General features: G+C 39.5%; 2 protein-coding genes and 1 long non-coding RNA gene across 11 annotated transcripts; 1 reads left to right on the forward strand and 2 right to left on the reverse strand.

The window, feature by feature from the left end:
* Nucleotides 1-6,129: 6,129 nt before the first annotated feature.
* SEPTIN10 (septin 10) lies at nucleotides 6,130-44,857 on the reverse strand. Of its 9 annotated transcripts, none has more exons than XM_042460338.1 (13): nucleotides 44,204-44,851; nucleotides 36,838-36,906; nucleotides 35,067-35,178; nucleotides 33,118-33,313; nucleotides 29,502-29,688; nucleotides 24,372-24,533; nucleotides 21,733-21,829; nucleotides 21,318-21,486; nucleotides 15,839-15,874; nucleotides 12,464-12,596; nucleotides 9,221-9,411; nucleotides 8,861-9,020; nucleotides 6,130-6,861 (listed from the first exon to the last, which is right to left on the reverse strand). In XM_042460338.1, the coding sequence occupies exons 1-12, from the start codon at nucleotides 44,231-44,233 to the stop codon at nucleotides 8,897-8,899; spliced, it is 1,506 nt and encodes a 501-aa protein (XP_042316272.1). In that variant the 5' UTR covers nucleotides 44,234-44,851; the 3' UTR covers nucleotides 6,130-6,861; nucleotides 8,861-8,896. The 9 variants fall into 9 exon arrangements, 7 of the variants coding, with proteins under 7 accessions (XP_042316272.1, XP_042316273.1, XP_042316274.1 ...); XM_042460339.1 differs by lacking the exon at nucleotides 44,204-44,851 and adding an exon at nucleotides 38,633-42,001; XM_042460340.1 differs by lacking the exon at nucleotides 15,839-15,874 and having other exon boundaries at nucleotides 44,204-44,340.
* Nucleotides 44,858-45,569: 712 nt separating this feature from the next.
* On the forward strand, nucleotides 45,570-48,370 carry SOWAHC (sosondowah ankyrin repeat domain family member C). Its single transcript, XM_042460348.1, has one exon. The coding sequence runs from the start codon at nucleotides 45,658-45,660 to the stop codon at nucleotides 47,038-47,040; it is 1,383 nt and encodes a 460-aa protein (XP_042316282.1). The 5' UTR covers nucleotides 45,570-45,657; the 3' UTR covers nucleotides 47,041-48,370.
* A 10,974-nt stretch (nucleotides 48,371-59,344) lies between these two features.
* LOC121926949 lies at nucleotides 59,345-66,123 on the reverse strand. Its single transcript, XR_006103111.1, has 3 exons — nucleotides 66,022-66,123; nucleotides 60,505-60,635; nucleotides 59,345-59,472 (listed from the first exon to the last, which is right to left on the reverse strand). It is a non-coding gene; the product is annotated as an uncharacterized LOC121926949 (long non-coding RNA).
* Nucleotides 66,124-72,089: the final 5,966 nt, after the last annotated feature.

Consider the following 72,089-nt stretch of genomic DNA (forward strand, 5'->3'; position numbering starts at 1 on the left):
ATGAGAAGCAAAAGCAAAGAAGTATTTGAATTTTATGTTCACAACTGGATTGACTTTACTGCTTACATTTTTTCTGAATAAATTAGACACTAATTGCTCAATTTAAATTGCATTTTATGCACTAAGTTAAAAGGTTTTGTTTTTTTAAAAAAACGTTCAGGTTGTTTACCCATAATATTATAGGGAGAAATGTAAGGTACTACACTTAGGGTAAAAAAAAAAAAATTAAATGCACCGATATAGGATGAGGGACACCTGGCTTGACAACAGTACATGTAAAAGGGATCTAGGGATCCTAGTAAACCACAGCTTGAACATGAGTTGATTGTGTTATGCAGCTGCTAAAAAAGCAAATGCGATTCTAGGCTGCATCAACAGAAGTATAGGATCTAGATCAAGGGAAGTAATAGTGCCATTCTATTCTGCTTCAGTCAGGCCTCACCTGGAATACTGTATCCAGTTCTAGGCACAATTCAAAAAGGATGTTGGAGTGTTGGAGGAGGGTGGCCAAAATGGTGAAAGGTCTGGAAACTACAGCTTATGAGAAGCGACTTAGTGAGCTGGGTATGTTTAGCCTGGAGAAGAGATGGTTAAGCGGTGACATGATAGCCCTGTTTAAATACTTGAAGAGGTGTCATATGGAAGATGGAGCAAGGAGACTAGGACATGGAGCCATGGATACAAACTACAGGAAAAGAGATTCCACCACAACATTAAGAGGAACTTCCTGATAGTTAGAGCTGCTCAGCAGCAGAACACACTCCCTCAAAAGGTGATGGGGTCTCCTTCTTTGGAGGTTTTTAAACAGAGGCTGGATGGCCATCTATCAGAGGTGCTTTGATTGTGAGTTCCTGCATGGCAGAATGGGATTGGATTGGAGGGCCCTTGTGGTCTCTTCCAACTCTATGATTCTATGAAATTAGACTTCTTCATCTTCAAATGTGATATTACATTTGTCAGGGGTGCAAACATTAAACATTTCTTGGGCATGTCAGGCATAGGAAAACTTGGGAACCATTCAGTCATCCATTCCCAGTTGTTATACCCCGCTCTTCTGCCACAGTGGCTAACCAGTGGCTCAGACACTAGTTTGTAGTTATGGAACTCTTGTAATGAGTAGCTAGAATGGAAAACAATTCAAAGACAAGAGAAGCCTGTCAGCAAAATGCACAGAGAAGCCTTGCTGTAGCTTGATGTAGTAGAAATTGTCAGGTGATAATTGATGGAGAAAAAAAAAGCATAACTGACGTGCTTTCTTACCACCTGCTTCCCATCCCTCATACTACACAAGAATCATGATGCTTAACAACACATGAAGGTGTCTTGAGTTCTCCTCCACATTCTACCAACACATAAGGTATGCTTGGTTGGAACATGGACAGTCAAAGTGGTCACACCTAGCCTCTGGAACCACCTTATCTTCTTTCGTTGAATGGCAAAAACCAAGGCATCTGGCTTTTCAGCCTGGCTGTTCTCCAAGTCCTGTAATATGACCTTCTTCTTGCATCATTTTTTGCAATGCTGTTAAAAATTGCTTGAAGGTTCGGAGGTTAAGGTAATCAGTGGCTGCTAGTCAAGATGGCTACACATCACCTCCTTGACCAGAGGCAGTATGCCTCTGCATCAGGAACACCAGGAAGGTGCTATTGTGCTCATGGTCTGCTAGCAGGCTGCCCAAAGGAAAACAGAGTGGTTACAGTATATAGACTGCTGACTGGACAGGACTTCAGTCTGAAGCAAGGATTTTCTGGTGATCTTAGGTTTATCCTGTTCTTGCAGTTCTGATGTGTACTATACTTTTTCCTGCTTCCTTGTGAACACAACATAAGGTCAGATTTTAATTTTTTTTTAAATAACACTTTAATCTGGAAACAGCTCTCCAAAGGCAGCAATCTTTCAAAGTTCTCTTACCAGTTCCTTTTAACTGCTGGGAATTGAAAAAGGGACCTTCTGCATGCAAAACACATACTTTACCAGTTTTCAGCTAGTCCCTGTTATGGGCACACTTGTGCATATAAAGACCTCTCTGGGGTTGTTTCCTATCATCTCTCTTCCCCTCACTTCAACAACTATGACAATATAAGATTGGGGAGGGGGGAGAATTTTTACTCATTGTAACGTTTATCTAGATCTATAGAATGTCAGAGTTCCAAATTTAAAAAAAGATCCCTTATATGTATAGTTTATTGTGATTACATAAGTCTTTTTAATTAAAAAGATTATCTAGGACATTAGATTATTAGTTTCTACCAACTGCCAAACATGAAGAAGTAGGAAGACTATGGCTATTGAGCAGCATCTGCTGGTGAATACTATGCATAGTTATTCTGACACACAGCTTTGAAAAACCAAAGAACCAAATATTATAGTGGAATAATTGAAGACAATATTATTTGAAAACAATTGTCTAAAATAATCCAACACCTCAGTGGTAAATCTCAACTGTCAGTGATTCTTGAATGCACGTGATGTGGTTTATTTAACAGATACAACCCAATGGGGTAAACTATTTACTATGATCCTAGCTCAAGCAAGGTCCAGCACCTATATATATTCTCATGTAATTGCCTTCAGTGGTGTTGGACCAGCATCTCCTTACCTTCAGCTCTAGTCTGAAAGAGGCTGGGCACTGGCTGAAGTTGAGAAGACATTCATTCTGAGAAAGTAGAGGCTATAAACTGCAGAGAATATACTTTTCTCAGAAATTTCTCCAGCAGCAACTTCTACTCTGCAGTATAAGAAGCTTATGGGAAATTGGTGGCAGTTGTTAAACCACAATAAAGATATCTTCGTGAGAGCACAGAAGCAATGCAAAAAGGGTGTTTGAAACCATGTGTGACATGGCTTCTAAATCTGCAGGAAAGAATGAGACTCTTGAAGGGTGACATGCTGAACAATAAGGTGGCATCATGAACAAGCATTTGGAAGTATTGTACACACACCGAAGGACAAAACCAATGAAATGGGGTGAGAGGCAGAACAGTGACAGGGGTTACAAAACTCTCAGTGCCATTAAACAACATTAAACAACAGCAATAAAAAAAATCTGGTCAGAAAACATGAGAAAACATGTAGAGGAACTTCCTTTTTTGCTTACTGATGTGGTGGCATCTACTAACACAATGGTCCCCAAACTGTGCTCTTTAAGGGATTTTGGACTACAGCCCCCAGAATCCCAGACTACTGGCCAACATGGCTGAGGCTTCTGGGAGCTGAAGTCCAAAATCTCTTAAAGGAGACAGTAAACTTCTGAAACTCCAGTTTATTTTCAGATACCCAAGAAAACACAGCCTTTGAGAAGAAAGAACTTTCAAATGTTCTCATGCTCTTTATCTCTCAAAAATAGAAACAAGCAAACAAAAAACCAAAACCCTGAATTATATGGAATGCCTATTTTCTATGTTATTTACACACACTATATTCCCAAATTTCCAAGCAATAAGTGTAAAATTAAGCACATTCTCTTCCCTGCATCTTCCCTCTCAACCCCCCCCCCCCCCCCCCCCCCCCCTCCCCCCCCCCCCCCCCCGAAAGTTCTGAAATTTCCCTAAGGGTGCTTCCAGTGACCTCAAGCAGGACTCAGCTATGTGCTTCTTGAATGTCAGCCTGCATGACAAATCTCAGTCTCAGAAAACCCATTATAGGGTCACCTTAGGGTTGCCATAGGTCGGAAAAAACTTGGAGGCACACAACACAATGATAACTCTCTCCACAATCCAGCCACCAGACTTAATTTATCATACTTGTCTAGTCTATAACCAGATATCTGAAACAAATTCAGCTTTCCCCATTGAGTGATATACAGTACTTCACATTTCTAATCTATGTAAAACAATTCTGATGCATTCAGAACCGGATCTATATAGCCTCTCCCATTATGCCTCAAGGAAATTTCTGATTTTTATCTTTTCTTGAAGGCATAAAACAGAAAATAGAATAGGAACTATGTGGCAGGTTAACAAAACAGACTCTTTGTGCTGCTTCCAATGTTGATTCTGCAATTCAGCAAAAAATATAGTGATTTATGGCCTAAAGAACTCTTCGCATTTGCTAACTCTGATGCACCATTCAGCACTCAAACATTTGCAAATCACTTTTTTATATACCTTTTCAGCATCACTCTGTGAATTCATGGATGGTAGCAGCTGACCGAAGAAATCTTCTTGCGCAAAACTGCTGAGCTTATCTCACTCTCAAGTGATTCAATTTTGGTGAAAACTTGGGTTTACTTAGAACAGAAATCCCTGTATACCATATAACCAAGCACAAATGTTTTCCTTTATACAAAATGGAATTTGTCACACAGCATGGACAACTATTGCCCAGAAAAAATTAGACTGTCTCCTTGGGTTCAAAGAATTCATTTTGCTGTTCTTTGGAAATGCTCCTGCTTAAAGCAAAGCTATGAAGGAATTATCCCTGTGGAAAATATTCATATTTTTTGTTTTGACACTACAACTACATTCGCAATTACTACCTCTCGTGTTGCAATAGAAACAATGTTCTGTCTATCCACTGATATTTTCTGCAGCTTACATTTGATGTACAGTACACACAATAATGTCAAAAAAATACTTGCAGAAATGAATTTTATGGGTGTTCTTGACTTGTCTTTTAAATCACATAGAAGTACTGGGAAGAGATATAATCTTCTTGCTCCAGCAAGCAAAATTCACATAAGCAGATGCTCTGTTCTCTGTCAGTGAGCAAATAAGAACACATCCACAAGTCATTATTCTTCTGGCCCCAACTGAAGTGCTAGGTAAGGATGCGCATCTTCACTCAAGGTCAGGTTGGACCTATGGATCATTCTTTTGTGGCAAGCATTTACAGGACACCATTCCAGGTAATATGTAATAGATCTACAACAAATAATTTATTATATCCACACTCTACCGTGTAGTGTAGGAAGCACCAAGAACTATGCAAGTCAACCTCACAGCAGCTTCTAAGGCTTAAAAAAAATCTAAGGGAGCACACCATTCACAGAATCAAGAACCTCAACATTGACCTTTTCTCCCCACAGGATAGTGGCTGAAGATTAAGATTTGATAAATATTCTCCAGCACATCGTACCATTTTAAAAAAAAATTTTATGTAGAGAGATTTCATACAGACTAACATGGCTATATCATTAAAAACTACCACTTTGGATTTTTATGTGTTTGTTTCATTATTTTAGTGCTGAAATACCACTAATAATATAACTTACAAAACAGTGGGCTGAAACTGACAGCCATAAAGGAGCAGCTCTATGCTCCCCTTTGAATGTGAAATCAGGGCCGTGGCAACTGCACGTTGTGACCCCAATCTGGCATTTTTCCAGCCCAAAAAGAAGCAGCAAAGCCACTCCTTTTTGGGCTGGAAAAAGGCGCTTTGTCTACTGCGGCGGCAGCATTTTGGCATTTTTGCAGCATGGTGCATATAAACTCCATGCCGCAGAAATGACATGACACTGCCCACTATGTGGTCAGCAGGGCACCAGCTTGAGGGTAGTGTCAGGGTGTGTGCCATGCATATGCCACACCCCACACCACCCTGAAGTTGGAGTTTTTTGCCGATCTGTTTCAGCCCAGCATAACTGCATAGGACAAAATACTCAGTTCTCTCTGTATGAAACTTCAAAACATTTTAGTACCATTATAGCAACATCAATAATTACTATTTAATCAAATACACTTTATTTCCCATGTTATATGTTTGTAAGAATTTCTGTAAAAAAGAAAGGGAGAAACAAAGGCAGGAAGGCAGGCAGAATCTTTGAGGATTATACACTTTTGATGCTTATAAAAAGAATTAATAAGGAACTCCACAAAATGGGCAACCATCTGTTGCCCTAAGAGGTATGACAACATTAGAATTAGTTATAATTACATTTAGAAGCACAATCTTGCACATTTTTACTCTGAAGTAATTAGGACTGAGATGTTAGACTGCAATCCTGTACACTGTAGTCTACAGAATATAAAAACTATTTATTTTGAGTGAGCACAGTGGGATTTACTCCCATGTAAACAAATAGTTTGGAAATAATTTAAACATTTGTGTAAATTCACAAAGCATTAAAACTTTAAGCATTCCTCAATATAAGAACAGTGATGCATCAAGTAAATTTGAACATGGCACAGGTCTCATTAAACAAATCCAATTTTATTTTATTTATCTTTAAGACCCTAGTTTTCACACAAAGGATGACATGGAATGTACCTGAAAACTAAGGAAGAGTATTCAAGCAAAAGGCATCTCATAACCAAATTAGTTTTTAATGTCTATTTTCTAGTGGCACACATGTTTGCATGAATACTGCAATGGTAAAGGCAATCATGAAACTAGAAAGTTCATATATAAAACATTTTTAGAAAAGGAAGTAGTTACTTTAGTAGGTTTACATTTGTATACAGTTCAATAAATGCTTCAAAAAAGAACATTAAATGTTGTATAATTAACACATCAAAAAGACATCAATTCTTTAAAACAATTATAATGCATATTCAGCAAATACTTCTGTACTACAGTATTCATAGCTGACTTGAATAAAAACTCTTTCATGGCACAGATCTTTGGTACAGCATCTGGAAGTGTGTGCAACTTGGCCAGCAGTACATAGTTTACATTTTTAAGTGCATACCAATACCAATCGCTGCTTAAAATAAATGTCCATTTTAATATATTACTGCAACAGCAACCCAAAGTACATAGGCAATACTGATTGATTATACAGTTTAATATACTTTTCCAATGTTAAATAGTGGTCAGGTTTTCAAGTTAGCTTGCATAAGAAGGGGAGAGATGCAGCCAAATTTCCTCAAAGAGAAATGCAAACCATTTTTCTTGTCTCTTCAGTTTCACATAAATCCAGAGCTGAAACAGAAAAATAGTATCATTTATATCTTTCTCTACAGAAAGCAAAGGTCATTTATAGTATTGAAATATCTGTCTTAAGAAACCCATGCTTACATTGATTATAAAAAACTAGATTGATAAAATTCTGAATGTAGATAAATCTCAAATGACACCAATTTCTAACTGCATATGGACAACAACCATGCCATACAAAAGAAATGTAGTTTACCTTAATTCTAGTTTTGCAGATGAAGGTAGTACAAACTTCTGCACAATGTACATTTTCTACACAACTAAATTAACTATGATCCAAAACACACTGCAGAAATAATCCAGATTGAGACCACTTTAATGGCTTTGGCTCAGTGTTGGGGAATCCTAGGAATTGTACTTTATTGTGGCACCAGAGATCTCTGATACAGAAGGATAAATGTCTCACAAAACAACAGTTCCCAGAATTCCCTAGCATTGAGCCAGGGCAGTTAAAGTTGTCTCAAATTGGATTAGTTCTGCAGTGTGTGTTGGACCAATAACAACCCCCAGCATTCTGCTGCCTTGACTTGCCATGGGCTTCCATGGTTGAGCGAGGATTTGAACTCTGGTCTCCAGAGTCATATAATCCAACGCTCAAACCACTATACCATAATGGCTCACAAAAACTGATGTACATTATCATCATGTTTCTTGTTCCAGGAAGCACTGAAAAAACATGTTTTACTGTAAAGAAAGTAAATGTAAAATAAGTAAGAAAGAAAGGTGTTGTATACATAGTAAAAAAGGAATTATTGTTTGTTTGTTTGTTTGTTTGTTTGTTGTATCAAAATAAAAAAACAAGTTTTTCTAAAATAGATTTTTCTCTCTTATTCTAATAAAAATGAATAACTACTTAACACTGCACTCTTAAAAGGGCATCTCCGAACCATAGGACATATCAGTTATCAGTTATCCCTTGCCAAGGCTAGTAAGAAGGGTTTACCCTTGAAATCTCCCTCCCTCCCTCCCTCCCTCTAAACAGACAGAGAAACATCTGCCTCTGATATCTCTCAACTGACATGAGAATTCCAAATTCAGAGAGAGTGAAGAGGAGACATTCTGGGACTGGCTGTGGATTAAGGTGTTTTCCACATTTTCAGAATTAGTAATCTTATTTTTCCCATTTAATTATGCTAGGTGACGCAAAAAACAGGAACTACATTTCAGGCAACAAAAACTTTAATACTTCTAATTTAATGGCCACTTTTGCCCTTTGACCAAAACAGAACAACCTAATAAGTATAAAGTCTGTTGGTTGTAGCATTCATAATTTTAATGTTACACAATAAGGAAGATGTTGGTCAAATACCCTTAACAGATGACACAGGCAAAAACTGTACTGAAAAGCAGAACCATACAGAGATAAACTCAGATTAAGTTACACTTAATCTGAGTTCGATGTGCTAATTTTCAGATCAGTGGGCAAAGAATCATAGAGTTGGAAGAGACCACAAGGGCCAACCACTCCCACCTGCCATGTAGGAGTACACAATCAAAGCACTTGCAAGAGATGGGATTTCTTCTTCCCATTATTTGATTGATTTTTTTATTCTGTTCCAGTTAAAGTTCAACTTACAGTAAGGACAAATGTTTGCTAAATCCAAGGGCAAGCATAAAATTTAATTGTGAAAAAAGGGAAAACAAAACATATCTTGTTGCTCATCAGCAGCCCCACTCAGGGCTAGTTCTACACAAATGTTGGTTCTAATTTTGAGGTAGATTTCTAGTTTTAAAATAATAAAAATTATTAATATGCAATTATTCTATACAGTATTGCATTCTAAGTACAGTACATGGATTCTATCACACTCCATTTCACAATATACATTTTTCTCACAGTTCCATTATATCTTCTGTCATGACTAAAAACTAAAGAGGCTCCTGTGAGCAGTGGTACTAATTTTTAGAAATAGGGAAAACCTACCAGATTTAAAGACACTGCAAACTTATTTATCTTTTTTCTACAGTTTTGAAACTAACATACCCTAACCACATAATATTGGCAAGCTGCTTCCAAATACTATTGGTGGCATTCCCTAGAATGGAGTCTGTCCTTTTCTAACTTCTCTCTCTCTTCCTGCATATTCACAACTTCCTGATCTCTGACATCAAAACAGAGGAGCTCAAGCCGAAAACCTGGATCCCTTCAGGAGAAAACATAAAAAGGAGAATTCTTAACAAAGTGCCTGATGTATTGGCAAAACTGGTTTAAAACAGTGTAAAACAAATGTACTGGTTTATATAGTTCCAGTCTAAATAATGTACAATGTTTTATAAAATATTTGTCAGATCTAAACTTTTTTAGCTATCCAAATCCCAAAATCTGCTGGAATGGACTACTTACTTTTTCCGATCTTTATCTTTTTTTAAGGCAACAGTCGGAGTAGCAGGTAGAGGCCTCCCTTGGAGTATGTCTGAGGCAGCCTTTCTTTTATTGAATGCCATAATTTCATCTTCCAGGATCTTTTTTTTCTCCTCCACTCTTATCCGCTCTTCTTGATGAAGCCGTTTCAAATGTTCAAATTTCACTTGTAGCTAAAGTCAAGCACAAAGTAAAAAATCATTTCTGCCACAAGGTGGTAGTCTAGCATTCAGCCTCACATGCTAAATAATCACACTGTAAGACACAGAAAATGAGTTTTCTAAATGAATGCCAAAGTTGTGTATTTTGAGTTCTTAATTTCTTGGTTCCCACGCACAAGCAAAAAATAAAAAATAAAAAAAAAATTCAAATACCATTAAATGCTTTTCTTTGTCAGTTATAGAAATGGTGGTGTTTTTTTCAAATTAGGAATTTTTGAATAGGAAATATAACATTTAGGAAATGCTCCATACTCAACCTCTTGGTTCTTAGTAAATGGAGAAAAATGTACTGTAAGTTGAGTATCATTGATTTCTGACTTAAACCTTTCAATGTGCATTGATAGAGTAAAGAGAGAGGCTTTGAGTCAACAGTTCACATCAAAATTGCAAGAGACTATTGCTTCTGTTTATTTTACTAGACCACTTTTGATAATATTGAGCATGACATGTAGTATATGTTATTTTCTGTATACTTTTTGAAATCACAAAAAAGGTCATAATAGAGATACAAATGTTGGATTTGATATTTTTCACTTTGCTACTCTTTTCAGCTGAGCAGCAAAATCAAGCCCACCACAGAAAAGACAATGGTTTCTTAATACATACTAACGAGAGTTTCATAATATGAAGAAAAAGAATCGTTTGTAAAATGTAATGCTGCCCCCAAAGCCAAACAGTCTGGTATCAACTAAGCATGCCCACTGTCTCCCAGGAACCACTATATACAGAGGCAGTTAAGGGTTGATTTTAAAAAGGGATGAAACATAAGGAATGAAAAGTGGATCAGATTAGTCCTTACTACAAAATAAGTTGGAGTAGAAGTATGGTAGTTTGTTTAGTGGAGATGGAGTTTACAAGTTTGAGCACCTACAAGCTTGCAGTATTAGGCATTTAGCACATAGTAACATTTGACATGTCACTATTCTTTGCCAACTCCCAGTCCAGTGTGGTATAAGCTTTTAAGAGCACTGCTCCATTTGAAACTTCAGGGAAGCAGATTTGCTTAGGACTATATTAAAAATACTTCCTCTCATTTCAATTAAACTAATCTAAAGGGCTTTGTCTTCTGAAGGGAACAGAAACATGTACAGACATTCAAGAATAGGAGAGGATTAAACACCAACATTTGGGGAAAATGCACTGTATGCGTCACACACTTCAAATATCAACCAGCATAGCATGTTACCACTGAATCTGAATAGCACCAATTTGAGTAACCCATACTGGTACTATTAGACTCAATGGCAGCTAACTCATTTTTTTCCACCTAGCTCTGACCCCTGCAACAAGGGAGTGTCACTGGATCAACTGTGCCAAAGTGGTACACTGCTGACAGTCAGGTCAGGTCAACAAGCTACTTATCTAGCCCAGAGTCCAGCAGTCTCTTTCTACTACATTCGAAGAGGGAGTTTCCAAATGTTTTGTTTCCGTCATGTATTATTCCTCTGTGATTCCCCCAATGTCTAACACTGATAACAAGCTCCTTCTCACTGGCACTTTGTCTAACAGTACTATGTACCATGAGCCTTTGGTGGCAGGGGGAATAAAGAATATGGTATCAAAACTAACCTTAGGTGCAGAACACATTATAATTCTTGCCTTAATTTGTTAGTAATGACTGTAATACACTAATTACACATACATTGTCTTATGTGTATAATAACAACATTGGGAAATTCAGTTAAGTTTCCCTCCATGTATCAAACAAGCACATCTTCTATAAGGCTTGGTCTCTGTTATTTTCACTTTTCACATCTTGTAGTTAACAGAGATCAAAAATGTAACAGCCTTTCCCCTCTCCATTGGCTTATGGGAAAGCTCAGTCTTTGCGTGGGTTTCCAACTATCAAAAGCCAGTATTAATGCAGCAAATGGGGCTGAAGAGGAAATTGATAAACTCACAGCAATATTATAGAAGAGGCAGTTTGTTGTCCATGTGGGGAGCTCCTCCTTGGCATAACATATCAGACATGAATCCAAATCAGATTCTGAGCATTATTCCTTCTAATGCTGAATCTCAAGGCCTCATGCCAATCATATTATAAGCATAATAGAAGTATCCACAAACAAAAATAGTGTTTTGATTTTTTAAAAAAATCTTTAGATAGGAAATAAAATAAATCAGAAGATTATTGATTACATATATATGGGAAATGAAGATGCATATATACAAATGCATGGAAGAAAGGCGGAGGGGGCAGGAAGTGAAGACACACATTAGCCCAGCAAGGTAGCTAACCAGTGAGATAGCTATTCCCTCCCTTCCCAGCACCCCTGTTCCTAACTCCAATTGCTTCAGTAAAGTCAAAGGAGAGACTGAAGAGAACAGAAATAAAATAGCTGGCCCTCAGTATCCACAGATTCTTTATCCACAGATTCAACCATCCATAGCTTGAAAATATTTTAAAACTACAGTATATAAATTTCAAAAAAACACCTTGATTTTGACATTTTATATAAAGGCCACACCACTTTACTATGTCATTGTATTTAATGGGACTTGAGCATCCACGGATTTTGGTATGCACAGGAGACCCTGGAACCAAAGCCCAGTGGATGCTACCAGCCCAATGCACACAACTTTATGTAAAAGTACAAGGGGGAAGAGAAAGAAGAAAGAGTGCCACACCTGATCAGGCACTGGCCTGCAATGAAGGCACTATATCTAATGACACACAGTCATTTAAGAGTGGGATACATTGAAGGCATAGCTGACCTAATTCCAACCATGGGTCAGGTTCCAAATACAGCCAAAGCTCTTCTTTCTGCTGAAATTTTTGCTGCAGAAGTCCACTGCTTAGTTTAAAAACAATTTCTCTCTTTAACAGTGGACATTTCAAAAGCAGAAACAGTAGGCAACAACTGTGCATGTGATTCCTTTGGGCATGTTGTTTGGCTGGACCCGTACCAACCTATTCTAACTTTTTCTTAAATAAACATGATGTAATCTGTTCAAGTCATCCCAAGCTCCAGAGCATAATCAAAGCAGAAAACAGAATGCTTACCTCTCGCTCAGCTTCTTTGAGCAATGCTTCTTTCTCTTTGACTCTCTGTACAAACATTTGCCTCATCTCTTCTTCTCTCTGCTGTAATTCACCAAGGAATTCATGTCTCTTAGCTTCATATGTCTCCTGTAGACTGAGGGTCATAAAATATAAAACAGCCTTCATAATTTTTAAGAGACAACAACAAGCAATTCCTATTCTAGTTTGTTTGTGCACCATTTTTAAATTATGTTTTATCTGATCCTACATTTGGACAGACTTTAATCTTTTCAAGAAAACATATGCTGATTTTTAAAATGGGAAGCTATTAGTTCATTTGATCTTTATCTTAATAGCAAGAATGGAGACCAACTCTCTGCCAAGCAACTCTGCAATTCTGAAGCCAATTAAAAGAGATGGCAACACAAGTTATTCAAGCATTTACAAGGGTTGGCATTTGGTTTCAATGAAAAAAAGATACTGCCACTGAAAAGCTGCATTTGAAATACTCTCTCACCTATGACATTTGTAGCAATTGTCTCTAGTGAAAATAACCTGCACTTAAGGAACCATTCAAGGTCAAACTGCCATGTGAAAAAGACCACACCTGACAGTACATTTAGGATCAATTACTTTCTTCCACAATGTATTAGCTATTGGAATCAAGAGAAATATTGAATCTTTTTAATGGTCATCACATATTAAACAGCAGTTAAAAAAACCTGCCATCTTAAGAGCTTTCATTGTAAATATCTGATTTCGTAAGGGAACTAAACAGTTCAACTTCATCTACAGAAGCCTGACAAATGCAAGGATCACAAAAGAAAATTAATGAAAACACAAGAGGACATTGTGCTAGCCTTGTAGCAGCTAAAAACAAATAGAGAGCTGCTTACACAAAGGGAATCAAATATTTTACAATCAATGAAGAAATCCAATTTTCAGATGTTCCTGATTCATGCTGAGTGTTTTTTTTAAATAGAATATGGTATCTCCAATATGGTTAGTAGGGACTATATGGTCATGACTAAAGTCTACAAGGCAGGCTGTTATACAGGGCATTAAATACAACTGACTGGTATTGGGATATTTGGAGTTTATATCTTCTGTTTTAAAACAGGTTCGTCAACTCTACAAGCATTTCCAAGCAATTCAGACTCAGAGCACCCATCTAGCTATGTGACCTGGGACAAAATAGGTGCCTAAAAATGCAGTTTTACAAAACGAACAAAAATATCCCAGTTGACATGTAGCAGACACACATATGCGACAAACAATATATGCAAAAGATATTAAAGGTATATAGTTGTTCACTCAATGCCCTCCATTAGCTGATTCTTCAACCCCTTTCTCAAGTGAAAAATGTTAGAACCCAGAAATATCAGATAAAACTACTATGACATGCCATACAGTAGGTGAAATATGTGCTGCCAATTCTTTTTACTGCACTACTGGCTGAAAAGGAACTTAATGCTGATAAAATTAGTTCAATGGTAATGGGTACATGAGTGTTTTGAGCCTTTTAAGGGACACTTAACTTGGCCGAAGGCCTTCAGGAATAAAGTTAACTAAAGAATATACATAGTATAAAGCAGAGAAAATAAAAATATCTTCAAAACTGGTGTATTTGGGGATAACCAAATTGATCTGTTTATATCATCTGATTATTGTATGTATCCAACAGAATTACTGTGACATTTCAATTCTTCCACTGATTATGCCTTTCTGCTTTTGAGGTTCACATTTTTCACCATGTTTGATTAGCTTTCTAGTATCATCATCGTCATCTTCATTTTCTTCCTCTTTGCCTGACATGCTATAGTTACTTCTGCTTTTAAAAGTAAACATTTAAAGCTTTCTTCCAGACTGCTAGAAATGTCCTTTTCTGACATACTGATGGCTTGATATCTTTTGAGCTATGCTTGTTCTACAATCATTTTCTGGCTAAGAGAGTGCTCTGAATCAGGCAAGACTATAGATGTGCTGATCTTAAAAGCTGAAAGAAGTCCACAGTTGATTGCCATCCCTTTGTAACAAATATATTGGCAAGAATTGGAGTTTTTCTGAATCTTCCACTTACATCATCCATCAACAGGCAATGGTGACTTTTCATTTAGAAAATATTTTTATCAATTTAAAAACTAAACAAAAAGCAACACTGGTGTTAAGATACTACTGCCTTCCTTCCATCATACTTAGTTCAGCACAAGGGACAATCACTTTCCCTAAAAATGATTGTTTTAAAAATAAACAAACTGTTGCAGGTTCACCACCATATTTCTTCCCCTTTTTTACACAGGGATTACAAAATTAGTTACCACGTCTTCACTATCTATTCAGGCTGCATCTAGAGATTGAATGGGCCCATTGTGAATCTGTCCTCACTCCAATTTGATCACACAGACATGATTCTTTAGAAAATCACGTTTGGGAGCAACTGGTTCCTCTTGTTTCTAACATAAGCTGCTGTGTAGATGCTGACTGGCTGGTCCTAATGACAATTATGAAGCCATCCCACACTTCCCATTAAATAAAGTTTAACCAGATTCATTTTATGTAAGAGAGAAAAAAGACTGCCTGTAGCATGGGAGTGGTCAGGTAGAAGGGCCAAAAATCAATGCTGGGTTCTGAATGGCATACACATATCATTTGAGGAATGGGTTATCCCAGCTTTAAAAACTCTTCAGTTTTGACAAAAATTACATCTCTACATATTGTGGAAAATTTGCTTCATACCTCCACCACCTTTTTATTGTACAGGAATCAAAACAGGATCATCCTTCCAGAAATGTTATATCAGAGGCAACAGTATTGATTCGTTCGAATGATCTCAACAAATTCTTCTCCAGAGACAGACAAGCCAAGTGTTTTCTGTCCTCATATACTAGGTTCTACAGTGGAAGGTGTATTTTAGTATTGCAACTACTTCTACAGATAAAGACTCATTTGAAACCAGTGGACATCTCAGGCATTTCTACTGAATATCAATTAAGGAAGAGAAAATGCCATATTGACTGCTTTTCTGAACACCAGGTCAGACAAGTACTATCTACTTTGACAGACTGTGGTTCTCTGGGATCTGAAGCCAAGGTCTGTCTCATCATCTGCTACCTGATCCTTTAACTGGAATTGCAATTCAACCTGGAATATGCAGAACACCTCTTCTTCCACTGAGCTCCTCATATCTGCAAGGTTGGTATGTGAGTAAACAACTGAGAACACTTTTGAGTTTCATATAGGATGATTCAGGTATTGGCCAAAACCAGTAGTGGCATCATGTTTTAACTGGCTCATATTAGACAGGTGGTCACTTTCTAAAAGACAAAAAAATAATAGTTTAATTATCCATATCCCTAAAACTGTAGTTCAAGCACACTACACTATAAAACTACATACCTTTCTCTACGAGGCGTCTTTTTGCTATCTGGCATCCTAAAAACAAAGGTGTAAATCCATCAAGTTCTGTTTCTGTCTAAAGAACCTAACATCATAAGTCCATATATGTTTACTCAAATGAACTCCTACTGAGTTCAATGGAACTTACTGCAAGAACGCTGGGTATAGAATTATAACATCATTTTATTCTATTTTTACTTGCAGAAGGATACTAAGCACTGATGTCATTCAACCTACAGGATTTATAAATTCATTCAAATTTTTCTTACAGAAATAGAGAACAGACAAAAACCTGTATTATTTTGAGCTTTAATTTAGTGCTTACTATTAAGATGTATTCATACATATCCGTAAAGTTTCCATGTATAAGGACTTCAATATTTAAATACTGTTCCCTTCTGACCAATGGTTTTAATGGGCAACTATACCCGATAAAATGGACTAAAGTTTCCAAGTAGTGATTTTAGGTCAAGTTTTGGACTCATTGGATTTCTCGAGAAAATTTTTCTTCTTATCTTTCTTTCTGCTTCTTTGTGATGTAATGCCTCAAAGTTTAGAATTACGGTACCACATGCCTTGTATGAAAATAAAGCTAAACATACAATGGAGTGAATTGGGTATGTCATAGGTATTTAATATGAATACAGAAACTAATTAAGAGCAAAACATGAGCTTCAAATCTGAGAATCTAGATACTATCTTTTTCCTTTGTCAGCACAAATTAAAAGCTTATTTCCTCCTCATTTTTTAATTATGTATCCAATGGTTAAGACTGCTCCAGGGAAACAAGTGCAAAAGCTACCTTGGCAACGGAATTCTAAACCAAAAGTAGTCCTAAGCAGCTATTCCTCTTCCCTTAAGCATCAACACCAATGTCACAGACAAGTCGTATAAAAAATTCAAAGTTTTAACCAAGACACTGCATTATACTAACAACTTTCTCCACAAAGAATTAAGAGCAAATATTTAATAAGAATAAGAATACCAATGTAATTAATTTATTTTTAACTCAATAAAATGGAAAAGCACATTGCAAGTACCAAATTTAAAGAACCCAATATATCTGAATGGCTATTAAAGTCAATAAGCTTTAAGCCAGTCATTAGTACACATGTGAAATAAGTAATCCAGGGCACTAATTCTGCCCATCATGAAAACAAAAATTGCTCAGCAATTGCAAGGCACCAAATATCTATCACAGACAATTAGTTATGTACAGTGGGCCCTTGGTATGGCTGGGGTTTGGTTCTGGGACCCCCTGTGGGTGCCAAAATCTGTGGATGCTCAAGTCCCATTAAATATAATGGCATAGTAAAATGGTGCCCCTTATATAAAAGGGCAAAATCAAGGTTTGCCTATTATAATTTGTATATTTTTAAAGTATTTTCAAGCTGTGGATGCTTGAATCCATGGACAGAAAATTTGTGAATAAGGAGGACTTTTATAGTGATACTTTGGTTGGATATAAATTCCCTGTTTTATTGGTTAATAACATTTCATTTCATTTCTGTTAATCATTAAACCAAATTTAAGGCAGAACTGCTGTTTTAGGTAACATGTTTTTTTCTCCACACACACAGAGTGAACATTGTACTCTGAACTAGGTTATTTGATGTGGGGGACTGACAATTTCCACCACCCCCATGTGTCAGAGAACAGCACTAAATTTGCATCACCCACTGGGCACAACTGTTCCTTTCTTTCCTGAAAACTTGCCAGAAACTGACACTAGTCCATAGATCACCACTGACACTACTTTAAACACTTGTGAATGCTATTGCTCCTGAAAGATCAGTAAACCTTTCCCTACAGAAATTGACCTGTTATTAATGTATGTTAAGAACATTTTAATCACATAAGAATTGTCAGTTTTACTCATTTTAGGCTGTGTGCTTTGAAGATATAACTATTCAAATGACAGCAGCTCAGTGAAATCAAACATATAATCTAAACCTGCAAACAGAGCTTACTTAATACTTATCCGAACTTTAAAATGCCCTTTCATATTATCTGTTCATTTATTCCCACTCCTTCCCACTAATACAACCACAAGAATCTCTCTGGGCTGTCAATTCTATTAATGTAAAAAAACTACTTCCTAAATTTAAATCATCACTTCATCAAAAATATATAAAACCCACCAAGAATAGATCTACAGTACTTTACTTTTTACTGATCAGCTTTATAATTCAGAATTCTTTGAAACTATTTTTACAGGTCAGAAGGCTGCAACTTTCCAGCTTACAGCCTATTTTCTTTAGCAAGTAAGCTCAAACATTACAGGTGAAAGTGCTGTATACACTTCATGTACATTTTAAACATGAGTATTGAATTTGTCCTCTCCAGTTCTAATTTGGAAATTTGTCATTTATACTGCTTGCACTACATCTATTTCAGTCCACCGGCAATCTTGAGGCAAAAGGATATACTAAATTTTAAAGTAAATTAATGAAAACAAGTACTACTGTAATTTAAATATATATCTGTTGAGAATAACTCCCAGATTTCTTGTTCTTCTAATTTAACGATATATTTCAAATGATATTCTGAGATGAGCAAAATAAAATCTGTATGCTGTCACAATCATTTTCATGTCAATCAAGCTAAACATTGTTCTTGCTCCTAAAGAAAATGATTCTGCATTACTTGCTGCCAAGAGTTCCTTTGCACATGACCATATTATAATTTCCATGGCAAAATATATTTCAAATGTTAACCCAATTATATGAACATTATCAGAGCAGTACTTGTTTGGCACTAACTGACACCCACTTCAGAGTCAGAACCAAACATTTGAACAGCTCTGTATTCTACTGAAAGTCAATGTATGACAGCAAAAGGGGCAGGACTGGAGATGACATTCATATAAAGCAGGGAGGGAAGTCCTACATAATTTCTTTATTTGGTTTGGTTCATTTTCAGTTGGAATTTGCTGTACATTTTAGTAGTTTTTATTTTGCATTTTGTGATGCTCTCTGAACAGCCCATGCTCCATTCCACACATCATCTACTGTATTCATGTGGGTTCAATTCATAGTGGTATGTGCATATTTGACAGTGTAAAAGAATACAGAAATATGTAATTGCAGTAGAGGGCAGGGAAATATTCAGCATACACCCTTCTTTTGCTTTGCACTAAGACAAATGGCTATGGGTCCCTACTTGGTTTTTTTTTAATATACTTTGTCCAAGAGATACTACGGCTTTTTTACATAAAGAAGACTAGTACGATATTTTGAAGAAAATCCCATGATGGTAAAGATAAAACACAATGGCAAGGGCTACCCTCTCCCACAAGAATAAGTCATCACGTGTAAACTATAAGGTTTACATCCTCTCAGTATCTGTGGAAGGCCAGACACGGGCAAGAAAAACTGGTCTTCTTCAAACCAGTAAAATGTTTGGTTTGTTAACTTTACACCTACATCAATTGTTTCAGAGCTATCTTACAAATTACATGCATGCAGCATCATCAGTTGTGTAATGAACAATGTCGACCATAAAGAAAAGTAGTAGAAGGCACTTCTTTACACTTTGTCTTAATAGTAACTGCTGTCTCAAGTGTGAATCATCTTGAACTCTAAGAACCACTAAGACTACACAAATTAGCCAGGAAGCTGTGAAATACCCTCCCCTGGAGATTAAGTCCTAAATTGCATCTGTCAGCAACTGTGTTAAGTCTTGGCAATCCTATCATTGTCCAGTAGTTAAACACTTAACTCTAACACACGTTTTTTATAAACCCATGTTCATTTTTCGCACTGAACTGCTCTAAACAATCAGGAGTTCCCATCAGCACTGTAATATTTTCAATGTCCATCATGATTTATCACAGACATACATCAATATCAACAGGATAAAAAAAAACCCCAGCTTACCATGAGGCAATGGAAGTGGTGTTACAAATTCTAGTCTATTCTATAGTTGCTTCAACCTTTTCCAAACCTAAAGGCCATAAGCGGCACAGTTTGTATTTCAGATATTAGTAACAAGAGAAGAACAGTAAGAAGGAAGTATAACAGAGAAATGTTATATAGTAGAGAATGTACTTACTTACATTAGTTGCAAAGATAAAAGAAAAGGAAAAGAAGATAGGAAACATGAATGAAGTACTGGCACTGCCAAAAAGGAATTCTGAAAAAAAAAAAAAATCAGAAAATATCTTAGGTGTACCTTCCTGACCTCAGAATACAATTAATATAGAATACTATAACAAAGCACAACTCAGGCTGTTCTCGGCTAAAAACATCATTTCAATTTCTATCAGCATCCTCCTCAGTTCAAAGGAGGCAGTACCAATAAGACTGTATGACCACAAAAGGCAACAGTATACTATCTGACAAAACTTCTAGCACCTGCAGATTTAAAGCAGAGGAAACAGAGGCTACTTAGGTAATTGGAACCGTTCAATACAGCAACAGGTTTGCTTTGCCATTAATCCACTGCGTTAGCTGCCAATCAGAACCCACATCTGACTTCTAATAGTAGTTCCATTCCTGTTGTCACTGCCACTTCCTCACTATCAAACCATCAATGAATTAGGATAGCCTAATAAATTGTACTATTCTATACGGTAACTAGATTTGTGGTTTAAATAAAGTGTTATAGACTTATTTTATTTCTCAATCACAAGTTCAAATGCTAAGTTTCTGTGTATGTGCCTTCAAGTTGTAACTTGATTTATGATGACCCCATTAATTTCATAGGGTTTTCATAGGCAAGGAATACCCAGAGATGATTTAGCCAGTTTCTTCCTCTGAAATAAAGCCTACAGCACCTTTCATTGGCAGTCTTCCATTCAAGTTCTAACTAGGGCTAACACTGCTCAGCTTCCAGAATCAAACAGGCTCTGGTGCCTTTCGGGTATTTAGGTGTCTACAGATAACTTAAAAAGTAATTTACTTTCTGTGAAGGGAGGAACTGGCCAAGCCTGGCTGATGCCAGCCAATTACAGCTCAGGAGATGCTGAGAAGGAGGCTTGCAGGAGAAAAGGATACAAAACAAAGGCTTGTATTTGACAGAATGCAGATAGGGGAAAGCTGTAACAGAGATAGGACAGTCAGCCCAGGGGGAAGAACTGAGTAGGGTTTGGAGGATCTGTGAAATAGTTCAGGGGTTAATGTGTGATCTAATTGTGTATTAATCAACTTTGACTTGTTTATTCTTTTTTATAACTGTTTGGTTGTTCCTATTAAGTTTTGACAGAGATCCTGGTTACACTTACCACAGTGAACCCACTGAACAACACATCCACAGGTCCATATAGGGATCATCCTGAGGCCCAAGTACAAGAGATTCAGGGAAAGATCTTGAGGTACAAGGGGGGGAAGGTGAGGTACAGGACCCAAGGATTTGAAACTGTGGAGCCAGCCTGGAGAGGGGATTGGTCACACTCTCCCCTCCTTTTATGGCAAGTAAGGCACGAGAAAACAAAAACACTTTTACCTTTGATACAAAGAGAAGAGGCTCACTCCTTTACCTGACAGGTTTGTTTTCTGGACCAGTGTCTCGGAAACCCATCTGTTCCAATTTGCAGCGCCGGTACAGTTCATAGTGGCGCATATGAGTCTGCTCTCTTAGATCTTCCATGTTTGTACAAATCAGCATTTCCCGGAGTTTCACAAAATCACAGTGGTGTTCATTCTCCACTAATGAAATTAAATGAATTAAGAAATGACAACAACTGTATATTATTAACATTTACCTTTACCAAAATACATTAACCTCACTAAGAAGCCTCTATAAAAATGGAGGAGGGCTTTAGGCTTGCAAATTCAGTTAAAAGGAATTAGGTTAATTGATAATGAAAAAATTAAACAGATGAAAGAACTTTAATCTACTAACAGTCTTAGAAAATTAATTCTTAATAAATAAGACTTCAAATTTTCATTTACCTTGTACAATACCCCAAGGATACTGCCGAGCTTTTACAGTTTTGTTTCCAACCTTTACCTCTTCCATGCTGCCCACTACAGCAAAGGGCAAATATCCCTAAGACATAAAAGGGTAAATTTGCATTGATAGAAACAAGAAGTACAATAAAGTTTTGTTGGTGTCTTTGGGAACTATTCACAAACTTCATCAGGTTCAAATTCCCACAGCTAGAATGCTGATCAGGGCTAATTATAGTGAATATACCTAAATTTTCTTGTTGAATCAGCTTCACTGGTTACCTGTTCATTTCTGGACACAATTCAAAGTGCTGGTCAAGACTGTAAATCCCTATATGGCTTAGGTCCAGACTATCTGTAAGCCAGTATTTCCCTATATGAGCCTGAGCACTACAATATTCAGAGAAGGGCTTCCTCTCCATTCCACCCCTCTCCCAGGGTCCTCTTCCTCCTCACCTGAAGACAGGGATTTTTTGGCAAAGAAACTACAAGTGTCACTTCCAGTAAAAATGTCACTTTTATTTACTGTATTTATACTGTTTTAAGTAAAACCTTTAATACAATATATATTTTTAAAAATGACACTTCCAGAAAAAGTCTCTACTGAGCTCAGTCAATGGCAAGATGTCATAGTGCTCTGCCCTGTACATTCCAGTCAGGCAAAACATTTTCCTTGGCTGCCCCCAGACTGTGGAATGCCTTGCAAGAAGAGATTTGTCAACTTGAGATGTTGTTGAAATCTAGATCAGCATTGTCCAGTCTCTTACAGCAGGGTGTCCAGATTGTTTTTAAATTATGGTTTTAAAGTATTTATTAATTGGTTTTAATATGCATTGGTTTCATGTGCTCTTTTAACTGATATTATTGTGTTGTGTTATTTGTTGTTATTCCCCATCTTGATTTACAGGGAGATATGAGTAAGAAACAGAAACAACAACAACAACAACAGGGGTAGGCGACCTTTTTGAGCCGGGGGCCGGGTTGCTGTCCCTCAGACAACTGGGAGGGCCGAAGCCAAAAAATAAATAATTAAATAATTTTTAAAAATTTGAATAAATAAATCAACCAGGACAAATGTAGGACAACATTTTCAAATAGTGGACACTTTTTTTAAAAAAGTGGACACACAAAAAAAATTTTTTAAAAAAATGTTAATATAAATGCATGTTTCTGAGGCGTCTATAGACAATTCTCCCCCTTGCCCCTGCATGCGAGAGGCCAAAGGCCCCGGCGGCAATCGGCGGCAGGACCGGGCTGGGGCCGGTCCCAAGGCCTCGCCGGGCCGCATCCGGCCTGCGGGCCGCAGGTTGCCTACCCCTGAACAACAACAACAACAGAATTATGCCTCAATGTCTGCCTTACAAATCTCCTGTAAATAACTTTGTTCACCTAAAATGATGCAGCCATTGTCTCTCTTATCAAACAAGCCATTATGAAGTGAGGTGAAGTCTCACTATAAAAATTTTTAACAGCCTGTATTCTTAACCTGCAGCATTTTCACCATGCCAAATTATAGCACTATAATTCCACTTCAACTGTCATGGATGCTGTCATGGGGCACTAGAGTTTTCTGGCTGAGAATTTTATCCCAGGATTCCAAGGACATTCCTCTGGCAGCTAAAAGGGAATTATAGTTCTGTTATTGAATAGTATGAAAAGGCCCCTGTATTACATTATGACATCAGAGGTTAAATATGGTTAGGAGTGTGTGTGAAGACTGAGTTAACATGTATAATTTTGGGTGAAATGATTCAGAATATGAATGCTGATTGGTAGAGCGAGTGTGAGAAGCAGGTGCTGTTGGGATGATATGGTGAGCATGAGGTTGGGCATATCAGAATTTATGGAAGACAATACAGAGGGAGCCTTAAGTGGTAGCAATATCAGGTGAGATTACTACAGGTGGTGGCTAATGCTATGATTACCACAGTGGATCTTTCCCTACAACTCTGTAAATTTCCTCTACAGTTTTTTCAGCCATCTAGACAGAGATGCTACAGAGTCCTTTCTATTTAAAACATCTCCCCCAAAATAATTATTTTCTTAATATCTAATGGTTCCATCAATTAGAACCAAATAGTTTCCCACATGTTTCATTCCTCCCCATATCTTCTTCTTGCAGTGCACTGAGGGGATAGAAACCAGGAAGAACCAATTATGGAGAATTGACTTGGGAAGAATACTAGGAAAATCTGGGAACCCCCTCAAGTGCATGTGCCTCACATTCAGACATTTACACGCTATAGGGATAGTTACTGGGGGACTGTCTTCGGCATAAAGCACTGAGAAACAGAGATTTCTGAGTCCAGGAGGAGCCCAGCTTAAAAAGGAGTACTACTCATTTGCTGTTGACATACACTCCTACAGTACTCAATCAACATAGGAATTATTGTTCTCTGTGAACATCTGGGAAAGAAAAAAACCCCACGTACAACACCTCACCAATTAATTATAAACTGAACTCATTTCATAAAATTAGATACAATAGCCAAGTAACAGCATAGAATCCTTGAAAGTGAATGACAAATTTCAAAACAGTGAATCAAAATGCTCAGTTATATATTCTACTTTTATACAACTGTGAGGAAAACAATAATGACAAATAATCAAAGTTAAGATTGTGCAGTCAACAAAGTACTTACATTCATGGTGGCATTAATTTTAGCAACACTCTCATCGTCTGTTGGAAACTGGTAGATTTGGACTCCATTACTGACCAGTTCACTCATGATTTTAGTCTTAAACCTCTGTAGTTCAGATTTAGAAATTGTATCTGCTTTGGCAATAATTGGAATAATATTCACCTATTAAAAAAATAAGTATCTCCAGTATTGGTATAATTTGAAAAATTGCAGCATATGACTATAATCCAAAGAAAGGATATTCATAGTATAAACATGAACAGAAAGTATCTTCTTAGCAATTATTTATTTGTACTCCCAAAAAACTGCAAGTTATCTATTTCTGTCACTGTCTATTACTTGCTTTCCTCACTGACAAGCCAAACAGATTTGAATACCTCCACTCTGGTCTGACAGCATTTAGAGTATCTAAAGAAATGTCAGTAATTAAACTGAAAATCTTTGATACAGGAATGAATAATGTAGAAAGGTAATTTTTCTCCCTCCCTGCTATCCTGCTAAGACAGGACTGTTTATACTGCCATAATTAAGTATAATGTTTGTTTTGTAATCTACAAATGCTTATACATGTTTATCCTTGACTCAGCACAAAGCTGAAGAACCAAATCTGTCTTCAGGCAATTTTTAAAAATGTGGGTTTATAGTTAATTGAGAGTCTTCACCACACTGAAAATTCTCCAGTTCTATAGCTGATAAGGCATGTGAAAGAATTAAGGTAAATAACATAAGTAAGGTTATAGGACATTACTAGAGGAGTTAAGAAGAGACATCACAACTGAAATTGGCTACCTCCATACCATGGTCCAGCCCTGTGCTTGTCTGTCATTTGTCTTACTATTCCATTGCTTACAAACAATAAGCATCCTTCATGCAATTTAGGCTGAGAATAATCCACATGAGACTATTTTTATTGTAATGAAGCTTGGTTAGCAGTTGTCAAATCATAGGCTTATAAAATGATTTACAGCTTTGAAATCCAGTACTACAGAATACATTGGACTCTTGATAGAAATCAAAATGAAAGACAGAATTGGAAGAAACGCAATTATGACTGAAGGACGAGACCATGAAAACTCTGTTAACTGGTAAAGAAGGACAGGAAAAAAATTGAAGAAGGAACAGAGAAGTCAACAGTCACAATAAAAAGAATGTCACGTGACTCTGGAAACGGTACAAGGAAAAACAACCTATATGATTGTGGATTGCTCCTCTGAATGCTTGTTTCTCTAACAGTGTCCTCTTGATGCTGGTTATTCGAAAATACTGATTACAACCAGTACATAAAATTGCCAAGAATGCCATTTCCTTAGCATGTGACTGGTACTGGAGAAAATTTGATTCAAAACCTCACTCAGGCATAGATCAAACCTGGTCACTTTGAGTTAGTCACTATTTCTCAGCCTCATCTACCTCACAAGGATGTTGCAAGGATACAAGAGGATGAGGAAACTTTATGCATCATGCTGTACTGCTTGGAGAAAGAAAAAAAAGCACTGCTTGGAGAAAGCAATAAAAGCAATAAACTATACAGGTTATATGGTTTCTTTCATAATATGGATTGTCTTAGAAGAAAATTTAATGGGTGTTCCATGAAACAGAGCATATTTAAGACACTTGCAGCAGCCAATTTAATGAAGTGAAATAGGCCTTAAGCATTATCTGTGACTGGATAGAAGACCATTGAAGAACCCCACACAGAACGCTCTGAATTCCACAATGGAAGAAAAATGAGATAGAAATGTACCACATAAAATAAAAACCACAGTTCAGTAATCTTTGCAAACAATGTTTACTTAATTTGCCTATTGCTACTGATTGGATTCTGCAAGAACTATAGATAAATACAGTCATAAATAAATTTGTGGTGACACCGTCTGGCCCAAAAGAAAACCCAATACTGCATTTAACTACCAAAGAACAGACCTAGGTCTTACTAAGGTGATAAAGCTGACCCTGGGGTGCAACATTTCAAAATACAAGGGAGAAATGGCATGCTTTCACAACCTTTCATGAAGGCAGGTAAGTAGGTGGGTATTCATAGATATTCAAAACTGGTTATGTCACAGTAAAAGCTATGCTAGAATTTTTCTCCTTGTGAGCTCAGTATTTTGTATGAAGAAGCATTCATCCAATCATGCTTGCCTTCATCTGCAATCTCATGGCATTTCCCAATTACATGTTTTCCATGTTTACTAAAACTAAGCCACTCTAAAGCAATCAGAAGCTGAATCCAGTCAGGATAAAAGTGATGATGAGCAAATGAATAAGGAGGTACATTTGTACAAATTACTGCCTGAAGAGTTTTAATTAACTTACCTACAATTACTTCAGATACTTATGATAAACTGCAACTCTATAAAATTGCAGCATTTTAAATAGAACTAACTGAATTACTATGATTTATTATTTAAACATAGGCAGAAGACTCTGTCCTAAAATTTAAAATTAATTTTTCATTGCCTCTGAGGAATACTTGCCTTAGTTAATTATATTTGGTCTCTAAAAGAATGCTGAGTAGTTACTTTAATTAGCATGAACATATTGTACAATGAAACTGAAGGGGCAAAAACTGTGGAAGGAGAACGTCACTAATAAAAAAAACAACCCAGCTTCCAAAACCTGCAATATTTAGATTCAAATCAAATCTGAGATATTCAGTATAAACCCAACATTCTCAAATCTGAAATAGCTGTAGAGCCTCTGAAAGGCAGTTATAACCCAATATCCTATACTGAGCAGGAGGTGGGATCTGATGGCCCATAGTCCCCTATACATTTACTTATTTTTTTAATTAACACATTTAATAAACAGTGATAAAATCTATCTTCATGTGCCCCAGCATACAAGTCTCTCTCAGTGATGACAGTAGCAGAGAAGCACACCATGCGCTTATACAACTCCACCAGCTTCAGCTGGCAACCAGACCTCTATGCAGCCTCTATGCTAACCAAAAATGAGGATCAGATAATCCAGACACAGTGACCCATGTAAGGACTTCATTTGAAAATGCACTAAGGCAACAGGTCATACAAACTACATAATGAAGCCTTAACTACAGCAGTCTTTCACTAAGTTGACAAAAATGCAGAAGTCCTGAAACTGTAGTCCATGGAACAGTCATGAATGTTTGTACTTGGACCCACACTTGACTGTTGTTTTCCTCTCTGTAACAATGGGGATCAGCCATTTTGCCCAAGGATAGATTACTGAAAAAGCTTAACAGGACCCTGCTCCAGGAACAGTATTTTTCAAAATACTGTACATCACTAATGCAGTCTCCTAATGAGTTATCAGTCAATTCTAACTTTGCTAAATCTGCTCTGAGGCTAAAGCCAATAAACAATAGATCTTCTCCACATAACTTTGCTTACACAAAAGAGATCCATTAATCACTCAAGAAAGGGAAGTCTATGAATATTATACGTTACATACATGCTCAAAGCTGGAGAATTAAAAAAAAGCTTTTAGCTAAAAACAAAAACAAACCTTGCATCAAGTTGAAAAAAGATTCCAGAACCATGTCCTCAGATTTCAATGGTCTTAGAAATGTAACCACATATTATATCGGAGAGACTAATGACATTCAGATCACTATATACAGTGAAACTTAACCATGTGAAAAGGAAAGGAAAATAAGAAAAGGGACTTGCATCTTTTGCTGATTTGGGGCCAAAACAGACAGCCTGTTTAGTCCCGCTTGGGGCTGGTTTAGGGGGCATGGTGTTTAGATGCGCCACACCGCCCAAGCAAGACGATTACATGCCAGTTGGCTTCTCTCCTGCTTGGAGGCATGGCCTTTAGATGCCACAAGGGAAAAGCTGGCTCTTCGGGAGGTCAGCTTTTTCCCACCCCAAATAGCAGATTTTTTCCACTCCTATTTGGAGCGGAGGCTGGCTGGATTGGGACTGCAGCGTGTAGTTGCTGCTGCACCCACCCAGCCCTTTGGGCTGGTCTGTTTCAGCTCTTTGTTACTGAAAGTTGGTACATATGTTTTCATGTAACATTTTAGCATCCCCATTTGGCTATTTCTGCTACGTTACAATTTCCTCTCCCTAATTTATTGTTTCTTTTAATTTCATGAATCTATTTTTAAGTTACATGTAAGCAATCAGAAGGAATTTTACCCTGCAAAGCCGGATATAAGAAGTAAGAAAGATGCATCATATCAGCTGCAATTCCATTTACTTAAGTTTTTTTCATCCCAACATCAAACTTCACTGGTGGAACCACATTTTCATTAGCCCATTTCTCTTGGTAATTTTTCACCATTTTCTCCTTTCCTATGTGAAACTTTTACAATCCTAGAAATTCGTTTTTAAAAAAGGAGCTGAAGCCAGCTACATGAGGTGACTTTGTTAGCCATTACCTCTGCTAAATCATCTAAAACCTATCTCTCCTACTTAGGAATTATAAAACAGATTACGGGCTGGAGCACACCAGTACGGAAGAGCGGCCTGAGTCCGCTCCAGCCACAAGCAGGCTGAGAACATGCCAACTGCATGGCCATGGCTCCAGAACCCAACCTGCATCACCAGCAGCCAGATTATCCCAGCTCATTTTTGCTCTGGTCCAAAGAACCAGTGTACAGCTTTAGCACAGCTTCAGGCTGCTTTGGAGCCATGTGTAATTTGAGTAACATGCCTCCAAAGCGGCCAGAGGCCACTTCATTTGGCCCATCTGTTCCAGGCCTATATACCAGAGTTCCCAGCCACTGGGAAACACATTGGTAGAAGTGTACCAAACTACTTCTGATTCCTCCTAGATCTGGATTTCACCACAGGTGTCAACTGTCTTGTGAAACCTTATTGCAAAGCACATTAGATACTATTATTCCCTTTTTGTTCCATGATAGAGTAACTTTATTTCATGTTTTTGTTGCTTTTGTTCAAAGCAACAAATTTCTTTAAAACTATAAATCCCTATGTTCAAATAAATATCAGATAAGAGAAAGCTTATTCACACTTTTACCACAACCCTAAAGAATTTTTTTCAACTCTTAATAGAAATACAACAAAAAGATTTGACTGTACTGTTAAGATTTCATTTTTAATTTACCCTGTGTATACTGTAATAGAAAAGCAGAAGAAAAAAATGTTGTAGTTTTTGGAAAAGGTAGTTTTAAAATCTTACCTTACTATCCAGAATTTTCATGGTTAATAAATCAAGAGTTTTAAGAGAATGACCCGTGGGTGAAATAAAGTACAGGCACACATGGATGCGAGTGTCATGGTAATTATATAAAGAACGTTTAATTTTTAGTTCTTCCTGGAGGTAGGCCTCAAACTGGGCATCTATGTAATCCACTATGGGTTGATAGCTAGAGAGGAGGACAGAGAGAGAAATTTAGTACACAGAGATGGATTTTCCCTCTAATATATTCCTGAGCACAAATGGTCACAGAATCACAGAAACAACAATGGTATTAACTCAAGCCTATTTTTACAGCTGTATTTGGGACGGTACACACTGGCAGCAAGCTGCCAGCCCTCTTTGCTACACAGTGTTGCCACAGCAACCAAACTGCAAGGCAAAGTGGCTTCTTTTTTGTGGTGGCGTAAGGGCTATGATGCAGCCCTATGACGCCTATAAGAGATGTGTGGGCACTCAGACGCCCACACGTCATCCACGTACCGCCCATGTGGACGGTAGGGCTCGGGAGCATGTGATTGGTGTGCGCTCACAAGCCCTACTATCGCTGCCAGGATGCCGCTTCCTGGTGGTGTGTACTGCGCCTTAGTTTTCAGAAAAGTCCATCAGTTGTGCTTATGGTTAGAATATCATCCTCATTAAGACACCTCAAATAAAGGGCACAATCTACAAGGGTCCAGCCACTTTGGATGTCCTTAGTAGCTTACTCAGGGACAGGATTGGACATTCCTCTGATATTTAGAGGCAAGACACCACCAAATTTCAGAAAAAAGCAGTTTGCAACGATCTATCTTCCAAGCTCAGAAGAAAAGCAAGGGAATCTCCCTTTCACATGGTTCTTCAAAGCTGTTTTCCAAAATGTGTGTGAGCTGCAACTGTAATATCCTCTTCCTCAACACCTCTCTATACTAAGCTGTGATCAGAATATGATCTCTTGAAGTCCTTCACCAACTCATCCCAGCTCCTTCCAGCCTGGGACTATTAATATGGGGGTGGGTAGAATATATCGTGCCCTAAGAGGCATGGGAAGGAAGAGGTGGCAGTAGAAGAGGGCAAGAAATTTCCATACAGCACTCTGCTTCAGAAACTACATAAATTGTTCCCCACCCTCCTGAGTTCAGAGATATGAAAATAACTCATTTATTGCTTCTGCCTCCCTCATCAGCCTCATCATTCACTCAACTGTGGCAGCTTTTTACCTCACCTCTTTATAGTGAGAAACTTCTGCTTCCACTTCCTCCCTCACCAGTCTCTCGATACTAAAGCAGTTCTCAGCATGTATTGTGTGTATCGTGTATAATACAACATGTATTGTGTTATATTCCAACTGAACTGTTACAATCCATACATACAGAATCAATTCTGGTGTTAACTAAAACATGTCAACAAATAGTATGGGAAACAAAACCAGCCACAAAAAAGGAGACACAAGAGACTTCAGCAACTACAGGATCATAGCGCTCATTTCCCACAAGCAAAATTATGCTTAAAATACACAGACTCTAATCACATATGGAGAGAAAGATCCCGGAGATGCAAGAGGGGTTCAAAAAAGCTAAACGCATTAGGGATCACATTGCAAACATACAATGGCTAATGGAGTACACCCAGAAATCCCCCCCCCCCCCAAAAAAGAGCATGTGCTTTATAGACTATAACAAAGCCTCATGGAATGCTCTCAAAGATACCAGAGTGTCAATACACTTGATAGTTCTAATGAAAAAGGTATGTTCAGGAAAAGAGGCCACTGTCAGAATGGAATAAGGAGAAACAGAATGGTTCCCAATTGGCAAGGGGTCAGGCAAGGCTGCATTTTATCACCCTACTTGTTCAACCTGTATGCAGAAAACATCACACAAAGAGTAGGTTTAGAGTTAGAAGGAAGAGTGAAGATAGGAGGAAGGAACAGCTACAATGTAAGATATGCGGATGACACAACATCACTAGTAGAAAACATTATCGACTTGGAATGGTTACTGAGAAAGGTCAAAAAAGAAAGTGCAAAGGCAGGCTTGATGCTGAACATAAAACAAAAACAATGACCACAGAGGAGCTACATAAATTCAAACTAAATAATGAGGAAACTGAAATAGTGAAAGATTTCTTGTACCTTGGATCAAACACTGTTCAGTTAAGTGATAAAAAGAAGACTAGGAATGGCAAAGAAAGCCATGAAAGAGAAATATACAACTGAGCACTAAAGTTAGAATAATCCAAATCATGGCATCCCCTATCACTATGTATCGATGTAAGAGCTGGATAGTGAAAAAGGTGGATTAGAGATGTGATGACAGAGAAGTGTACTGAGGATAGTGCAGACAGCCGAAAAGACAAATGGGTCCTTGAACAGATCAAGTCTGAAATCTGCCTGGAAGCCAAGATGACCAAACAGAGACTTGCACTTTGACTACATCACGAGAAGGCACAACTCATTAGAAAATAAGATAATGCTGAGAAAGTTTGAGGGTAGAAGAAAGGAAGGAAGGCTGCATGCCAGATGGCTAGACTCAATTATTGGGGGGGGGGGGGGCCAATGGGCATGAATCTACAAGACCTAAGCAGAGAATCAGAAGACAGGGTGTCTTGGAGATGTCTTATCCACAGGGTCACCATGAGTTCAAGTCAACTTGAGGGCAGTTAACAATAGCAACAACAATTGTGTGCACCACTATCCACTAACATACACACACCATTCCAAACAGTTCAGAACTGAAGAGGTATGGATAAAATGGAGGTACAGTATATAATGGTAGCCTACAATCTGACTGATGCTTAGCAATGAGAACTGGGAGAAACCAGGACAATACTCAGCATGAATTGCTGCTGAGAACATGAAGGAAGAAAGAGGCAAGAAGAACATACAGCTGAGTGAGAGCAGAATGGATGATTTATCATACTGACTAGAGGGAAAAGAAACACTTGTTGCTGTTTGTGGGTTTGTGAATGGCCAACAAAATTGACTTTTCCATGATTATTACAGTGGCACTTTACTCTATACAACCTAATAACTAGATTCCATCCCTAACAGACCAGGCTGTCTTTAAGAAAAGAGTCTAGATAATGGTTCATCTCTTATTCTAAAGGGACTTTGTCTTCTTTAAACAACTGTTCCCTTATGACAGATGGCAGCCTGCTTCCTGTTGTTCATTGAAAAAAAGTATGAAGCCCACCTAAGCCTATGCAAGCTTTTGGCAAGCATAAAGTAGCTTTCAGGACTGGAATGTCAAACACTCCGTCAACATAATGAGTTTACTTCTCTGACGATAAGAAATCAGTTTCCAGGTCCTAAATGGACAATTTTTCCAAAATGTCAGGAAAAAAATTATATGTAACTGTGTTAACTGTAATAATAACAGTAACCATATCAACACCACTATAATTATATATACAGATGAACAAACTCAAACAAGGAAGTCATGGCCCTGAGTTTGCAAGACCTGAGCAGGACTGCTGATGATAGGATGACTTGCAGCTCTCTCATTCATAGTGTCGCCATAAGTCAAAGTTGACTTGACAGAAGTTAACAACAATAACAACAATAAAGGACAGCTTACATCACATGTCACTAGCCGAACCATGTGAATGATCAACTACTAACCTATCATCTTTGTTTATCTGGTCACCAAATCCAACGGTATTTACAACTGTCAACTTCAATCGAACATTACTTTCCTGGAGTTCGTAAGTCTCAGCTTTAAGTCTTACATTCGGCTGAAAATGTGTTGACATATGCTCATCGAAACTGGTATTAAACAAACTGTTCATCAAAGTTGATTTTCCAATTCCTGTCTCCCCTAAAATTGAGATAAAAATGTATGTTCATTCTACAAATCAGAGTCACACAAATGTCATTGTAACGGAAATAGGATAAAAACATCACGCAGTGAAAATGAAGCAACTTATTAATGCATGTAATCAAAAAACCCAAAGATCTCTTTTAGTGATCATCTGTAGCTGTATCTGATCATTATGCCATGGCATTTTCCCAAATGACACAGACACAGGTACTCCCTCTCACTTATCAGCTTCATCTCTCAAGCAGCAACTGGTCCTCTCTTACATTTGAATTTGTATGTCCTTCTGCTTTCTCCCAAATATAGAGTTTGGGATATACTTGCTGTATAAGACTACCTCTCTTCCAACATACACCAAATAAAAATTTAAAAAACATCAGATATGATTTCAATATGGTAATTTTAATTAAAATGCTTATGACATGCAGGTAGTTAGCAGGAAAACTTGTTGTATACAAAGCCTGCTTGGATTGAATTGTATACATAGCCCGCAGATTCTCCAGTCTGGCTCAGAGGTTTCAGCATCCGCCCTATAAGACGAAATCCAGTGTATAAGATGACCCCCTGACTTTTGAGAAGATTTTCCTGGGTTAAAAATAGTCATATACACCAGAAAATACAGCATTTTATTAATAGAAAAGCTTTTAATTTCCTCTCGCTCAAAGTTGTTGAAGCTAAAGAAATTAGATAAATATCCAGAGATCTATTTAAAAGAATGTTGATGTTTCTCTTTTGCTCAGGAACTGATATGAAGCAATTCACAGTCCTTAATCCAATGTTTAGCACTAAATCTGCCTTCTGTTTCCAAACGGCTAGTAATAGTCCAAACAGAGAGATAAATTACTTAATTGTGGCTGAGACAATTTAATAAAGTTTTTTCCTAAACCAGAAAACAGCTTTCTCTAACCAGATGTGCTTGAGATATTCTGGACTATAACTCCCATAATTCTTGACCACTGGTCATGCTGGTTGGGGGTGTTGGGAGCTGGAGTTCAAAACTTGCACCCTGCTATGCAAGGCTGCCATAGAGGTTTGTGGGAAAATAACATATTTGGAAAAACATCCTGTAAAACCAGACAAGCCAGCACTGTGACATCAGCGCCTGGCTTCAGATCAGTGATGAACTACCATAAGCTTCATTCTTCTTCTGGAAATTGCAGGAACAAGATATGGTAAAAGGAGCTATATTCTCATGGTCTTCCCAAGGAAACTGTAGAAGTGGGTAATCCCTGTAACACCTTCCCAGCTGCACTGTTTTTCCTGGCATGACTGAAAGTGATGCCACTTCAAGTTCAAGTATTTGGCTAAAATGTTTTTGTTTGTTTTTAAAGTTTTTAAACAGGTTTTGAGTGTTGTGGGCAGTACTGGAGACCATGTAGACCAAAAAAGTTTTTTAGAGTAGGAGATTTTATGGAGTTCTCTAGTTGAAAATCTGGGAGCAGAGGTCTGGGGGCCATAAGCATCCTATAGCTCACACATACCCCACCCCAACATAGTTTGTTAAATACTATACATGAATCAATGCAGAAATACTTCTAAATATAAAAGATAACCACAGAAAGGGTAAAACAATTAAGAACCTTAATTTTATAAATTACATTTATTTCCCTGTATTTTAGACAACATCCAATAGAAAATATTAACAATTTTGTTACCTTTACTCATCCAAATATTTCAACAAAAGATAATGATAAGGAAAGAGGGAGAGACTAAGTTGCACAGAAGTAATGCTGCTAACAGCTATATTACTCACCAATACAGAGAATGTTGAAACAAAACCCCTGATGAATAGACTTGTTCACCAACTGATCTGGCGAACTATCAAAACCAACATGTCCAGCCAAGGACAAGGCTCGGCAATTCGGCTGCACAAAGGGAAACTGGATTAAATGCCTGAAACACCATTCCTATGTTACACATGCAAAAATACTGCCACATCTAAACAAAATATCAGTCAACATTTTACCAACTTGCCTAATGTGTCAACTGGTTTGTTTTGTTTTTTTTTAAAAATTCATCCAAATACAATTCACTCTTGGCAGTGTAAAACATTATGCTGGTATTATGGGTTACTGCTTTTTGATGATGTATTGTAAGTGATGCTTAAATGATCTGTCCCTTTAAAGCAGTTCCTGGACCACAGCCAATCCCTGTGCCATTGGTTTCCAGTCCCTGGCAATTTTACAGGAAAGAAAGAAACAATTGTACCAAATGCCAGCCACAGATGCTGGCAAAATGTCAGGAATAAACTCTTCTAGAACATGGCCATATCGCCCAATAAACCCACAAAAAACTATAATTGTACCAAATGATCATAAATGTAATGCTCGTTCCCCATATCAGATAACCTGACAAGCATTGCTTTAAAAGACACATGAAAGCATTACACATCACCATGTGGCTCAGGACATTGGAATTTAAAGATTGGCATTTTACATTTATATTAGGACAGTTCTTCCCTCATGCTTTCATATTTCTATCATTCAACCTCTTTTACTCAAATCTCTTCTGGGTTTTTAAAAAAATCTCTTCAGGATCTTTCATTATCTGTCCCTTTCTCTTTCTTGGCCACAATCCTACTTTTACTCCCAACTACAGCAGACTCGCTGAATCAAATAAACTCCTAAGTGCTGACTTTCAAAATTCCCATAGATTCATTGGGTCTAATGCACTATCAACAGGACTGAGGCTTCCTCTTGCACACTTTGTTCTATGTTTCTGACAAGGGAGTGGAGGCTTCCATTTATAGAGTTTTAACTTTAATGTGAACACAGGGATAGTTGTGATGCAGAAAACAAAAAGGGTGCAGGAAGCATTGTCAAGGTTTGCTCCATTTTTCAGTTTTAAGTGGCTCCAGACCTCATTACATTTGAAAAATGTTGTTTCTCAAACACCTAGATGAATGCAACACAAAAGTACACAAGTATCTTTTTAAGAACAGCATTTGCATATAAGGAAAATATGATTGGGAACATTCAACATTTCACACTAGTATTTCTATGTGGATACATCTTCCTACAGTCCACAAACTATTGGCTTAGACATTGTGATTCACGGACACCAGGAGGCTGATCTCCTACTTGACAATGGGCTTTGGAGAAACAGAGACAGGTGAGGAATCTGCACTTCTGCTTTCTCTAAACTTCTATGAAAAATGGGGAAAGACCCATTTGTCTCCCCTGAGTCACCTGTGCATTTCAGGGAGAGCCAGGGATTCATCACATTTCATGCTGGTCTTCAGAAAAGGAAAGAAGCCTTGCGAATCTCATTTATCCTTGTCTAGCTGAGATACTGATGCTTCCATAACACTAATAATTTCCAGTATGTTAGCCATGTTAATTTGTTGCAGCAAAACTAACAAACAATATTGAGATACCGGAAAGGTTTCACATTTATTATGAAACAAGTTTTAGCAGATCATGCAAAATAACGAAAAATAAAAATTGTTATGTCACAGGACTTTCTGTTTTGTATATTCTAGAATGGTAACATGCTGTGGATGACTTGTAAAATCATTTACTCACCCTCTTTGCACCTTGGTTATCAACTGGTGAGTTAGAGGATGCCCTCATTTCAGCATCAGTTTGATAGCGCTAGAAAAAAGAAAAACAAGCATTTTAAGGTAAAATATTAAAGAGCAAAGATCACTAGAAAACGGTAGGCATTTTGCTATCCATTTCTGAATAAGTATGAAAAGAGATTAAAGTTGAAATTCTCTGTCCACTAACTGGGGCGTGGGAGTAGATCTCACAGAAATCAGGAGGGTTACAAGAAGAGGGTGCTGAAAGGTTCTCATCCCAACCCACGTCCCCAAATTTGAGTGTAATTTTGTCACTGTAGGCTGAAAAAATGTTCTTTTGTAGTATAAAATGCCAATCTGCAGGATCATAGCTCTGATTCCTGGATTTTTTCGGATCACTTATAGAACCATGTCATAAAAGTGTGGAATTTTCAAGTACTCAACACTGGGCCACATGAAGTTCCTGTTCCTGCAGAAGACAATGTCAAAGAAAGTCTATGAGTATATGATGTAAACATTGAGTGACAAGCGCCCATCATACTCAACTGTGAAGTGGCATGCCAACTTTCACCATGGAGATTTTGAGATCAAAGATGCAACAAGTTCTTGGAGGCATTCAACAGTGTCAGCTCCTGAAACTGTTAAGCGTATTAATGATCTGATTTTGGCAAATCTCAGCTAAAACAACTGGTGAGGCACTAGTGATATCCCAGGAGCAGTTGATTATTCACAAGCTATTAGCCAAGTGGAAGCTGAAATGTCTGAATGCTGACCAGCAATGAAATTGAGTGGATACCTCCAAGTTGATTTTCAGCATTCTGAGTAATCTAGTGACAACTTTTTGAAACAATTCATCAGTGTTGATAAAACATAGTTACAGTTGGCCCTTCTTATACACAGATTTTTTTACACGGATTCAAGCATCCAGTTTTAAAATGTTCAAAAAAAGTATAAATTTCAAATATCAAACCTTGATTTTCCATTTGTTATAAGAGACACCATTTTGCTATGTCATTATTTTTAATGGGACTTGAGCATCCATGGATTTTGTTATCCATGGGGGATCTTGGAACCAAACCTCAGCGTATAACAAGGCTCCACTGTACATCACTATGATCCGATGACCAGACAACAGTCTTTGCAGTGGCAGCAATTGGGTTCTCCACAGCCAAAGAAATTTAAGACTCAAAGGAAAGGTCATGGCCACAGGTTTTACAATAAGAAAAGTATTTTGATGAGTGACTACATTTGGAAGGGCCAAGCAATTAATTCAGAATAATACTCTAACTTGCTGTGCCAATTAAAAGAGGCACTGAAGCAAAAACAGCAACAGAAGCTGCAGAAAGGTGTTCTCTTTTTGCAGGACAATGCAGCTGCTCCTCACATGGCTGGCAAGATTATGGATATTTTGAAAAATGGGAGGTTTGACTTCATAGACCATCCACCCTGCTTATCAGATCTTGCTCTATCTGATTACTTCCTTTTGCAGGAAGTAATCAAACCTTAAAAACAGTTTGAAAGGAAGAAATTTTTTGAATGACTCAAAGGTGATCAGACATCAGAATTTGCGGAGGGGAGGGTTAAAGAAATATGAGGCACTTTCTCAAGTGTGCTGAATTTCAGGGTGAATACATGGAATACATGCAAGTTTCATGGTTCTAGGTCATTTCCTTCTTGTTCAGACTGAGAACTTTTCAGCACCATCTCATATTTCTTAATAAACACGTATGCTACTAAGTTGATTTGAATTAATGGCTTATATCTTGGGAAGTCAAGATGAGATAGAGGAAGGCTCTCACCACAATAAATGTCATGGCTCAAAGGGGACTTGACTCTGGATTTCCCAAGTCCCAATCCAGCACTATTATCACTACACTGGCTCCAGAAAAATGACTGTAACATCATAATTTTTCATCGCTTTTATAGATTTTTAACAGCTTTGCCTTAACAAGAAGCCAGTGAAGTTCCAGATCTACAAGTATAAAGATATATCATTAGATGCCAAAGTCAAAATCATCCATGCCATTGTCTTTTTAATTTCTATGTCTAGGTGTACAAACTGGACAGTGAGGAAAATCAACCCTCTTGACATGTGATGCTCAAGGAGAGTTCTGTGGATATTGTGGAGTGCCAAAATAGCTAATAAATGGGTCCAATAGTAAAATCAAGGCTACCTTCTTTCTAGAGTGGCAAAATGACTAAGCTGAGGCTATCCTATTTTGAGACAACATGTCTCATTGGAAAAGCCAATCATGCTTGGCAAAATGAAAAACAGTAGAAAACGATGAAGAGCACATTGCAGATGTATGGACTTATTAAAAGAAGCCACAGCCCTGAACTTAAGAAAGGAGTTATTCTAAACTGGTTTGGGAAGAGCCTTGTGTGTGTGTCAAGGGCCACATTCCTCTCAAAGTAGTCTGTTGGGGGACACAGGTCAGCAGAGAATGGAGCCAAAGTCAAAGGTGCGCAATACCACCATCTCTCTCTTTATCCCTGCCGCCCTCTTCTCTTTCTCTTTCTTTCTGTACAACATGCTCCAGAAGTAGGGACAGACCATTCTTTCCAAGAGGGTCTTGGAATCAGACCAGTAATGGGGAGCACAGTCTCCTAGATGCTTTTACCCCCAACTCATCCTTTTCTACTGACTCTGCTGGCTAGGGCTGGTGAGAGTTGCCACTCAGCAACACTTGGAGGCCCACACTTTCCCATCTCACTATTAGATGGAAAACTACAGGTTGTGTGCACTTAATGTAGGGGTTAGAAATAAAGCCAAGGTATGTTCATTAAAACTGGCCTGGGATGTTAGCAAACATCACAGCAATAAGGCTGTCTTGTACTGCTGACCACCAGGGATGAGAACTGTCAGCAACTATTGCATCAACAACCCCGTATTGCTCTCCAGAGGCTATTTCATGATAGAACTAAGCCTGAATTCCAAACATTAAGGTACTTTGCATGTTAAATGATGCAAAAACAGTAATGACAGCTGTTTTCATTGCCTAATATAGAAAAAATACAGTTGGTTATTTTTCATTCACACCAACTTTAAAAAATAAAAATCTGAACTCTGTGCCAGAACAAAGTTTGATGAGGGCAATTGTTTCTGCTAGGAAGAGTATGTAACTGAAATAATGTATCTGTAAACAGGATCCTATTACATTACTAATTGTCTTGACGCAAGAATTCTTTACTCCTCAACAATGTTGCAGCTTGCCTAGCAAAAGTACCAAGAAGTTTGTTTAGCGTGTCCTTGATCTTCTGCCAAAGAGGATACTTGAAGATGCAAGTTTTAATCTGGAACTTAAGTGTCTACTAGAGATAGTGAAATATACAAGCCTAAACAGCTAAACATCCTGGAACAATCAATGTTTATTTGAATGTTTTCAGTATTAACAATGCAAATATTAGTAGTTACTTTTTATTACTATTTTCTTATTAACTGAAATTAAAATGCTATTTGACATTCGCCTACAGAACATATATCTTTACAAGTACACTGTGCAACTCATATAAGTACTTCCAATATAAAACAAAAAACTAAAATCACAGCAAACAGTGACTTAGATTAATGTTTCTTTGATCAGCTACTTCTTCTAATGAATAAAAAGAAAGTTCACACTAATATGTCTACTGTACTGTCCCAAAAATTACAGGACAAAAATATGTTTTGATTACATGCTGCTATTACAATAAAAAGCTACTCATACTAGGTGACTAAAATTCCATTGTTCAGTTACTCAAGGCTGTCCTTTCCAAACTGGCACCAATTAGTCATCTCCTGGGTGGAGTGGCTACATAGAGCCAGTAGAACTGAATCAGATCCAAATCTGCACAAAGAACAACTCAATATAGGCATTATAAATGCTGTCAGACATTCAGAACTAAAAAAACCTTCATTGTTTTTGTCTTCTTGTAATTTACTAAATGATCCCAGCTTGAATCTTTAACACAAAAAGAATGCCTAGTTCAGACAGCATACAAAGATTCATTCTTATAGAATTCTTGTCATATATATATCTATACACACACACACACACACACACACATTTTAGCATACATCTGAATTCCAAAATCCCTTGCCTTCTAATATTACATTTCTTGATATACTGTAAAAGATTAAGCAATAGTTTGCTCCTGTTGAGAAAGTGAACTGAATACACTTCAAAACTAGGAGGGCATAAAATACAGGCTCAATGATAAGGACCTGATAGGATCCCAATGAAATATAGAACTATAGAAATGGACATTCATAACAATGAACACATGGCTTATATAGTGCAAACCTTAAGTTTAGTAGAATTCTTTCAAAAATTTATAATGTTAACAAAAGGCATGCCCTCCTAAGTGTTTTTGAGCAGATGTGTAGACCAACCACAAAATCTGATTCAGATCCCAGTTCAAAAAATAACTTGATCCAGCTCAACCTGCATCAGAAGCCACCTGATCTTACACTAAGCCAAACCCAAATCTTGATGTCTAAATGCACAAGCTTTGTGTCTTCACTGACCATGACTGATAATGAACAGATAAGTGTATCTATGGGTACAGGCATCTTCCACTTAGTGCTGGCTCTAATGCTGTTCTTGAAAGCTGTGAGTACAATAGTGCTTCCAGAGTAGATGTGGGGATAAGAGTTGCCACAAACCCAGATGCCAATTCTGCCCCCATATCTACTTCGACAGCACTATTGCAGGGGGTCAATACTATCACCCATAAAATCAGAGATACATCCACTTTAATGTGATATATGCCAAAGTAAAAAACAGAGCCATGGTAAAATTGTTCCCTGAGTGACAGCTAAAGCCATCAGTCGCAACTCTCCTCTTTTTTGCCAGCGTTCTCCCAGCTGGCTGTTTTCCCTAGATGGAGAGTTTCAGAGAAAGTGCCTATTCCTGAAGAAAAACAGACTGAATACCTGTCTTTCCAGATCATCCAATCATTTCAGTAAACTTCAGATATTCAGATTAGATCTAACTTAAATTTTTCTGAATCAGATTGATTCAATATTGATTCATGATTCATTCGAATCAAAGTCCTAACGCTTAGGATCGCATTTGAAGGGAAGCTACTCCTGCTTTTTTTCACAGTAAAGCAGTAATTAACAACAATTTAGTCTTCAGAGATTTAAATATAGGCTTTAGCAAATTTCTGCATTAAACTGAGACCTGTTACAGACTGCCAAAATAAAGCTGCTTCAGGTCTCTTTGGAGGTATGCTATTTAAATGATGCATGGGTCCTAAGAATCTGGAAGCTGCACCAAAAGCTGCACTCTGGTGCTTAGGAATGGAGTGTGGCTTTGGCGCGACCTCCGGACTCTTAGGACCCATGCATCATTTAAATAGCATACCTCCAAAGAGACTCGAAGCAGCTTTATTTTGGCAGTCTGTAACAGGCCTGAGATTTCCTGTTCAACTTTTAAAACAGATTTATAATTTTTAAAATGAAAAGTAGTTTCATTTTAAATGAAAAGTAATTTCATTTTACATAAATGGAGTCTATCTACTTTTACTGCAAATAACTAGACGCTGACCCTGTGAATGTTTACACTAAGTACAATGAAACTTAACTCTCAAAAAGCATATTCAGCCTCTAAAAGGAGACTTCAGTGCAAAGCCATGCCAACATAAGCCTGATAGTTTTGTGTATGACACAATTCTGGTTTTTTCGACTCATTATAATTAAGATTAACCACTACAGTTCAAATATAGCAGAAAGTTAATCAAACTTTATCAAAAATGAAAGGAAATGAATGTAACTATAAAATGTTGTTTATTGTCACACCAGACTTGTGATGTAACAACATTTAGAGGACAAAGCTATAGATAACCATTCAAAAGAAAGCCCCACTTATTTTAATTGCCTTCTTCTGAAGAAAGTGTGCATGTTGCTACTTTAACTACTTTTCTTTTAAGCAATACACCTCCCCTTCGGGCCTTTTCATTAGTTAACATTTAAATTAATTAATTTTCATTTTTAATTTATTATTATTATTAAATTTTATTTATAGAGCACTGCAAAAACCGTATGTATGGTGATTTTAAAAATTAAAATAAACAAATAAATAAGACCTTTGGGAAATAGATGCAAAGTAATGCACACACACCAGTGTCCTACTAATTCAACTACTTGGACCTCTCTACATTGCTGTGTGATAACAACAACCCACAAACATACTCTGATTTCATTATGCGTTCTCTGCAGAAATCGTTTCAAAGCTTCATGCAGAGCAAAATCACGCAATTTCTGCATTTATACAGTAATGAGATTGAGAGAGAAAAGCACTTGATCTGGTGAATTCAAGGAAGTATGTGAAGAACAGACGGGTGTTGGTTTATTTGCTTAAAGGCAAGAGGATAGTCTTTAAAAGGTTAGAAGTGAAGTGTCACAGGCTAAGGATTGCTTGTTTGTTTTCTGGAATGGCACAAGGAGAATTGGGATGGGAAGGAAAAGCCCCAGAGAAGACAAACACTTTGAGCACAGGTAAATTCACATAAGTCAGGGAATTGCGCAGCCCTCCAAATGCTGTTGCACTGCGACTCCCAGGATTACGTCCCATTGCCTATGCTAGCTGGGACTGATGGGAACTGCAGTCCAAGGGTATCTGCAGGGCCATATGACCCCACTGTAAATGCAAACTGAAGATATGCCTTAAGGGTCTGTCAGGTACTACAGAAGCTCTGTGGCTGTTTCCTGCGATGACTAATGCACTATGCACAACACACCTCTCCTGCATCACCACAGTCTCTACATGAGGTTTGCTAAGATGTGGATTCATGGTTAAGTTCGGCATGTAAGAAAGCTGGTCCTTCAGCATTTTCTGATGTCTAGACCACAAACAACTGATGAAGAGATTTGCCTTTAAAAAAAGCAATGAAGCATACCAGGCTCCAATCTAGTCAAATGAGAGCTGAAACTGAGCATCCCAGCAGCCCTTTGCTTGGGGAAATACAGTTGCAGGGGAGCCTGGAGACACAGATAGATAGCCCTCTTTGGTTAATGGCTGCTGTTGCCCTTGCTGCCTCCTTCAGGCTCACCCCCAAGCCCTCTGGCCCCTACTCGGGCCCTGCAGACCCTGGCCTCCCTGAGATAAGTCTATCCATCTGGCATGTGGCCTTCCTATTCTGGGAAATGTAGTTTGCTGAGACACTGAGCCTCCTCTGTCAGAGAAAGCTCTGGGGCCGCAATGAACTACGATTCCCAGAATTCCCTCGAAGCGGCGTCGAACGGGGCTGCTTCTCCCGCGCAAACGCAGCCCATTGGACCGCCGCCCTAAAAAGAGAGAAAAAACCGTTGGGAAGGGGGTTCCCTCCAACGGCCGCGCATGCGCCCCTCCCTCCCTCCCTCCCTCCCTGGCTCGCGCCGGACTCACCAACTGCCGCGCCTCGTCGGAGGAGGCCATGGCATTAGGGGGGAGGGGTCACCGCGCGCCAAAGAGAACGAGAGCGAGGAAGGAGGGGGAGCAGCAGCACCGATCTCCCGACTCCAACGCCAACAGCTGGAATGCCTGAGAGGAGGAGGAGACGCCTCGCTGAGAAGTGGGCGGGGAGGGAGGCTCCGCCAATCAGGTTTCGACAGGCGGAGAGGAGCCTCCGAGGGGGAGGGGCCTACGTTCGAATGGGCGTGGCGAGAGAGGGGGCGTGGCCTCGGCGAGCAAGTAGTGGCCCGCCTAACGGGCGAAGGGGCGGGGCTAGCGTCTCCCCATCGCGCGGGCTCATTATGAAGGTCCAAAAGCTCTAACTGCCCCAAGGCTCAGTGCTAGGGAATCTTGGGAGCTGTAGTTTCTTGTGGCAACAGAGCGCTCCCTAACAGAGAAGGTTAAATGTCTCACCAAATTACCGTTTCCAAGAGGCTACCCCAGTCTAACACTCTGGCTCTCTTCAGAAAAGGTCCAGAACACACCACAGGACTCGTCCATTCTGAGCTCAGTGCTAGGGAATTCTGGGAACTGTAGTTTTGTGAGACATTCGTCCCTTCTCTGTCAGAGAGCCCTGGTGCAACAGTAAACTACAATTCCCAGAGTTCCCTAGCACTGAGCCAGGGCAGTTAAAGCGGTCTTAAAATGGACTTTTTTCTGCAACGTGTTTTGGAGCGATGAGTTTGTTTTAATTTTTGTAGCAATTTAATTGTTTTAATATACAGTACTGTACTCTTTGTTATGTTGTGATGCTTTTGTAATGCTGTAAGCCGCCTTGAGTCCCTGCCTTGGGAGAAGGACGGGACATAAATAACAGTTTTTGTGGGTTTTGGGGGGCTATGTGGCCATGTTCTAGAAGACTTTATTCCTGACGTTTTGCCAGCAGCTGTGGCTGGCATCTTCAGACTAATAATAATAGTAATAATACACAGGCAAAAGACCCTGGCGAATGTGGAAAAACCGCAAATAACAAAAACGCCACGTTTTTACCCCAGAGGACACCTCTCTAGGAATCTCTAGGTCCTCCAGCACAACTCTGTGGTCAACGTCCGACAAACATTTGACCATAGGACTGCACTGGAGGCGCTACAGAGGCCTAGCAGGGTATTCTCCCTAGGAACCTCTAGGTCTTTCGGGGCAACTTTGAGTTAGTTGGCCATAGAGTAGCGCTGGAGGACCTAGAGATTCCTAGAGCGGACACACGAATAATCAATCATAACAATAAGCCCCGCCCCTTTGGGGGTGGCGTCACGTGGGCGGGGCGGCGGTGATTGACGGCGGGGAAGAGGAGGAGGAGAGCCTTTAATAAATCCGAGGAGGAGGAGGAGGAGGAGGGCGAGGGATGAGGCGATGGCGGAGGGCGACGCAGCGGCGCTGAGGGCGTCGTCGTCGTCTCGGTCGTGGCGAGGATGGAGGCGCCGAGCCAGGCGTCGTTGCTGCGGTTCCTGTCGGAGCGAGGCGGCCGGGCGCCCAACTCGGAGCTGCTGGAGCACTTCCGCGCCTCCCTGGAGTCCCCGGAGCCCCAGCGCCGAGCCTTGGCCCGGCAGCGCTTCAAGGAGATGGTCAACGCCGTGGCCACCGTCAGGCAGGAGCCCGGCTCCGGGGCCAAGTACGTCCAGCTGCGCAAGAAGTACCTCAGGAACAGCAACAGCAGCAACGCCGACCACGCCGTCCCTCCTCCGCCAGAGTCTCCGAGGGGAAGAGATGAGGGGGAAGCGGCGCCAGGGCAGCGAGAGGGGAGGACGGAGGGGCGCCCCGTGATCGCCGGGGCCGAAGATGAAGCTAAAGGGCGGGAAGGGGAGGCGGAGGTGGCGAAGGCGAGGGAGGAACGCGGAGCCCTGGCGGCGGCGGCGGCGGCGACCCCTCCGCGTGGCGGGAGGAAGGCCTTCCTGGAGCGGAGGGCGCTGGGCAGCTCCCCTCAGATGAAGCGCGGGGGCCGGGACTCGGACAGCGCCTCGGTGGCCTCGTCTTCGGCGGAGGAGGAGGGCAACGGCGGGGGCTCGGTGGCGCTGGACCCCCTGGAGCACGCCTGGATGCTCTCGGCCTCGGAGGGCCGCTGGGAGAGCCTGGAGGCGCTGCTGGGCTGCGAGCCCTCTCTGCTGGGGAAGCGGGACTTCGTGACGGGCTTCAGCTGCCTCCACTGGGCCGCCAAGCTGGGTCGGGCGGAGCTGCTGGCGCTGCTGGTGACCTTCGCCCGGCGCAGGGGCCTCTCGGTGGACATCAACGCCCGCACCGCCGCCGGCTACACCGCCCTCCACCTGGCCGCCCTCCACGGGCACCTCGAGGTCGTCAAGCTCCTGGTGGGCGCCTACGACGCCGACGTCGAGCTCCGCGACTACAGCGGCAGGAAGGCCGCGCACTACCTGGGCGGCCGGGGAGGGGCCTCGGAGGGGCTGCGGGGGCTGGTCGGCGAGGAGGAGGAGGAGGAGGAAGGGGCCGGGACGGAGGCCCCCGGCGGGCGGTGGCGCCTCTCCCGCGTCCTCCCGGCCCAGCTCCTGGCCTCCCGCCTGCCCCACCTCCACCTCCACGGGGAGGAAGCCGAGGGCGCCGGCGGGGAGGCACGGGAACTCAGCAGGAAGGGCTCCGGCGGCGGCGGCGGCAGGAGGAGCAAGCCCCGGCTCAACAAGGTCCGCTTCCGCACCCAGATCATCCACACCACCCCTTCCTTCCGAGGGGAGCCCCAGGAGGACCCGGCGGCGGCGGAGGAGGAGGAGGAGGAGAAGGAAGGGGCCCAGGAGCGGCCCCCCAAGGGCTCCTTCAAGCTCAGGCCCAAGTCCAACGTCTTCGGGTAGAGAACGGAGCCCCGGCAGGCTGCCTCTTGCCACTGGATGGGACGCGATGGCTCCCCGGATCCTTGGATGCCCCTTGAACTGGAGGGAGGGCCCTAAGGGCATCCGTTGCTTCTTGTACCTGGGGAGAACGGGGTGGCAAAGGATCCCTGCTTACCTGAAAGTATTCACTACTTGTACCTGGATAGGATGGCAAAGTATCCCAGGCTTCAGCTGCCCTTAGATTATCCTCTGGGGAGGAGGGTATTCATTGCTCGTACCTGGAAAGGACGGGGTGGCAAACTAAGGGACATTTTGGGGAGGAGGATCCTGAGGGCATTCACTGCTTATTGTGATGGGATCGGAGGGCAAACTGCCCCTTAAACTCTCCTCTGGGGGGGAGGAGGGTCATCCATTGCCAGCACACAGAGAGAGAGGGCTACAAGGGGGACCGCCCCAGGGACTCTTCTCCAGCGGTGCTAGAGGGGAGCTAATAGGTCATTGTGCTGTTTGTGTGTCTTGGTTTACAATGTAAGGTGCCCAGGGTCCTCAGTTCTTATGCAGGTCAAGTTTTCTCTCTCTTTGCCCCATAGGCGTTTGGTAGGATGTTTCCAGAGTGTTTCTTTCCACACTCAAGCACTGAACATTTATGTGTGCAATCTGTAATGCTGTAGCCTTGGATAAGGTGGGGGCCAATGCCTTTAACCATGGGGAAAGGGGTGGCACATAGAAAACAAGCATACAGGTGTTCTTCTCTGTAGAATCTTGCTTTCTACATGTATACATTTGACATCTTTTTTGTTTTGTTTTTTGCCACTGGACTCTAAGTATGTGGAAGTGGTTTACCACACAATTGCACATTCATAGCCAATGTGTGGTTCATTCCCCATGTTTGAAGAGAGAAATACAAGGGTGAGAGGCATTTGTAGAGGTAGCTAAGTGATCATGCAGGGAGGTTAACTGATAGCACACACCACTATCAGTTCTCCTTTGCAAGCACCTGAAATTGGTGGTTACAAGGCAAACATTTGCCTGAAGAGGTTGGGAAAGGGCCAAGCCCTAGTCCTCTCTCTCTCTCTCTCTTGCAGGTGCCTTCCTTGTCCACTCTCCTCATCACATGTTACAGTTACAAGGGAAATACAGTTTGGGGGATTCTGTTAGTCCTAAGGGACATTTTTCATAGCAAACATACATTTGGAAAAACAATGTTCATGGAACGCTTGTGAATTGTTACAATGCTAATATGTAAGACCTTTTGGGAGGTCTAGGAAGGGAACTTTCCCCATGTTTATCTAGTGCTATTGTTTATCATTGATTTGTTCAAAGTGGAGGACATTTCATTCCAAAGGTCTGGGCAGGAGTCAGTCAACAGATTTGTTTTTTAAAAAGACTTTTGGAGGGATGCTAAATGGTTCTCTCATCACTGAAACACACTTACTCTGATCCAGAGATCAGACTGGTAAGCCCAGGAACATAGTGCTTATAAGTGCACATGAGGATCACTATGGGGTAAAATATAGGGGTCCCAAGTGCATCATTGTGCTTTCCATAGTGGTAGAATTGAGAGATACAGCCATGTAAGTCTGTAGAATCAGCACGTAGAGAGATCTTGTAGCACCTTTGAAACTAACTTAAAAGAAAGGAGTTGGCAGCCTGAGCTTTCGTAGACTTCAGTCTACTTCCTCAGAGGCATTTGAGGAATGCCTCTGAGGAAGTAAAAGTCAACAAAAGCTCATGCTGCCAACTTCTGTCTTTCAAGTTAGTCTCAAAGGTGCTACAAGATGTCTACATGCGTTAGTGTTGTCACCTTTATAGACTTATGTATGAGAGTACAATATGTGACACATGGAAAGCTAAAAGCACACAGATCAATTGCTGCCATCTGTTACCTAAGACAGTTCCTTTAGTTTTGTCTTGCTTAGCAAGTAAGTTACTCAATGATTCCTTTCTTAAAATAACAATAATGAATTAAATGTGTTAGAAAAGTAACAACAGAGCAACACTCTGTAGCTTGAAAATTAATATATTTTTATTTTACTTTAAAGAAATACTAAGAATAATGTTTGCGCAGAAGTCACTAGCATCAAAAAGTTATGGTCAACAAGCTCTCCAAAGAATACTTTCACTTCAAAGAGTAAGGAATTGGGAGCTGGTCTTCCACTGCTGCTGGTATGAATTTAATCATCAAATGTTGCCAAATAAAAGCAAGACTTGCTAAGGCAAGGTTTCTCAATTAGTTCATCTGGCACTTTCTTAAGCTGATCAAGAGCCATGGATGTAAGCAATGACTGTTTCTGAAAGCATCTTTGGACATTATTGCATGAAGCTACATAAACTGCAGGAGGGCTTTTGTGTGCCCTCTTACTGTGCCAGGTCAACTTTCTTTTTAGAAATTGTACTAAACAGGAAACAGGTATTTCCATCAACCCTTTAACAATCCACAAATTGGGGGGGTTTTTTTTGGAACATTATGATACTTATTTATAAATGGGAGGATGGAAAACTTTGTGTTGTTGATGCTTTCTAAAAACACAATGCCAAAAATATGTTGTGATAGTGGTCAGGCAAATGCTAATAATTCAGATTGTGTACATAGACACCTAACTGATACTTTGTAAAGTCCTTAGTGAAAAAAACAAAATCATGAAGCACACAGCTTGATATAAAATCTTAAAACACTAAACTGGTGCTTCTTTGTGTATACAAGGCAGAAAAAAAGTAAATGCATTCTTGATTTTTAATTTAAAAGTTGCAATTAAATGTGCCTTTGGTTAAATATTACAAATTGCAAAGAAAGGGGTGCGTGGAGCACTCTTGCTCACATTTCAATAGGGTCATAAGGCCAGTGGCCTTCCTTGTCTTTCTGCCAACATGGAACTTGTAGCAATGTAAAGGTTCCAAAGCGTCAGTGCTGCACTACAGCGCCAGAAGTTTAATCTTGTAGCAGAGAAAATAGAGTTTAATTATTCTGCAGTGCAGAATACTGTCTGATATATAATATCTTTACTGACTTCTTTAAAATCTCAATGTTGCTAACTAGGTGTTGTCCAAGAAAGATATGTTCTACACTATTTTGTTTTTAAACATTTGTTGTTGGCCATATTTAAACTACTGGTATAGCTGACAAAAGGGTGTATTTTTGTAGGTACTGTCTGTTTAAATGTTGATGTAAGAGTTGCTCTGATAATTGTAGAGACCATTTGGAAGTCTACATCGCTTAAATTGTTGAAGTTCATTTTGCTGTAGCAATTTCAACAGCTATTTTCACTAGGTAAGGGCTCTGTTGTAGACTAGTGACACAGGACCTGGTTCCTGACTTATGTGACCTCACATCATATTTTGTTGTTGTAGTGAGCCTTCAGGTTGTTTCTCATTTGTGGCAACCTTGAGGCGAACCCATCACAGGGTTTTTTTATTTTTTTTGGGCAAGATTTATAGAAATGGCGGGCTTGTCTTTGCCTTCCTCTGAGGCTGAGATTGTGACTTGTTCAGTGTCACCCAGTGGGTTACCATGGCTGGGTGGGGATTCAGACCCTGGTCTCCAGAGTCATAGTCCAACCCTCAAATCACTACAACATATCAGAGTATACACTTCCAAAAGGTGACTAATAAAAGCCAGTGATGTTTTAGTTCCATGTACTAAATGTATACTTTGGGTGGGATGTATACAAAGGGCTGCCTCTTCACAGTGACAAGTGTGTGCACAAAAAAATAAATTTACGGTTTGGGTGGGATGTATACAAGGGTCCCTTCTTCCACAACAAAGACTGATGGGTTGTAACTGCACATGATGATCCATTCCTATTGATAGTACATTCCATAGAGGTGAGCCAGAGAGATGTATAATAAGAGTTTTTATTTGTATCTTCCCGCCTCTCCCAATGGATCGAGTCGGGATCACAACCAAGGTAAAAACACTTGTAATATTACAACATAATTACAATTAAAACCACAGCTAAAAACATAAAACAGTCATCAGTCAGTCAGGGGGTCAGGTGCTCTCGATCTGTAACAATGGTCTTCATAAAAGGTCAGGAGGAATAGCTCTGTCTTTAAGGCCTTCTTGAAAATCTTCAAGGATGTAACAAAGCGAGTCTCCACTGGGAGTCCGTTCCATAGGAGCAGCTATACTGAAAGCTGTGGTATCTTGCTGTGTAGACCAGCTTGAAGAATAGAGCCTCCGTCTGAACAATAAGAAATTTTTTGCTTGAGGTACTGTTAGATTCCAAACTCAAACTGGAAAAATCCTGTGATCTTGCTGCTTGATATGGCTGAGAATTCTTCGTGATGGAAGGCAATGATGCAGATGTTGACGGTTTCTGGTCCATGGTGGCTGCCAGAGCTCTGGCAACATCAACGACAATGGCCACCTCACAGTTGTTCCTCATTCTTTATTTGCAGCTTCCACCTTGGCACAGACAGCGTCCATGGCGGCCCACTCCTCCAGTCGCTTTGTTTCTTCTCCTTGCCTTTATTTGACTTCCTTCCCATGGCGCCTCCTCCTCAGAAATTTATGACATCATTTTTAATACATATTTATATAGGTGCATCAAGGTGGCTACTGCTACTTGCACAACTAAGGTAGAAGGAGGCTAGCAATGGTATTTAGCCACATTCGGCATTTACAGATAACCAGCACACAACTTACTTTCCCATGATGGGGAAAAATTTTGTTTTACCTATTGATTTTACATTTTGTGTAGTCACTGTTATTTTTTAAAAGAAAAAAATATATCATTTCAAAAGCTTTGTTTGAAGAAAACTATTTTTATTGGTACTTGTGAATTAACTGGTGTATTAATACTAAATGTGAGTAATGTTGTACAAAACACATTATTTGTTATGGTGGTACGAAACTGGAGCACTTGGGTATAATTTTATAGTAAAAGCTAAAAAAAAGTTAACTGTTTTTGAAGAAGTCTGAAATGAGATTAAAGCTGAAATCTTATGTCCACTAACTTGAGAGTAAGTCTCACAGAAACTGGGAGGAATATTTCTGAAGAAATACGTATTCTATTAAATTGTAATTTTTGTTACCTTTATGCCAGGATGAGGTATATTTGTCCATATTTGCTGTATTGACAAACACTTTAATATGTGCCTGAATGAATGGTTAAGTGAAAAATCATGGTAAAAACACCTTTCTTTTAATAAATAAAGTGTCACAGTTTTCTGTGTTGTAAAATTATGTTTGACTGGTGTCTTTCTTTCTGCTCATAATGGCCCACAAGACTGATATTCAGAGGCTGGAGAAGGATCCAATTTAGAATTTGTAATGCTTAACTTAAATGCATCATAAACTTTGTTCTTGCTTATATACATGAGAAGCTTCACTTAAATACATGATAGATGGGAAATACGCAATGTAATTGTGTCTCTCTGTGTAAACATATAAAGCATGTTACAGGACTGCATACAGGATTAGTTTTTATGCTATAAATCTAGCTTAAAAATCAGTCTTCAAGTCACCTTCAGAGAAAGGGAGACCTTGTTACAGAGGAATTTCTGATCCTCTCCCTTCCTTAATTTCTCTTCATGAATCAATGCACAGTTTCCTTGCATTTTCACAACTGCCTACAACTGCTACAAAGACATTTTCAAACAAGTTTAATATCACAGGTTTCCTTGGCACAATAAAGTCAAGTTCATACTACATACTGTATTACAAACATGAAAAGAGCCATGCTGGAGCAAAGTAAAAATCTGTCTAGTCTTGTTTTCTGTATACTTTTCTTAGAAGGGCAGCAATTTCAAGTAAAATTTAGAAGTGATTTGTTTTTTAGCCTTTTTTCTTTGAAGATAGATTACCCTTGATTATGAACTAACACCCCTAGTTTTTAGCAGGCATTGGGTTTAACAAGATTCGAGTATACATCTTAAAAGTGTGCTTAAGTGTCAGTTATTTATTAAACCAAAATGTATGAGACAGAAAAATATTTCCTAAAATGTAGGGAATAAATAAATCAATAAAATAAGGGAATAGCAAAGTACTTGTATGTGTTGATAGCTGAATCTCTTCCTAGTGTGTAGAACGTAAAGTTTCTAAAGAACATGAAACTATAATTCATTTTACCGTATATACTTGACTATAAGTCAACCTCATGTATAATTCAAGGGCAGATCTTGGGAGCCAAAATTACAGATTTTGATATGACCCATGGATAAATCAAAGGTAAAAGTTAGGGGCATTTAACAAAGGATGTAAATGATGGTTCAAAGGAAAATGATGCCCAAGAACTTAGATCATTTTGGCAGGCATAACTGTTTGTGCTCATCCTAAAGACTGGATGGATGAGAGAGTAGAGGGGATCCATGCTTCTTTTTGGTGCTTCCAGGATGGATGAAGCTCTCGCCTTTTACCACTCTGTTCAGAGAAAGGGGATGGCTCCTTTTTTTTGTATATAAGAGTTAAGTACAGTACTTACATTGACCCAAAGACTCAAGTCGACTCAAGTTTTTTGGGTCAATTTTTTGACTAAAATTTCTAGTAATAATAATAATAATAATAATAATAATAATAATAATAATAATAATAATAATAATAATAATAATAATATACAAGCTATTCCAGGAAAAAATAATTTTCCTTCCTTCCCACACCTGGCTGGTGGCAATGCAAACAGACTGAGATACAAGTCTATGAATCCCTAGTTCCAATCTTAACCATTGCCTTGAATACAGATTTCTTAGGCAATTCCTTCATTCCATCTCTCGCCACATCTAAAATATGGGGGAATAAGAATTTATAGTAAGGATGGGGAACTTCACACCATGAGTTGAGTTGAATCTAGATCTTCTGGGGTCCCAGTTCAAACACTGGGATTTCCCAGAAAGCTACATGCCTTCCTCCTGGCACCACTGTTTGCTAGCTTCCCAGCACACACACTTTTATGCGCAGAGTTTTAAATGCCTTTCCTAAGACTTAATCACTGCCACAAAGAGCCTTAACCTGAAACATGCTGCTATTTTTGGTTCTACCCTTTTTGCCTTTGGCCCTGGCCACTACTCGAATGTGGCCTTACCATCATTTCACTTAAATTGGGCTACAGACTGAAAAAGGGTCCCCACTGGCTCTTTGTAGAGATTCTAAACATAAGGATTACAAGCTGGATAATATATAGTCAAAAGTCTCCTAGCATTAACCTCCAACACAGTTTTCTAATCAGCTTTATTTCAAGCTTTGGAAAAGGAGTCGACTCTTATGCTTGTAAGAGACTGCAAATATTTGAGGTCATTTGATAGTGGTAAATAATTTAAAACAAACAGAACTCATGTTAAATTCCAGACCAAAAGCACTGATTAATGCATTGCAAGAATTTGCTGGGACACAGAGATAAACCAATTCCTGGAATGCTGATGGTGGCTATTGGCTTGTCAGAAATCAAGAAGAGGAATGTTGTAAATTACCTTCTTTTAAAAGGAAAATGAACATAATGCATTTTTCTCCTTCTTGCCTCATAATCTTTAATGCTGACCCTTCTATACCCCAAAGACAGCTTCTGCTGTGACACAAGTCAGCGTGTATCTCTATGGCAGAATCCTCTGGCCCTATAAAGGTAGAAAGCATCAACACTGTTGGGATATACCACGGTGTATCAGTTCTCAATGCTTTCAAATAACCCTATTATCGTGGGTCATGCTGACAAAATTGGGAATAAATTGTAAGTGGGTATTAAATTGTGGTGGTGATGGTGTGTGTTCAAGTTGATTCTGATTTCCAGCAACGTTGTCTTGGGGGTCATGGGGTTTTCTTGGCAAGATATTTTCAGACCAGGTTTTGTCTTTGCCTTCCTTCTGAGGCTGAGAGAGTGTGACGTACTGAAGGTCACCCAGTGAGTTTCCATGGTTGTGTGGGCATTCAAACTCTGGTCTCCAGAGTCGTAGTCCAGTCCTCACACCACTACGTCATGTTGTCTCTCTGGGTGTTATGTACCCAGTGTTTTATTATATACAAATATTTTAGAGTGGCTGGTGACAATCTGGAATTATAATCTGCGAAGAAAATGCTGTAAAACACATGCTTTACGAGCATATCTCTAGCATATATACTGTAAACTGAGCTATTAGGAGAGATCCCTAATAAGAGAGAGAGAGAGAGAATTGTTTGATCCCCTAATGTATAATCAAGGGTCAGTTGGCTTAACAGGGCTGTATCTACATTACATAATTATAGCACTTCAATATCACTTTAACTGGCCAGAGTCCATTTAGTGGAATCCTGGGGTCTGGCGAGAGACTTCAAATACTCTGGTAGTTGGAAACTCTGGTGCTGTAGTTCTGGGAAGTAACCAGCCAAAAAGCCTTTTATTACAGTCAACAGATCATTAGGAAACACATTAAATACATATTAAAACGATATAATAAAATATATTTATAGTCAAAACACTTGCTATCGCATATCATAATCTAAAATACCATTTACTGCAAAGGTGAGTTGGTACAGGGAACACAGTGATAAAAGTTTAAATACCTAATTAGCCTTTTCTTAAAAGAATGAATAAATTCCAGTGTTTCCGTTTATTAATATCACAAACCCATAGCATGCCATAATTCACACATTATTATATGTGATTAAAATATTAATCACCTATAATAAAAAGCATTAATTAAAAGTTTAAAAACAGCATTAAAGATAGGTAAAATTATAACCACAAGACAGATCCATTTATTACATGGGTGTGTGGGTCAAACTCTTACGGGTTTTAGCAGCAGAAAAGACACATTTTGCAGCTGTTTTCATTACACTTTTATTGGGTTTGCCTAGTAAGTATGCCAAGTATCATATTTCCTGGTATGGAAGATCATACAGAGATCTTCCTGGGAACTTAAGTTAAGAGAGGTGTAATTAATCTCATCCTCTCATCTTTACAGAGAGCGCAAGAGAAAAGGAAGTGAGCTATAGATTCTACAAAACTCTTCCTACAATGGCAAACACAGTCCTTACAGGGAATTTCCACTCAGGGAAGTAGTCTAAAGCTTGGTAGCAGCAAATTCTATGTATCCCATTAAACCTCAAATCCCAGGGTTCTGTAGGATTCAGCCATGGCAGTTGAAGTGATACTGAAGTGCTGTAATTGTGGTGCGTGAATACCCCTCAGGAGTGTAGCTGTCTTGCATTTTAACAGATGGCTGGTAAGGAGCTTATCACACCTACAGAGCCCAAAGAGCCCTGCTGTCTGTGGCTGTGCAGAAGGTAGCCATGGAATGAGAGGAAAAAACAACCGTCTGTGCCTTCAGCTGCTATTCAGCTGGAATCTAGCTTTCAAAATAATCTCATTGGCTCCAAATTTTGTAGCCCCTTGCACAAGAAAAATATACATATGCTAATGTGGTATACTGTGTTTTTAAATTTTACTAACTGCATGTATATGTATGCATGTGTCTTTAGTCACTTGTTGATTAATGACAACCCCATGAATTTTATGTTTTTCATAGTCAAGGAGTATGCAGGAAAGATGGTGTCTCATTGCTTTCCCATGAAATACAGCCTGGTATTCCTTAATAGTCCCACATCCAAGTACTAAACAGGGCTGACTGTGCTCAACTGCCAAGATCAAGCAGGATTTAATGTCTTCAGGATATTTACAGCTCTCACATTCTTAGGTAGGTGTTCTTTAGCTGGATTCAGATTTAGGCACATGAAACTGGGTTGGCAAAAGTATCCCTGCCATCTCTTCTAAGGTGGCAGAGCAGAGTCTTTTCATCCATGGAGGGCAGATCTTGGGTCCAACTGACTGCCTGTGTGTTCCATTAAGATTATGAATGCTGTTGGTGCCAAGCACTCTCTTGACATGCCAGAATGCCAAGAGCAACAGGTAGTTTGAAAGATGTATTATATTTAATTAAAGATTGTATTTCTACCCCACCCCCACCCCTAACATACATCATTTCTAAAATCTGTTGGTTTTCAGATTATATCAAGATGTGTGTGAAATGTCTGCTTTGGTTCTCTAAGTGTTGTTGGGATTGCAGTTCCCATGAATTTTCACCAGTGGCTATGCTGCTTAGGGCTGATGGGAACTGCATTCCAGTATCTGAAGGGTCATATATGCCCCACCTTTGAAATGAGTGCTTCCTCTGTGCTTCATAGATTACATAAATATGTGTAAAATCAACCCACACATTTATATCTTAATTGTTTAGACCACCATTTATATCAATAATGAAATTCTGTTTTGCTTGACATCAAGAAATGAAAGCCAAGATGCAACCAGTTTTATGCTGAATAACCTAAGAGAAATGAAGTATATAATGAAAGTGGAACCGCATCAGGATATGTCCCTCTGAAATCAGGTTAGATTCCTCTGGTGGGAGAAAAGACACACAAGCTTTTAAGTAGATTGTTTGGTAGTTGGGAGGGCTGGAAAGAACAGGATTTGACTCAATGCAAAAAGCTTGCTTCAGTAGTCAGAGCTGCCCAATGTTCCTCTTTGGCTTAAACTGTAATTAAACACACCCTGGATGACAACACTGAGTAAAAATCCAAAGCATGACCTATCGGAATCAGTCATAATCCCCAACTATTTAAAGGGAAATGGGCAGGGAGTCAGAAAGAGATTGTATTATTCTGAAAAGGTTTTGCATGTGGCAGCAATTCTGAATGACTATATGGACTTGACAGTTCTTCTTCTTTTTAATGCTAAGTAGACAGCTGGTTGGTTATCAGTCTAGATACCATCTGAACAGGATCTGGCATCCTCCCAGCAGCTTTTAAATTAGATCTGCATGTACGTCTGACCACATCTTAACTTGTAATCCATTGCCAATAAACACTAGTTCTACAGCAGTAACAAAGGAGTGTCATTTCAGTGTTTCACAGTGAGTGGCAGGGTAGAGTCCCAGTAAGGCCTGGTAAGCATTCCCATGTGCAGATGCACACCCAAACATACACACATTGTAAGAAGTAAAACAACAGCCTCACTGTTTGATTCAATCACAGTTTCTTTTCTGCTTACTGTTACTTCACTATACCCAGACATTTAAGTGTTCCTGAAGAGTAATCATAATCTAAATTACAGCTTTAGTAAAATGATCTTCTCTTAATTATGTCCATGCTTTTAGGTAGTTGTACAAGTCAGGGCTAGGCTGTCTTGAGGCTTGGGTTGCTTGTTAGTTTGTTTGTATAAGTCACTGAGATCCATTAAATGAACTGTTTCTATAAAGAAAGGGTGTGCATTAAGCAAAGGAGGAAAGTGCAGGGCAAATTTCACTCCTCATACTCAAGGAAATTAGCCAATTGGCTGGAAATAAGATTTCAAATTACTCCCAATCACTAGTTTTATAAGGTTTTGCTGTCTTTGGAGGTTGTCCAAAGGTGAGGGGGTTTGAGAGTATCTGCTTTTTCAACCAAATTTGATTGGGTGATTTCATCCAAATTGTTTCACCTCTCCCCTTTTGGAAATGGAATGAGGATACCATGGAGAGCCAAAAAGACAAACAAATGGATCCTTGATCAGATCAAACCAGAACTCTCCCTGCAAGCCAAGATAACAAAACTGAGGCTGTTGTACTCTGGCCACATCATGAGAAGGCATGACTTACTTGAAAAGACAATAATTCTAGGAAAGGTAGAGAGCAGCAGAAAGTGAGGAAGACAGCATGCCCGATGGGTAGATTCAACCAGGACCTCGATTTGCAGTAACTTAGCAGAGTAGTGGAAAACAGAAGATCTTGGAGTTGCCACATCCACAAGAGTCGCCATGAGTTGGGACTGACTCGAGGGCAGTTGATGACAAACAAAGTGTAGAGGCTGGGAGGGGCAGGGGTAAAAGATGTCTGGTAGTGATTGAGGGGGTGCAGCAAAACCATTAGGAGATCTCAAGGAGCTTGTGGGCTGCAGTTTGTGCACTCTTGGCAGACTGGCTCACTAGGCCAGACCAGCACTTAAAAATGAAGAAAGGTATCGAGTGTGGTATAGTGGTTTCAGCATTGGACTATGACTGGAGAACAGAATTCCAATCCCTGCCCAGGCAATGAAACCCATTGCGTGACCCTGAGCAAGTCACACACTCTCTGCCTCAGATGAAAACATGGACAACTCCTTCCTTGAACAAATGTTGCCAAGGCTTGCATCCTTCCGAGGTCGCTAAAATGAGTACCCAGACTGTTGGGGGCAAATTAGCTTACTTGCTAATTAGCTTACTTGCTGTTCACCGCTATGATCTCTGGAATAGCGGTATATAAATAAAACGAATTATTATTATTAATTAAAAAACCTTATGATTGGGTTGCCGTAAGTCAGCAATGACTTAAAGGCACACAACAACAAGGAATAGAGCTTGTAAAAGTTATTCATTTGGACTACAGTTTCCAGAATCCATCAGTCAGCATGACCGTATGCAAAGATAACAACAGCAACAACTTCCCAAGCTCTGTTAATTGTTACCTTTGAACATGGATTAGTGCTGGAATTTGTCTTCATTATCAGAAATGAGCAGTCAGTCTTTTCACACACGGCTGGTGAACACAAAGAAAGAGACTTTTAGTGATTATTAAACAGCTGGAAGTCAGCCATCCTTGTCTTTAGAGAGATCCACCTGTTTTTGTTTTGTCGAGCTCTCTGGTTTGGGAAATGAGGGCTATACTCCACTTCCTAATCTAGGAAATTCAGGCCTCTGAAATCTTGCTACCCCAGCTTCCTTTCTCAAATTAAAATATAATTAAATTTTATTTTATTTTATTTTCCCTCTGCCTTTCTGATACATACACACACACACACATTAAAATAACATTTTAAAAACAATTAAAATAATCCAATTAAAACTAAAACATTTTAAAACATACAAAATTAAAATATACAATTGCCAAAAAGGATGCCCTCGTCACATGCGAGGGGCGGCACTTCTAGACGCCCTCGCCCCTTTCACATGATGAGGGCATCAAAATGGCGGCGCCCTGTACAGATGGGCACCGCCATTGTTACGCAAGTGCCATGCAGCATTCGCACGGTGCCATGCGGCACTTGTGTATCAAGTGCGCCAGTGGTGCATTGTGATGTAGTCATTATGCTGCCACCGCAGCGTAGAAAGAACCTGATTTTTGTGGGTTCTTTTTCCACTGGTGGGAAGACTTGCTGTTTGGCAGCTGAGGCTTCCCTCCGACGGAAAAGCAGTCGCCGGCAGGCCACCCATTTTGGGTGTCTGTATCCCGCCAATGTTAAAAATAATCTAATTTTACTGGATGTGGTACACCATTTCAGGATGTAGTACACCATTTCAGGAATAGAAAAGAAAACTATCTTTGAAAGGAAGATTAGCATTTTAGTGTATTATTTAGATAGAACTTAGAATAGTCTTCTATATATTAAGACACATCATTTACAGAGCTTGGGGAAAAAAAATTCCCTTTAACTCCCACAATCCCCTGACCGACATAGCTAATGGCCTTGATGGATGGAAGTTTCCAATAGCTGTAGACAAAAGACTTCCCCAATCTCTGATTATGTGCTACTTTGGAATTGAAAAGGAACTTTTCTGGCTATCTCATTACCTGCTTTTTTTTCCTGGTCTCCTTCACAAGCTTTGCATGGAGTGGTCCTGGTTCCTAAGAAAAAACAGCCAGAGAGGATGCAGGAAGACTCCCATGTAATCTTTTCAAGCAGTTTAAATTAAGCATCGACCCTGAAAAGAGATATGCATGAGCTAAATGTGCATCCAGAGCATGCACATCTCTCCAAGTAATGTCATTTATTTGCTGGTTCAAGACATTAAACTGGAAGTGTGTCAAACTGAGGACGCTCTCTGTCAGCACTCAGATAAACAATGTTGTTATTCAACTATTGTAGGAGGGAAAACTGACAAGTATGCATGTGTCTGCAAAATCTGAAACTTCATTTAAAGATAGACTTTCTGAGCCTTCCCAGCTTTAAAGAGAAACAAAGAAAAGAAGATTCTATGGTTGCAGTGTCAATTCTGAAACAGTAATCATGAAATGAAGACACTGCAGTGCAGAGGCCTCTTATGGGCTCCCTCTTCATGGCAGCAGCTTCTCCAACCTCCTCCCCATCCCATGGCATATATCTTTTTTAAAAGCCTATCTGAGTCAACGGAGGGGTTAAAAATGTTCATTCCAGCTGTGTGAACTGCAGGGGGGCAGGGAATGTTCATCTTCCTCCTTTCCCCCCATCCCTTGCTATAGTTGGGATTTTCAAAGCCTAATTTCAGCCAAGGAGAGGGAAGGGCTGGCTCTCTCCTCCTCAGTGTTGTAATCCTTCCTCCCATTTTCCCACCATACTGCTACCAGACCTTTTTAAAAAATTGCCATTAATGCCAATTGAGGATTTAAAATATCTTAATTGTGGAGCAGCGGGGGGGCATTTAGGGGGATTAGTGCTGGAATGGAAGGGCTGCTCTCTGCTGGAAACTCAGAATTCATGGGGACTTTGTACTGGCCAGAGAGTAGAATTGGCTCCCATTGTTCATACTAAATGTGGAAATTTGATTTCTTTAGTTCCAAGTACTGTATATACTCAGCTATAAGTCGACCTCACGTCTAAGTCGAGGGCAGGTTTTGGGGGCAAAATTATGGCTCTTGATATGACTCATGGATAAGATGAGAGTAAGACTTAGGGCCATGTATCAAAGGATGTAAAGGATGAAGCAAAAGAAGACAATGCCAAAGAACTTACAAAATTGCAGGAGGCATAACTGTGTTCACACTGAAGGATGGATGGATGGATGAAAGAGTAGAGGGAGGTCAGTGCTTCCAGAAGAGATTACACTCTTGCATTTCACCAGGGGATGGTTTCTATTTTTATGAGAGTTAAGGCACAGTTTTTATGGGAGTACTTACATTGACCTGTGGATAAGTCGACTCAGATTTTGGGGTCAATTTTTTGACTAAAATTTCTAGACTTATACATGACTATATACAGTATGTATTTCAGAGTGAAGCTGTCCTTATTACAGCGATGGGTTGCCACAGAATCTGTAAACAATGAAAGCAGGGGAATGCTTACAATTCACTCATTCTTGCCTATCCCCATGTACACCTACACTCCAAACAAAGGAAGCATTTCCATCGTAAGTGGAGTGGGAGCTGGGCACTGCTATGGGATGGTTTTTCTCACAGAACATGTAAAACAAAATCTCAAAAGATGTCTCTGTGACGAACTGAATTCCAAAGCCCACCAATCAGAAGGCAGCAGAGGACCAGCCAATAGAATGTGGGTTGGGACTTTTAAGTTGAGGTTTAGAATCTTGAGGGAGGAGGCTGGTGTCCAGTAGTTGAGGGAACAGTCAAGTCCAAGAGAGGACTGTGTTCCAGACGTTCCTGAGGGAATAGTCAGTTAGGGAACTGCTTTGTCCAGAGAGGGACCGTATTAGTTCTGGGGAGTCTAGAAAAGAGAGACTCAGGGTAGCCACACTCTAAAAGCGGGGTTTCGGTTACATTATTTCTGGAGAGATATTATAGCCTTGGCGGGCTGAGTTAGTAAAAAGATTTGCCTAAAGAGGGACAGAGAAATCCTTAGGTGGTTGAAGAATATTTGGGGAAAGAGAAATAACAGTAACGAAATAAAGAGTACAAATGTAACAAAGTAACATGTGCCTGAACTAGCAACTGTTTAACACCATTTAATTCAAGTCATATCTGTTTAAACCCTTTGCTCAATAAAGTTCATATTTTGTTTTATCTAAAGGCTTGTCAGCCATATATATTATATCCACTCTACTATATTCTATACTACCGAGAACCTGCCACATAAGAAAGGGGGTTCGTTACATAAATTGGTTGGCAGTGGGGTAGAATTAGGAAACCCCATAGGACTGCCATAAGGTGAAGGAGTGTGTGTCTTTTGGTGGCAGCGGTGGGATAATAAAAGGTCCAAGCGCCTGCCACAATAGGAAGAGATTTCATTACAGTCTCCTGTAGGGATCGGTGTCCCTTTCTAATGTTCCATTTAGCTACACATTTAAAATTTTGTATAATATCATGTTTGGAGACTTGTATAATACCAGGAGAGAGCCAGTGTGGCATATTAGTGGTTTGAGTGCTGGACTGTAACTCTAGAGACCAGGGTTCAGTTCCCAGCTTGGCCAACTTGGTGTAGTTGTTGTTTTTTAATTATTTTTAATTATTTTTTGTTATTTGCATTGTGTATGTTATTTTAATCCCTTCTCAGTCACATAAACCCACTGGAGTGGCATTGGGCAAGCCACACTCTCTCAGCCTCAGGGGAAGTCAATGGTAAACCTCTTCTGAATGAATCTTGCCAAGAAAACCCCATGATAGGTTCACCTTAGGCACAAAACACACACACACTACCAGATGAAGGAACCAGCAAACACACTACTGAGTATTCCTTGCCTAACAAGATTCTATGAAATTCATTGAGTCTCCATGGGATCGCACAACACACACATTTATCATTTCTGCTCAAATCAACTCTGACTTTTTGACACCATATCTTTGGGTTTTCTTGGTAAGAGGTATTCCTCTGAGACTGAGAGAGTGTGACTTGTCCAAGATCACCCAGGGGGTTTCCAGGGTTTAGAGGGGTCCAGGAGTCCAGCATTCAAACCACTAGATCACAACTTTCAGAGCAGTTTTGCTATGGACTATGCTAAATTTGATGAGACACCCAGACCGAGATATTTAGCTCCCTGCAGAGAAGGCCCAAGTGGCACCACCACCATCTTGCCCCACTGCCCAGAAGGACTGATGACTGAATCTTATTTCAGCAATGAGCACATAAGTTTTTTGTTCTACCCACAAACAGAAGATGTGAGTGGCTTCCGGTATGAGAAGGGGTTGTGAATCTGCTTCGAGTTTTAATCCAACAGTTAAAGGAGCTATCCAGTGTGTGGAATCCTATCTCAAAAATAGGTTTGGCTAATTCACGGCCACCACACTGACACTGGAGTTACCAATCACAGAGTAGGTTGGATGATATATACACCACTCTGTCCAGTTGCATTTATTCCGTGCCTCCTCACATCTGTCACCCGATGTGGCTGCCTCACTCTTTCTATAGCCACATTTCTTCTTTGCCTACCAACCTTGTTATCTGTGAGGCACAGAGTGTGTTCTCTAATTTTTAGAGGGGAGGGTAGTATTATTACCTTGTTGTTATTGCTGTGTGCCTTCAGGTTGTTTCCGACTTACGGTGACCCTAAGCCGAACCTATCATGGAGTTTTCTTGGCAAGTTTATACAGAGGGAGTTTGCCACTGCCACCCTCTGAGGCTGAGAGGGCATGACTTGACCAAAGTCATCAAGTGGGTTATATGGCCAAGCTGGGATTCAGACCCTAATCTTTAGAGTCATAGTCCAATAATCAAACCACTACACCATGCTGGCTCACTCCCTTGTATTATTGTCTCACTTTTATGGTATCCCCTAACTTGGGACATTTTCCCCACTGCTTTAGCAGCAGGGGAAAAAAGTGTCTCAAGTGTTGAAGGGTGGCAAAATAAGGAATAAAAAGATTCAGCTTCTTTGCACATGTAAACCCTTTACCATGAAAACTTGACTATCATCATCCCTTGCTTTTAGGCCTAAATGGAGGAGACACATGAATCAAAAAGCGTGGCTTTGCTGGTCACATCTCCTTTGGTTCTAAGATGATCAGGAAGTTTGTGAAAGGGAAGGGAAACCTGTGAATTGCACAAGAAGGCACTTGTAATGAAATTGATGGGACTTTAAAGTGCAAGTGACTGAATATTTTCTTATTGTTACAAAAATTGTACAAAATCATGTTCTTTTATAGATTAATTAACACTGAATGTTTAAGTAATCATTACAGTAAGTTAGACTTCAGCTGATTTTCTAGTTTAGCCTATTATAAGCTTTCATTTGGAATAAGCCATTACCCATGCACATTCTTGGGGTTCTACTACACATTTCCCACAAAAGCCCAAAGTCTTCCCACTTCTGTCTTACGCTAGGTTTTTATTGATCAGGGTGGAAGGACCTCTCCATAACATAGCAAAACAACAAAAAAGTCCTGAGTCAAACTGTGTTGTTACCATAGTAACTTTTTTATGTGCTCCACCCAAGCAGTACATAACTTCTGGTGCATGAACACATCACTGGTGTGTCTGACATGATTCTACTTGATTGCTTGATTTCCTGTCAAGATTAGTTAAATGAAATTCCCGAACACATGGGAAAGCAGCAAAGTAGTGCTAGGGTTAGATTGCTTGGATCCAGGATCTGTATTTGACTGGCAGATGGGACCCTCTCACAAATCCCCATCTGAGTTTTAGAGATCCTCCCCTATGGACTACATGATGCCTGTGTTCTCAGGCCCCCGTGAAGCATTTTCTAGAGAATGGAGAGATGCCATGACAAAAGCAGAGAAAACGCTTTCAACCAATCCAATTGTATCTACCAAAACCTAAATTTAACCCACTGACTTTTTACTCCTTTGCATATGAGACTCTGGCATGCTAACCAGTTATGCAACCCCCAAACCTGCTGTCTGCTACTGTTTTGTGTTCAACAAGTCTGCTGTTTGCTAGTATTTTACTTTCAATAATTGTGAAAGATTCTCTTGACACCACAACAATTGAATTAGCTGTGATTTTGTTTTTGGACACTAGTCTTGTGATAACTTACTGTATATGACAAAGTTGTTTTTTCCTAAACCACGATAACAGGTTCACATATATTGAACCAAATGGTGTTAAGAACATTTTTATAATTTCATGTGCACATAAACAACTATACACAGTTGAAATGCATAATATTTTTTTTACATGAACGATATACCTGTAATTGTGGTTCATTATTGTTTAGTCAGAGGCCTCTCATGGTTTGTGTTTGGTTTTGTATTTTTGTACTATGGCTCTCAGAATGTACACTGTCTTTGGAATTTTGGAAGTTGTAATTCAAAATGTAAAGTTTCCAAGCTCTGGTCAAAATACATATTTTAAACCAAACTTATCTTCACCTCTCCATTTGTTTGTAATGTAATCCTATATACCTCTTCTCAGAACAACCTCAGTGAGTTTAATGGGCCTTACACATAAGTAAGTAGCTGTAATCTTACAGAGCGATTACATACTTGTATATCCTGAAGTTTTTTTCTTCTTCTTGATTTCATTGGGACTTGTTCCCGGATAAGAATTGTGGCCTCAGTCACCTTTCAGTATAATTCACCAACAGAGGAAATGAACTGAGGAGAACAAGATAAATTATAATTTAAAACATTCATAAAATGTCAGCCAAATATGTGTGAGTCATTTAAGGTTTTCTGTCTTCTGAAAGCAATTTTCCCACAAGCTGTCATCTACACATTTCAGCCATGTACACAAGAAGAGTATTTAACTTTCTAACTTTTAATCTAATGCTTATTTGTTTATTTATTTTAAAAACTCTCAGTGAAGTGTTTGTGCCTCCGCAAACATATTCCAGAGGAAATGCCTAAAATAGACTACGGAAATGTAAGTAATTGCATTCAAGTGCCTCGAATTTCTCTGGATGAGTGCAAGTTTGCATATAATTTTTTAACACGCCTTTTAGCTAGCATTTTCTCAGTGTAAGTGCCTTCTTTTAAATGTTTGGCTCCAACAAAAAAATATTGACAAGGGGAAAGTTTGGGCATATTTATTCAGTTAGAAGATTTATATCAAATTATTCTTCAAGTGATTTACAAGGAACATGTAATAAACTCCTAACATTAATTTATTCACCAATCTAGCGACACACAAGAATTCCTGAGTTTTATGGCTGAATGAAGACACCAGAAATCTAAACTGACTTCTTAAACCTGACTTGTATAGATTTGTCAAATCATTGGTATTTATACAAGTGCTGATTTACCAAGCTCCTATTAATTCAGTTAGTTTATTCTAGATGAGACTAATAACCGGATGTAGCTCAGAACATGCTGTTCATCTGCCCTCTGATACTTAGGGTGTCTGACATTTGGAAACAAATATTATTTTGGGCAAACTCCCTGCAGCTGCTCCTTCTCTGACCCATGGATAAGACAAAGGGCCCTTTCACCATTCACAAATATTAGCACTATGAATCCATTTTGATTGCTGGGGCTGCTTCCTATGGAATCCTTGGATTTATACATTGGTGAGGTACTACTTTCTGTATGAGAATTCGAAAGACCCCCTCCTTAAACTGCAGATCTCAAGATTTCAAAGGATGAAACCATGGCAGTTAAAGTGGAAGCACAGTGCTATAATTCTGTAGTGTGGAAGCACCCTGTGATGGTCTTCTTGCAAATTACATTCTTGTGGGGCAAGGAGGGTAATCATCCCCAGTGATTCTGGTTCAGTGATCAGAAACAACAACCAGAGTGTTTTCTTCTGGCCTCCTCTTCCAGAGAGATTGCAGTTGGAGCCAAAGAGGAAGAAAGCATCCTCACTGTGGCAGCTGGTGGCCTCCATGCCAGTTGGACAGTGAACCCTCTCTGGGTCTGAGCTCTAAAGGAGCTGAACCTATTTGGGGGGAAAGGACTGAGCAACCCAGATACTCCTTTAAAGTTCAAATGAAAACCCAGAGTCAGGGTGACCAGATGTGCTAACTGCAAAAATAAGACACTGCAAAAATGTAGGGCATTATGAAATAAAACCCAATATAAATATAAATGTAAATTCATGCTTCTTAGCCATGCTCAAGATGGAGGACATTTTGAAATTTCTCCTGGACAGAAAGCTGAAATGCAAGAGGTGCCCTGGAAAAAGAGGCTGTCTGGTTAGCCTGCCCAGAGAAGACTGGCAACCCCACTGATAAGAACCACCACTAGGCTATCCCTGCCTGGAAACTGCATTTGAAAGTAGTCCACCCCTGTTTTGTTAGGGATGTGTTCAAGCCAACTGAAGTCCAGGAAAAGCTCTCAGTCACTAACTTGGATTGCTGCATCTTAAAATATCTTTGGAAACTAGTTCTTATAAACCTATACAAGCTGTGTCTCCCATCCAATTGGAACTGCACAAATTGTCATCCGTCAAAGCAAATCCATTCTGCCAGCTATGCATGGTGGCTGTGGCCCATTGCGACTCCGTAAATCTGTAGCTTGGCAAGATTTCAAAAAGCAGGATTATCAAGTATCTGTCTGGCCACTTTACTTGAAAGAAAGAATGAACTGAATTCAGTCAGCCACAGTGGATTTAACCTGTTGCAGTTCTTTGGGGTGGAACTAGTATCCTAGAGTTTCAAAACAACCTAAAGTTTTACTGAGCAGAAGACAGCCTCAACATAAAGCAGTGGTAGGACTGCATTCTTGAAGCCGCAGAACATATGAAATCTATCAGGAAGCATGAGGAACACATTCTTAAAGCTCAGGAATGTATGAAATACATGGATTTGCTGCTAATTAAAACAAGCCAGGAATTGTTCCTCTGTAAATACAGTATAACTGGAACATTTTTTTCACTTTTCAAAACTTTGTTTATGAAGCTTTTGATGCATACAGATTGAGTAAAAGTTCATGTATGCAAGACCTGAGACAATGTTAGAATAAAGCATTTTGATTTTTCTGGCTTTGGGTTAACTTGTGCCTCTGACAGCTAAAGTATATAGTTCACATAGCAATATCTTTTATGGGTTTTTTTCATTAGCACAATTAATTGTGTAAACAGTAGAGCTTTTTCACTAGAGTCTTGCTACTTCACAAAAGTACAAAGAACTACACACTTCTCTTTCCCCCCCCCCCCTCCCATTGTGCTATGTTTTGCATGGCCTCTATTGACGGAGTGATGAACATTTCTCTTGAAGGGGGATGGAAGAGTCAGAACAATTCTTTGGTTTTTCTTCTGACATTTACTCCTCTTTGTCGATAAAGGGCACCATAATCTCTACTAAAATAATTGTTTATTTCATCCTATTCACCCTTTTTCCTTCAGTGTTAATCTTCTGTATTTACTCATGGCCCAAGAAAAACAAAAACAAAACCCAGAGTCATCTTATCCATGGCTCAGCGTTGAGGTACCTGCAGAAAAGCCTCTGCAACTTGCCCAACAAATCATATTCAACTAAGGCCATCTCTCCTACTTCACAATGTAAACGGTGACAAACAGAGATGTTAGAAATAATATGCCAGTGGACTCTGATTCCAACATTAAAGAAATAAAGGCCCTTCAAGGAAAAATGCATACATTTTAAATAAACAGCTGTGTGTCAGCATAAAAGTAAAGTTTGACACCTTAAATTTGTGAATTAAATGTAAATACTAATTCCCATTTCATACTAGGGCAGACTGGAATACCAGTGGTATAATTCTACTGAATCATCAAAACAAGAAGCAGTTACTTAGAATTTTACAAACCAGTGATGTACACTTTTTACAGCATCACAATGGGCAGAATTCAAGCAAAGATGAACACTTTTAAGTCCCACTGATTTCCACTGTGGAGAGCTGAATGTATGCTTAATAAGTAATACTTTTAGCTGAATCAAGCCCATGCTTGTAGATTTAACTGAAAGAGTATAGATGAAATTGTCTCTTGTATACTCTGAGGGGGTGATGTCAAATAATTATTCAGTTCTCAATTGAAAAGAACTATTTTTTCACCCTGACTCCCAGGAAACATGCTGTACTTCCATCTAATGTTCATGCCCTCCACCTATTAGACTATCCAAGAAAAGGGTTTTGTTCCAATCCCTCTACAGTATTTTGGATCTTACAGACGAGATGGTAAAAGTTAATCCTTAAATGCAACTTTGGCCATTTGTCCATATCAGACATACACCCCTGATAGAATTCATATTTTCTGTTCCATGTAACTTCTGTTATGAGAAGGCATGGTTATTTTACTGCTTGAACTGGATGAATAATCAAACTGCATGACATGGCAGGCTTTTGTAAATTGTTCATCTTAAATTATGTACTGTTTTAAAATAATTTTTAAAAAGAAAAGAGCAAATCAGCAGCATACACCTCCAATTTCCTGTTATTGCATGTGTTTACTTTACATTATGCATCTTTTTTAAAGTGCCAGATTAAATTGATTACCTGGTATGATTGTATGTCTCTCAAAATTAAAACCAAGCAAATGAAAGGTGATTTCTTCCTGTGCCATTTCCTTTATTATTTCCTTTATCATTATTTACTATATCCTGACCTTCTTTCAAAGATTTCGGACAGCAGGCAGGGAATTTTCTCATTACAAATTTATCAGGGTCTCAGTTCAACACTTATGGCCACAGTCCAGCCAGGGTTAAAAATTACCTTATCTTGTATTTTAAAGAAAAGAATCACAAGAGGCAAATTTCTCGATTGGAATGAGTAGGGTTGAAAAGTTTTGAACTTTGGCTGGATATTGCCCCCAGGTTTGTTTTTTTACCACACGTTTATCAATAAGTCTGGACTATTTCACCCAATTACTTCATTCGGATGTTTAGCAAAAGCAAAAAGAAAAATGAATGCTTGCTTAAGTTATACAGCTGCCAAAAAGAAAAGAAAAGAAATAAAGAAAACTTAAACCTTGACTTCCCAGATGACAACAAAGGAATAGGAGGAGGGCAGTTATTCCTTGTATACTAGAGTAGGAATTGTCAGTCTTGCCAATACTGTATAAATAGACATGGCTGTAGCCTTCCTCCAGCTTGCCACTGTAAAGGATTAAGAGCTGGAGTTAAGTAAGTTAGTTGAAATGACACTTTCTTGGCCAACAACTGTGGTAAGGATTAGGATAGTTTAATTTACTCATTCTGTCTTCAAATGATAATTTCCACATGGTCTTATCTGCTGCAAGATCCCAGTTACTCCTGGGTAAATTCTAGGGCAGTGTTTCTTTAGCCATCTGATGTGGGGACCCATGTCAAAAGCAATTATTGTTGTTGTTTTCCCAGTGTGCTTGGGTTGATACTTTATTGGTGTCCATTGACTTCCTTCTTTCCTTCTTCCTGGAACTGGCAGCTGATAGTTTGTGACCCAGCACTTGTCCATGGTCCTTTACTTTAAGGAGCATTGTTCTAGTCAGCATCAATTTCCAGGAGCAATACACTTGTGGTTTCCCAGAACTTCTATGGCTTTTGTTTGCTTACTTACTTACTTTCTGAAGTTGAACAAGTAATACCTGTCCTAAGGCTGCGCTACTAACAGTAAGATCCTGACACTAAAATACAGCCTTGGGTCCTGTCCACCCACTAGAACGTGGCTCCAAGAATTTATCTGAAATTAAATGCGGCCCTCAGCTAAAAGAGGTCTCCAAACCCTCAGCCTTCACAGTTACACATGTTGGCAGATCTGTCTTTAACTTCTCAGAGACTGAACAGAAATAGTGCCCCAGACTACTACTGAAACTATATAATACCTAATGCCAGTCAAGCTATTGGGACACATGAGGCAGAAAATCCCACTCAGTTTGGTGCTGCGTATATTCTTCCAGGATTTGTCCAGTCATTACCAACTAGTCACATGTTATTGTTTCTGACTGTTATCTAATGCTTTAAAACAGCGCATGTTGTTCTGGCCCATGGTCATCTGAATCTTAGATTGGTGGAGATCTAGCTTTTCCTTGGCTCGGGCGTAGTATAGATGTAAGCAGTGATGGCAGCAATCTCCCTTGCAGGTCTAACTCCTGGTGAGAGGTAGGGGACCAGAGGTTTCAGGCTGGTTGGGCGGAAACTGAGAGCATTGACCTGTTCACCCCATAATAAAGAAAGAAATTAAGTCCACAATCATATATGCCCACTGATTAACTTCCGAGCTCACTTGCCTAGGATTGCACTAGAAGTGGTGTGTGTACACATGCATGCCTGAATCAGGCCTGTGGCAATAACAATGTTGTTTTACCTTAGGCCCTTGTGAAAGTCAGGCTGTCAAAACCTAGAGAAAGACAATCCAGATAAAAACATCAATTTTACTATCCTAGCAAAATTCCAACGGAAAATGAAGTATTTGTATTTTTTAAAAATCAAACTCAGATTCTGACACTTGTACTATTTAAAATTGCCACTAATTCTTTCTTTTTTAAAATTTACATCTTCCATTTCTAGCCTTTTGCTCCATTTTTCAGGCTGTGAAGCATCTGTCTGAAGCCTGAGTCAGGGCTCCACCCAAGAAAGCAAGGCTGTGCTTGTTTTGCATAGCAGATGGAATCTGTCATGCTAGAAATTCCATTATGGCAAGATTTATTGAACACGAAACTCATAATAACCGGCTACCATGCC

The sequence above is a fragment of the Sceloporus undulatus genome, chromosome 3 (genome assembly GCF_019175285.1).
Source record: "Sceloporus undulatus isolate JIND9_A2432 ecotype Alabama chromosome 3, SceUnd_v1.1, whole genome shotgun sequence".
NCBI classification, from domain to species: Eukaryota; Metazoa; Chordata; class Lepidosauria; order Squamata; family Phrynosomatidae; genus Sceloporus; species Sceloporus undulatus.

Bases quoted from the DNA above. Each gene is read 5' to 3' on its own strand.
- SEPTIN10 (XM_042460338.1), bottom strand. From the start codon at position 44,233: ATGGCCTCCTCCGACGAGGCGCGGCAGTTG. The intron at 36,907-44,203 runs GTGAGTCCGGCG...TCTTTTTTCTAG, and splicing joins CCGACGAGGCGCGGCAGTTG to CGCTATCAAACTGATGCTGA. The intron at 35,179-36,837 runs GTGAGTAAATGA...CCCTTTGTGCAG, and splicing joins ATAACCAAGGTGCAAAGAGG to CCGAATTGCCGAGCCTTGTC.
- SOWAHC (XM_042460348.1), top strand. From the start codon at position 45,658: ATGGAGGCGCCGAGCCAGGCGTCGTTGCTGCGGTTCCTGTCGGAGCGA.